The 60,948-nt window shown below is 36.7% G+C and overlaps 1 protein-coding gene across 3 annotated transcripts; it reads left to right on the top strand.

Annotated features, from left to right (window-relative positions):
* The first annotated feature begins 631 nt into the window (after positions 1–631).
* On the top strand, positions 632–52,756 carry HACE1 (HECT domain and ankyrin repeat containing E3 ubiquitin protein ligase 1). Of its 3 annotated transcripts, none has more exons than XM_005154657.3 (24): positions 632–792; positions 4,875–4,929; positions 6,120–6,209; positions 7,989–8,093; positions 9,392–9,467; positions 9,746–9,877; positions 11,057–11,139; positions 12,428–12,524; positions 13,988–14,089; positions 16,528–16,634; positions 20,619–20,769; positions 26,858–27,195; positions 29,724–29,792; positions 30,449–30,536; positions 32,251–32,362; positions 32,454–32,551; positions 32,756–32,843; positions 33,930–34,079; positions 38,622–38,818; positions 44,892–45,023; positions 45,745–45,843; positions 46,122–46,192; positions 51,267–51,380; positions 51,852–52,756. In XM_005154657.3, the coding sequence occupies exons 1-24, from the start codon at positions 717–719 to the stop codon at positions 51,952–51,954; spliced, it is 2,733 nt and encodes a 910-aa protein (XP_005154714.1). In that variant the 5' UTR covers positions 632–716; the 3' UTR covers positions 51,955–52,756. The 3 variants fall into 3 exon arrangements, with proteins under 3 accessions (XP_005154714.1, XP_005154713.1, XP_030909858.1); XM_005154656.2 differs by having other exon boundaries at positions 20,619–20,865; XM_031053998.1 differs by lacking the exons at positions 632–792; positions 4,875–4,929 and having other exon boundaries at positions 6,157–6,277; positions 20,619–20,865.
* The last annotated feature ends 8,192 nt before the right edge of the window (positions 52,757–60,948 follow it).

Here is a 60,948-nt window from a genome sequence, read left to right as displayed (position 1 = left end):
GGGATTTCAAATTCACGAACATGGTGATGCCTCATTTATATACCATTGCTTTTTCCATTATCTGCTAGAAGAAACGCGATAAACTCAACCTGGTTTAACTTTCTGATTGAAAAAAAAGTCTTCTATTCCATTGAGTATTTGCAGCTGATTTGAGAGCACCTTAGTCTATTCTCAGAGTGTAGCAATTTATCCTTATATTCAAGTACTTTATGTGCCTTGTTACAGTTTGGAGTGCCGACTGAAACAAAAAGACTTGACAATTTATGAAGATTCGTTTTTTGTTTCTTATGTCTGGTTCTATTTATGATTGCTATTATTAAGCGCTGCTTACCTTTCTATGTTTTTGGTTACAATTCCTATACCTTCCTTTTTCACTGCTTACTTTGAAAGGCCATTCACATTTTTCGTCCTCGCTGCGCGCCTCCTCTTTTCACTTTCAGCAACCCCTCAGGTTTAAAGCTCCCCGTTTAACCCATGAAAAGCCTTTTCCTCCTGTAACAAGCAAACGCTTAACTACCCATATTCCACAAGTTTCGGGGCTTCTTGTCCCGTAGCAAGTATACACTTTTAAGCCCCCGCAAACGCGCATGCGCGCAGCAGCTGAGCATGCGCAGACGATCGGGGCTGGCGGTGGCTTGAGCGGCCTCCGCGCCGCCACTGCCACCACTGCGATGGGCTGAGGGAGAGGTGGATGATTCGGGCTGGGTGCTCTGAGGATGGAGAGAGCCATGGAGCAGCTAAACCGGCTGACGAGGTCCTTGCGCCGCGCCCGCACCGTGGAGCTGCCGGACGGTAGGAGAGGGGCAGTGGGCGGTCTGTTCTCGCGGTCTGTCCCGGCACCGTTGCGGCCTCTCCGTCCCGGTCTGCCCCGGCACGGTGTGGTGTGGCAGGGGTGAGCTGAGTCGGGGACCGTTGCGTGTTCTCGGCCGGCGAGGCGGCCTGGGAGGATGTGAACTGGCTCCCTCCTTCACTCCCTCTGCCTCCGAGGGGCTTACTTTAGTTTATAACGGTGATAACAACAACAGTAGCGATTTCCGCATCTTTTTTTCCGCCGGTGTCTCGCCGCCGAAGGACGGAGGTCCCCGGCACACAGGGCGCGGCGTGCCCCTGCCCGCAGCTGCTGCCTCTGGGCCCGTGTGAGAGTGTGGTCCGGGGTGCTGTGCCGTCTTTTTGTTCGGCTTTGAATTCTTCCTTAGGTGTTTCGTCTGTATCATCGCTAGTGATGACAAATCCTTGGTGGTTTGTTTTTGTTAATAGCACTGAATTTTGTATTAAATAGTTTTGTAAGTCACTGGTGAAACGTTAATTTTTCTGCCTCTAAACTACTTCACATAGGTGCTAGCCATCCCATATCGGGATAGATGTGAAAATATAGCTTCAGACTCTTATAGCAAGTAGTTTAGTGTTTCAGCCAGATCCAGTTTTCTGGGAGGACTACCTCTAAAAGCTTTTGGATACACGAAAGTTTCTGTTCCTGAGCCATGTGCTGTCATTATACTTTCTTCAAGGTTTATTTTTACAGACTAGTCTTTGGCTGTCTGTCTGCCACCTTTCATCTCCGGAGGTGGAAGAAAGCAAGTAACATTCTGTTTTCTCTGTGTCTTCCCTGTTTGGACTTCCTGGCTGCTGCATATATTCTTCCCCCTGCGGTGAGCTGCTACACCCTTTCTTCATTGTCACCCACCAGCAGTTCCGGTATCTGCCAGTGCAGTTGCTCATAAATTTCACAAAACTGACAGACAAGTTTCAGATGGATTTTGCTGCTGCTTGCAAGCAAGCCATGGAATGACAGCAGTGAAAACTGATGTAATACTGTTAATGTGATCTCAGGCTTGGAGAAATAATGTAGTAGTACCAGTTTAACTAAGTGATGATGGTGGTATGAATAATGAGTAGCACAACTTATGCCAGTTGGAGCTGCTTTAAATTTATGTCAGTACTAGAATGGGCAAATTCATTCTGAATTTGAGTTCAGCTATTTTCGTCTTACCTCGGGCATCTTACATTTCAGAGGTAATCATGTCAATGCTAGTGCAAGCCCTGTGACTTCCAAACAAGTACCTCTCTGGCCCTGTGGCGCAGAAGGAATGTCAGTCCTATGTATTCCATAAGAATTACATGAAACAAGTCACAGCTGAACTAAAATAAGGAGATAAATGGGCTTTCAGGCATGAAGTCTCAAACTACATTCCAAGAAAACCCATTCAATGGCTATCTAACTTTGGTAAGATGTATAATGCTCCATCATAGCTCATACATGTCTTCTTTCTTGACCTTTGTGTTCCCTAGGTTTATTCAGGCCTGCCCAGAGTCTACTTGAGAAGCAGGTTTGGGTTGTAGTGTTTTGCTCCAAATATGTACTGACAGGATCAGCTTAGAAAATACCACCACCAGTCTAGTATGGCCAGTTTGATGGCTTCTTGTGTGCTGTGTCCGGCCTCTTGAATTACGATTTCTTCCACCTCTCCTCTGGTATATAAATAGCTTTAATTTGAAAGATACATAGTTTACCTCTCCATCCCTAAACTGAGAGTCATAGTACTCTCTTAAGAAATAGAGATGTATGTTTGAACTTCTTATGCTGAAGAAGGCACTAAATCCAGGTGTTTAATTTCCTATGCATGCGCTGTGGCCATTAAGATGCTATATGGATGGTGCTGACACTTCTCTAAGCTTGTGATCTCTGCCAAATTCAAACCAAAATCTCTTAGGAAATAAAGTAAGTGTTTCTGGATTCTGCTGTTAAGTGCTTGAAAAGCTAGGTCTTGTAGCCCAAAGCTTTTTTTTTTTTTTTTGTTGCCTGCCTCTTTAATAGGGCATGATTATGGAAATTCAAAGGATGTCTAAGATTTAGTTAGCCTTCTCAAATTCTGGTTTTTGTTTCAGTTGAGAGCTTTATCTTCCTGTCAAGAGATCTGTGGAACAGAGCCCAAACAAGGGTTTGTTGTTTTTTTTTTTTTTTTTTTTTTGTTTAGATACACTTGGAGCTAATCATGAATATGTTTTTAAAAGTGATCCAGTCATTTTCACAGTAGATATTTTATTTCCAGGACTCTCCCTCTTTGTGTGTGTATCCTCTGCCACTCAGCCTCCCCCCCCTTCTCAGACCACAGCAAAAATTCTAATGGTACATGCTAGGGCTGGATTTATCTAATGCTTACAGATCTCTGTCATAAGGAACAATCTACAGACAGTTCAAACTCTTGAACTTGGGGATGGTTAGAATGACTTTCTGCAACTTGGAAATGTGATTTGGTGTTTTGAGAGATTTGTATCTCTTCCATAATGTGTTTACTGTAAGCAATATTAAAACTATTACTTTTTTAATAAATAACATAATTATTATGTGATTTTGAGTATGACATCTCTTTTCAGTGTTCAAAGGTAATAATAGATTAAAATTGCTTCTTTCTTTTGTAAGATACGTATAGACTGCTTCACATAGTGGGTAGCAGCACTAATTTTGGATTACTGTTGAAGAGTAATAACAAATAGCGTAACTGCAGCACGAGAAGCTTTTCTCTGACTCCAGTTGATAAGGCTGAAGAATTAATTTGGTAAATGTCAGTTTGCCTATCTAGTGGAAGTACTGAATGTGTTAGAAGCATGTACATAAAAGATATGAGAAATTATACTTGTTTGGATCTGGTTTAATTCTTCCTGTTCTGATGGCTTTGTAACTTTTTGGATAATTTGGAACTTTTGATCAATTAAGATAATGAAGAAGAAGTTCAAAGTAAAAGTTTTACAAGAACAGTCCTATATTTCCATATACTTTCTGAGAACCCAGTTATATAGCTCCAGGATAGTCCCTCCTGTCGTAAACTGGCATCTACATGAAAGTCTGTGGAGATTGTGTTGCCAACAATGGGTAGTTTGCTTCAAGCTGGAAATCATAATAATCATACATTAATAATAATTAATGTACCTCAGTATTATTAATGATTATTCTAAATTAAAAGCTTCAAAGTTTTGTCAAATTCATAGAATCCTAGAATGGTTTGGGTTGGAAAGGACCTTAAAGATACAGTTCCAGCACCCTGCCACAGGCATGGACACCTTTCCACTAGACCAGGTTGCTTAAAGTCCTGTCCAGCCTGGCCTTGAACACTGCCGGGAATGGGGCAGCCACAGCTTCTCTGGGCAACCTGTGCCAGTGCCTCATCACTCTGGCAGGGAAGAATTTTTTCCTAATATATAATCTAAATCTGCTCTAAATTTGTCCTTTAAAAATAATGTTTTACTCCAGAAAGACAGTGTGCTGGTATGTGCAGCAGAAGTCCTGGCAGGGACTGTATAGCTGAATGTCTTTCTGTTCCCACTATTGACTTGCATCTTTGTGTTCTGGCCTTTTTTATATTGCTTTCAAATATGGAATATGAAACTGAGCAGAAATTAAATTGAAATTTATTGCATTCAGGTATTCATGTTTAGAGACAAAACCAAATGGTTATGGAACAACTTAGTTGAAAGAAATCATTTTTGCAAACTTGTCTGCATCCAGGACTATAGAAGACACCTTGGAAATTTCCTTCTTAAAATAAGCTACTTACTTTTTTTTGTTAATGCACATTTCATAAATATGTTAACAGAATTGTCAATTTAGAAAAATTGATGCTCTGTTGAAAATTCTGTAATTATTACTTTGTAAAAAAGAAAACCCCACCACATTGAAACTTCATGTATTAGTCCTGTTAATTATGTCTTCTAAGTATGGCGGCTTTTTCTCTATAATGAAACTTCAGTTAAGTATAACCTGTGCAAAAATAATAATCTGTTGAACAATGGAAACGTTAAAAGGTAACTAAGTGCTGCTAGATTATTTCACAGAAAAGATTTATTTGTTATAATTGAATAATTTAATTTCTTCACAGACAATGAAACTGCTGTCTATACACTAATGCCTATGGTTATGGCTGACCAGCACAGGTGAGAGCTTCCTTGCATTTCTTTTTCTTTTTCCCTTTTATTGTTTTGTTTGGGTTTTTTTTTTATTCCTTTTTAAAGTCTGAAAAACCAGCGTGTCTGCAAGAGTTGTCGCTGCTGGAGTGGTCTCAGGAGTTCTGCTGCTGAGATTTTTTGTAGCTGAAGTTAGACATTCCAGCATATTCTTACCTGAGAAAACTGTTTAGTTTTATGTCATAGGTTTGTTCTGTTGATGCACATAGAGTAATTTGTCCTAGGATAAGAACAAATACTTTTTTTTTTTTTTTGTGGAACGGGGGTGTAGCTCTGAGTGTGCATTTACAGATGACTTAGAAACTTCTAATCTCATTAGGCATCTTAGAAAGACATGGAATAAGAGTTGTGCAGTGAGATTGGTTCTTCTGAAATTCCTCAGATGACCAGCTGTTTTCCTGTACTCAGTGATCCTTAGAATAATTGGGAACTGGGGGTTGTATAATGCCAGCTGAGGGGTGCTACCTTCTGGTGAGTTTTGTAGGCAGGCAGGTCTTACTGAAACTGTAAAGTGTTTATCTGATCAGGATAAACATTTGTTCTGCTAAATAATATTTTGTTGCGATTCTGTGCAAGGGTTTTAAGATATGTGATCAGCTTGTTACTAGAGGTTTAAATCACCAGGTCACTTGCAGTTTTGCTTGTTTTGAAGTATTTTATCTAATATTTTATCTTTATTAATTACTTAAGGCTTGAAGGGTCCTATTTAAATTTATTACCCTGTTGGCATATCATGCGTCTTTCTACTTCATTATGATGATTTCATGTACCAGTCTTCCCTCTGAACTCTGCCTATGTTTGGGAAAGCTGCTGGGTATCTGGTTAGGGTAGAGATTAAGGAGGAAAATGGGAATTTATACTTTTTTCAAACCAAAGCTATTAATATGCTTGTTTTCCATGCTTGTAATGAAGTGATTTGGCCATCTGGTCTAATTCTTACTAGTTTACATTTAAAACAGTTGCCCAGTGTTACAGTTCATGTTTTATGTACAAGTAAGAAGTGAAAAAGTACTGTTAATATGTAAACACTTGCAAGCTGTTGGATGTTGTTAGTTGGAGGGAAAAGAAATAGTGATCAAGAAAGAGTGTACTTGTGTACAGTATATACTTTGCTTGGATAATGTGAGATACTTTATTTAAAATTATATTTTTGTTTAAAGGTCTGTCTCAGAGCTGCTGTCAAATTCAAAATTTGATGTGAATTATGCATTTGGACGTGTGAAGAGAAGTTTGCTTCATATTGCAGCAAAGTAAGACTTACTTGAGTCCAGTCCAGAAGTTAACAATGAAAGTAATACCACAAATCTAAGGCACCAATGTAAGCTGGGAAACTCTGTAGTATCAGTTAACAATTTGTTTTTACACTTCTTTTTGTATTTTGTTTTTTCTTTTAGCAATGTGCCTGCCTCATTGAGGGGATAGTTTTTACACATAATATCAAACAGCTTTCTAAATTCTAGTGAAAGAAGTCTGATGGATACATTTTTCCTTTCTGTGAAATCTCAGTTTGTGAAGAAATGTAGCCATTATGTCTATCCTGTATAGCTGGATTACTCTTGATTTTGTAGATTTAGAGAAATCTTGTCTGCAGCTGATGCTTGTTTTTGAAGTATTCAAAACAACTGAGAAGTACTTAGATGTTTGCTGAGAAGCAGCTGTTAGTGTACTTCATATGACATACATGAAGGGAGTATAACTCCTTTCTAACAAATTTTTATATCCTGTGTGAAAGGCTTAAGTGCAGATTTCAACTCCATGGCCTAGATTATTTATTATTTATGTATCTGTTCAGTGAGGATAAACCTTTATTGCCAAGAAACAGCCAGATTAACATTACCTTAATAGAAATGAACCATATAGTTTTTGAAATGGCCCTTCAGGAAACTAAACTTTAAACTAATGAGTGAATGTTCTATATATGTGTCCCATTTTGAATATCTTGAAAGCTCTTAAATTTAAACTGTGAAAAAATAGTAAAAGTAAAAGAAATAGTAGTAGCATTGCATGTAAATAGCAGGTACTTGGGCATAATGCAGGTAGGACTTCCAGCTTTCTAAGCCGACTGTTCTAGAAATATGTTTCCCATCTCAGAATTGTATGCTGCTTATGTAAAATTTACTTGAGAAAGTACTCAAAGAAAAAAAAAAGCAAACAAATTTTTAGCATACATCTTAGAATTGTCTTTGGAAGGCTGTTTTCATTGATCATAAACCCCAAGAAGTTGTGTTACACCTAATTTCTGGATTCTTTTTTACCTTGGCTAGTTGTTGGGTCACTAAGAGGTCACAGAAATGCTGTTTTTGCAACTTACTGTACAGTCAGTCTTTGATTTCTTTGGATTGTTGTGTAGCAGTTTCGTCATTGGGGAGTTTAGTAACAATGGATAAGATTGTCATGATAGATGCGAAAATACTGTATATTTATCCTCCAATTCAGCTCTTCCTCTTGAAGCATTCAGGAGCAAGATAAACATACAATGCAAAGTTTCTATGTTCTTGGTGATATTGATTATCCTATATTAAGAAAAGAAAGATGGAGTTACAGGTTCAAAACAAATAGCAAAGATGTTTGTATGAGTTTGAGGTTTTCCGATTCTTAAGGTTTAAATATAACTTCTGGACAGTGAAGTGTAACAAAAGGAATTATATTGGAATTGTTATTAAATGGAAAAGTCAGTCCTGTGAATAGATTAAAATCAGGGAAGTGAGAGGAACTGTAACCAAAACATTTTAAACAGCTTATATTTTAAACAACTGGCAGTTTTAAAGATTTGCTGTTGAATTTTAAAGTCAGTAAAATCACATAAAAGGCTAGCATCTGTTCAGTAGTGCACGTTATGATCACTCAGTTCTCACTGCATTTAAGTGTCTAGCTTCGTGTAGCTTGAATGATGAGGGTGTAAAACAGTTTTGTGTAAAAATTTTTCTGTTGAATGTAATCTGTGCGTAGTATTGCTGTTGTCTTCAATATAGATTTGGTTTGTAAATGTCCTTGTTACAGTTTTTTTCCCTTCCTTATTTTGTTATTAGCTGTGGATCAGTCGAATGCCTTGTTCTGTTATTGAAAAAAGGAGCAAATCCAAACTATCAGGACATTTCAGGATGCACACCTCTCCATTTAGCAGCAAGGAATGGGTAAGAAAGTTTTTAAAACTCTTGAAGGTTTTGTGTGTAGTGCACTTGAGCTGACATGTTCTGTAATATTTTTGCATAGTTGAAACAAAATACTTGGGTTTTCACCTCTGAAAATAGGATGGCGCACTTACAGGGAGCATGGATGTTACCTTGAATATTCAGAAAATATTTTTATTATGAATAGGAAGTTATGTCTGAGATGCCCATTTTAGTGCCAGTCATTTTAGTGTTTTCTGTTAAGTAGGAGCTTAATGTTTATTACAACAGTGATTGAACAAAGGATATATTCACCTTCCAGTTATCTAAGTAAGAAAAGATTTCAAAGGGGACTCTGGAGGATTTGGAAGATTCAGGGATTTCAGAGTTTTCTCAGGTAGTGTCTTCAAGCAAATTTTTACTACAAGCAAAGGAATACTAAGCTTGCATGCACAATATTAGAAGAGAGGGGGAAAAGAAACTCACCTAAAAATGGTGAGCAAGCACCTTTTTGAGATCTCTTAAGGTCTTACTTCTTGAATTGCAATATGTGGAAACACACACCTGATAATAGTAATTTTGTCTTTTTGTTTTTAGAGCAGGTACATGTTAACAGTAACTGAATTGTATCATGACTGGTACTTCAAATGAAGAGGTAGTGTTTAGTGACTTTTAGGCATGTGGGAGAAGGGAGACAAGCAGCCAAGTGGTACATGGTGAAATGTAGAAATACACACAGGAGACAGGTGGAAAGGAGGCATGAGAAAGTGTGAGAGGTAGCAAATAAAAAGGAAAAGTAAGAATAAACTCCTAAGGGTAAAGGACTTGGAGCATTGGAGAGCACTAAAAGACCAAATTAAGCATGGAGTAGGAAAGTACTCCTACTTTCACTAAGGCAGCTATTGTTCTTGCCAAAGATTTATATTGGTTACAGTGAGCATCTCATTATTTAATGATTTAGTGGTGTTCTGTAAATGTGTTCCCTAAAGTGTACAGATGATGATGAACTTCATGTATTTCTATTGGCTGAGCTCTAGCTTCTTAGTAGTTCATGCTGAGCTGAAGCTGTTAGAGTGGTGGTTAAGTATTTCTATGCTTTCCCCGAAAACATTTGGCTATGTTTTTAACCTTTTGCTGTCATATACTACACTTGTACTGCATGGGTGGTGCTACTCATTATCACTTTTTCACATGCTCAGCACCATACTTCTTATAAAGTAGAACTACCTGCTATAGTTTGTACAGTGATGGAGCTCTTAAGATACTTGGTCTTTGTAAATGATTTTTCCTGCATGTGTTTTAATGTATTCTTTTGTTTATAGCCAGAAGAAATGTATGAGCAAGCTGCTGGAATACAGCGCAGATGTCAACATTTGTAATAATGAAGGCTTGACTGCAGTAAGTGCTGCTCATTTTAATGGTGCTTTTAAAATGAATGAAGAATTTGAGGATTCTCATTTCTTAAGCTTCTGCCACTTTACATCTAAATATACAAAACTGCTGTATGGCTAGTGCCCTTAAGAATCAAAAGCTGTGATCAAAGTACCTCAGCATATGATAGTATTGTTCAAAGCTTCTCCTTTAAAACATCAACAGTAACACAGTGAGGTGTAAAATAATATTTATGAAATATTTCACTGCTAAAGAAAACATATGTGTAATCATTTTGTACTTAGATTCATTGGTTAGCTGTCAATGGACGAACAGAATTGCTTCATGATCTTGTTCAGCATGTCAGTAATGTAGATGTTGAAGATGCAATGGGACAGACAGCCCTTCATGTAGCTTGTCAAAATGGACACAAGACAGTAAGTTTTTTAATTTTATTAACACAATGGCTTTGTGAAGAATTGGTTAATGCTTCGATGTTGCTGTGTGCATTTTGTTTATAAACTTCAGGCTAGTCATGCACATTATAATGGTTGGAAGTGTGAACAACTGTATTGTCTGTCTTAGTATTGACTGCATACACTTGAATGGGAACAACTAATTTATTCTTGTGGAGATGATTGATCTCAGTGTTCATGGGAGCTTAAGTGACTTTGTATCATTCAACCATTCTGTAGTACTGTTATTGCTTTGTTGACAGCAAGTTTTGATGTAGTGCTGAACATTTAAAAATGTTCTTCCTTTTTAGAATGTATTTGATTTATAATTATACAAGCAATCATGTGCTTTTGAAATCTGAAATGATCCTAATTTATTGGGAATAAAAATGACTGCAGAGTTGGGTCATTTAAATATCTAATATTTGAAGTAAACAGGTTCACACGGACTCATCTTTTATTGATCTGTATTAATAATTTTTAGGCCTGGTCTTGCATTACTGCTGACTACTCTCACAGTGCAAGTTTGGATGCTTTACTTGAACTGCATTACAGCATGTAGAGTTACACAGATTGTCTCCAGGAGTATTTACAGTTCAAATAATAATAACAAAAATAAAGTAAATATTTCTGCTCAGATCCTTTCTGTTGTCATTGTCAAACCTCAACTTTGGAACACCAAATTCTGAGAAACTGTTAACTACAGACTTTCCTACTTTGTCTGACTAGAGTATAGCAAAATTTGTTTGAGAGTCTGCTCAATATTTTGGAATTTGCTTACTTATTTCATCTATTCTAGTGTGTGTTTAAATCTTCATCTTGTGATAAGGCTGTTTATAGTTGTCACTAATGTGAGCTTCACTTCTCTAAAAAATGTCAGGTTTTTTTTTTTATATATAAATAACTTGTAGTTCCAGGGGTCTTTAGGATTAGTGAATGATCAGTGAAAAGCATAGCTATAAAAAATGGGAAGTTCAAAAAAAGCTTCATGAGCTCTGACAGCCATGATTTTTCATATAGTATTTAGGAATTTTGGTTTTGAGATTCATTATGGAAAATTAAATCCTTCAGTGTAATTAGACATGCATGACAATAAATAGCTGCAAATCGATAGACTTTTCTGTTGCTTTTTTCTAATACTGGTATTTTTTTCTGTTCTAGACGGTGCAATGTTTGCTAGACAGCGGTGCAGATATAAACAGGCCGAATGTGTCGGGGGCAACTCCACTGTATTTTGCTTGCAGGTTATATATTCTTTACTTTTGAATATTGTGCTAAAAGTGAAATGGATCGCCTTTCCCCCCCTTCCTTTCTGTGATAAGAATGATTAGAAAGCGTAACGTTTAGGAGACATAAAAGCTGACTGGTACTTAATGTTGCCTCATGTTTGAATGTAGTTTGGTGTCTCATCTGAATACTTAATACTGCAGGCTTATATACCTGTTTCTAACAGACACGTTAAACACAGCTTTGTATCTTCTAGCACAAATCATAAATTAACTGCTAAACTTATTTTGGGAAAAAGAAGAGATATACCAACTTAGATTATACTGAGTACACTGATATACAACCTTTTGTGAAGCAAGTTTCACTCTTCTTTAATGTAGAGTATGGTATTACAGTGCACATGAAATGTGCATATATGATTTAAAGTTACAATACTGAATTCAAATAATATTGTGTTTATCAGTTCTGTGTTCTTCACAGTTTAGTTTTATGTCAAAACTAATAACATGATAAATTACCTTTTTTTTTTAATTGGAGCATTTTTGCTATTTGGTAGAACATCTACAGTTTTTTAACTCCTGTGCTTTGGTTACAGTTTAAATAGTTCACCTATGATTAAATGTTACCATAAAGAAAAGGAAAAATGGATTGACCTGGTGGCCCGCCAAGAGTTATGTTGTGGGAGCCTTGGTATCTGGAGCTAGTATATGCTGACTCTTGGCAGTTGAGAAGAAGGGACTTGGCAAATAAATAGCTGTTAGCTAATTAAATGCCTGGATATTTGATTTAGGGACTGGCACTGGAATCTGTTTTAAAAGAATTAAGCAACTTGCCTTGGTTTAAAGGCTTTTCATGAGAAGAGAATGTGTTGCAAGTACAGCAGTGATCTTTTACAAATCAGCAGTTGGAGCACTCTGCAGTGTGGAATGAACAAGATGCATAGCAGAGCTCAACATCTTGTCAGAAGTGCCAGCTGGTGGTGCTGCCACCTTGGAAGAAAAGTTGTAGGTCCCTCATGACAGGGAGAGCAGGAAGTGTTAGCAGTGGCTGGTGATGGCTGGAGAAAGGGTATTGATGCTCAAAGTCTGACTTTAAAGCCCCTAATATTGCACTGTGCTTCTCTAGTGGCCTTGAAAGGTAGAAAAATGTAAGTGGCATTATCTTACATCCTATGTTTTTGTTTAGTTTCATACCATAAATATGTTCTTTTCTGGCTTATATGGGTTTTGGTTTAGGTGCAATACTTGGATTATCACTTATAGTAGAGCATAAGTACTGTGTTAACTCTTGTCTTCTTTTGAACAGCCATGGTCAGAGAGACACTGCACAAATTCTTTTGATGAGAGGAGCCAAATATTTACCAGACAAAAATGGTGTTACTCCACTGGATCTCTGTGTACAGGTATTGAGTTAGCAGCACTGTTTCTGTGAACTTTTGTCACTAGTGTCACTCAGTTACCTTTTTTAAGGCCTATGAAAGATGGTTCTCCATTGGTGAAAGAGAAATGCAAAAATAACTTTTTGCAATTAAAGGGATCTTACAGGCAGGTTCCCAATTTGCAGCCTTTGCAAAAGTTTTTAACATCTTTAAAGACTTTGCAAGATATTAGCTTATGAGAAGTGAAGAGTTTGCAGAACTCCAGTTGACTAGAAAGTTTGGGAGTTCTTGGTTTTTATGATTAATGCTTCGAATGTGTGCTTCAGTCTGTGGCTTTACAGTCCCTAGGGCATGGCTTTATGCATAAAAATTCTGTCAACATTTTTAGGTGTGAGTAGTGACCCCTGGTGTTAGCTGTTTTGTAAAGATGATCTTCCTGTGTGGGCAAGCAAAATATTTCCTTTTACCTCTTCATTTTTTTTTTTTCCTCTCCTTTGCTTACCAGTTTGCTTTTCAGTGTAGATACATCTTTCTAGATGAATGACTGAAATTCTTGCTAACTTTGGTAGTATTACTTTGATTTTGAAAAACTGACTTCCATCAGTTCTTGTGGATTCTGAGTGGTTTTAATTTTAATACCTAATTTCTTGGCACCAGGAACAATTTAATGAACCTATTTAATGAATCTGTTATCACTGTAGCTAGATATAACCTGTCATGCAAAAAGAAGGACCCTCTATTTGCAGCATTTAATCCATTACAAGGTTGTCTTTTCAGTGTAGAATTTGTTGTGTTTTCAGGTGGTAGGTGCCCACTTAAAAACGCAGCTGTGCTAAGTAAGAGTTGATACAAATAAAACACAAATTCAAGTCCTGTTATTTCTAAAAGATATTCTTCCCAAAAGCTGATGAAGTTAAGTCTGAGCTGTTGATCTGAGGTACAAGTGGAATCATACTTGTGTATTGATTTTAAAGTTAAATAATCCTTTAATGAGTTTATTCTATTTCTTCCTTTAGCAAGTCAGACTCGTGCCTTATGGACCTTTAGGAAAATATTTGTTTTGAAGGGTTAAATTCTGGGTGTAATTAGGTAGATGTGTGTCATCCATCAGCAGTGAGAAGAGAAGCTAAATGTTGCACTGTTTTTAAGCGCTGGTAAATTGTTAGGTGAAGTATCATTCAAGTGTAACTTTGGGTTTCTATGTGGGAAAGCATTTAGAAAAAAAAAATCCAAACCCCAAAACCACCAGAAGGGGAGCAGATACATACGACCTGATATACTGAAAGAATTTGATTCTGCCTTCTCTCAAAAGTTTTGTTATATCTAATTTTGATACATTATTGAATTTCAGTTTATTTATATTAGGATTGGATTACTCAATTCAGTATTAAAAAAAAGGTAATTCTTAGTAAGTGTTAATGCCTATAATAATATAAGCCCCAATTCTGATGTTTCTTTTAATTAAAATGTTTTTTGTTGCTTTTTAGGGTGGTTATGGAGAGACTTGTGAAGTCTTAATACAGTACCATCCTCGACTTTTCCAGACAATAATTCAAATGACGCAGAATGAAGATCTAAGGGAAAACATGGTAACACAAGATTATGTATATATAGTTTTATATATCTGTGTGGTGGAGTTTGATGGCTTAATATTAGTGTCCTGGTTAGAATACACTACCAGAAACTGACCAGTAAGTGCCATCATAATTGATCATAATGTGGTTTTCTTTTCTTCCATGGAAAATATACAGTCTTTATATAGTATTAAACACAAGAATTTGGGGTTAAATGTAGAATCTATTTTAACTTAGTGTTCTAACTTTGTATATATGGCAAAATGATCTAGATAGTGTAAGAAATGAAAAAGATTTGTTGCAAGTAGCCTGTACCTTGTTTGTACTAAGGTGGTGGTAGACCATTCTATATATACAATTACTTTATGTAATAGGTCTGTTTTCTTTCATTTAGTGTGTTTCTGCAGACATCCATTCTAGGATATGTCTCAAGGCTTGAATCGTTTAGAATGAACTGAAACATTTGGAGTATGAGCACTCATCTATATGAAGTTGCTTTGTGCAGTAACAGTGTGAAAGATTGCAGCCACAATTTCATTTGGTTATTATTGCTGTAGATTAAACTGTTCTGTTCCTTTTTCAGTGGTTCTAGACCTTGTTTCTTTTATTATTGTGGGGTAGTGCAATCTAAAGCAAAGGCAAAGCAAGGAAAATATTTTTTTTTTGTTTCTTGATTTGCACAGGGGGTAAGAAGCATGGGATGCTTTTTTTCCCCCTTCCAAATCTAGATAGCTGTGGGGTTTTAATATATTGTTTGCTTGAAAATAATTGCAAACAATTTTACAGACTGTAAACTGAAAAAGAAAGTATAAATCTAGTAAGGTATTGGCTGCCACTTCACTGAACTTGGTTTGCTAGATTTAAGTTTTTTTTTTTTTTTTTTTTTAATCCCATTACTTCCACTGCAAACCTGAGCATTTACAAGTCCATATAGAAGCAGTCTTGAAATTTCGGAGACAGATCTGAGTTTTATAAAGTAAAATCTCAGAAGTAAGAATTCTCAAAGTGTATGTTAGAAGCACGCGGAATAGTGTAGGTGATTTCAAGTAAAAGGAAGTTAAAGAACTAAAGCCATGGAACAAAAAAGACTTTCTACAGGAAGGGAAATGGCAAAGCATATTATCATGTAAGTGAAGACAGTACATAAGAAAAATGAATGTCTGAGTAATGGAGGAGGTGTGTGCAAAAATACCTGAATAAGAGGGTATGCGTGCTATATTAGATAATATGTGGCACTGTTATGCTTCATTGCCAAAATGGAAACATTTTAAGTGTGCTTTTCTATGGCTGAGTCTGAGCTGTTCTGCCCGAAGTCTTGGGTAATGACCAGTTTATATTCTCTGAAAGTGACATGAAGAGATTGGTTGCATGTTGGAAGTCAGGACTCACATGAGCTTAAATGTTCATGACAATCTGGAAAATTACTGACAGACTGCAGGGAGAAAGATACTGCCTCAGTCATTTGTAGCTAGAGGTTTACTTGAACCCTGGGGAAAACTTTCATGCAGTCAAGGAAGTGAAGTATTAGAATAAATCAGGTAGTGAAGCTGCAGAGATTCCAGAGTAGAAGACATCTGAAAACCAGACAGGCAGATTGGGCAGACCAGTTTGAAGATACAAGTGCTTATGCCTTGAGGCAGAGTGTTGGCAGAAATGACCTTTATGAGATGCCTTTTCATATCACCTTACTACAGGAGAAGTTGAGAAGGATTACTGAACTTTCTGAAAGTGAGCGAGAAGGAAGTATATGAGGATACAATAAGAATGCATAAAGAGTGGTGCTGCTGAAGGTTTGGTTTATCTGCAGAAAAAGTCTATGCTGAAGATAAGTGTAGAACAAAGGGGATTTGAAGACAGGATGGTGTCTAGGCGATTGCACCATTTAGCCTTTGTGAGCCAAGTGATGGTATTAGCAAGAAAAGGGACAAATTTGAGAAGAGAGTCATCATAACAGTTACTGATTATCGGGGTATGATTTCTTATCTAAGGAAGGACATTCAGTAACTTGAGCCATAACGGTAGTGAGAACAGACTCTAGGATCCAAGGTTCATTTACATTGTCATAAAGTAACCAAGGAGTCAACTGGGGAGACAAATAAATGATGAATTATAAACCTAAAGTATATGCTCTTGACTTTAAGAAGTTGAAAGTGTAGCCTACTAATTTTTTTCAGATGAAAATAAGTTGTTCTTATAATTTATTAATATGTGGCCAAGCGTTCTGTTATAGTATGGTATATCTTGTCATATCATACCTTCATACTAGAAGGTATACTTCTTCAGTAATCTGTGTGAATTATAATGAAATGCTAACTGAGGTTAGATTAGATGTTGGACAATATAGATGTACCATAATATTGCTAGCTCTTAATGCTTAGGTGTTAATGTTTTAAATTAAATGTTGATCTGACACTCCATGATAATATGCATTTTCTTTTGTTTTAATGTATCAGTTGCGGCAAGTTCTGGAACACTTGTCTCAGCAGAGTGAAAGCCAGTATCTTAAAATCCTAACAAGTCTTGCTGAAGTTGCTACGACAAATGGTCACAAATTGCTTAGGTAAGTGTGAGAGGATCATAAGTAAGGTGATAAGCTACTTGACAGTTAATGCCACTTAGTAGTTTTAATAATCTGAACTGTCTCATGCCTGGCACATGCTGGAGTAGATGGAACTCAAATCTGATTCTTCATGACAGTGCCTGTTCAGATCATTGTCTTGAGGAAAGGAGGTTGGTGTCCATGTATGGGTGCTGGCCAAGAAGCCTGAGTTGGAGAGAAGCGCTTTTTTTTATTTAGTTTGGCTATATCAGCTCTGTGAAGGGAAGCTTCATGGCTACTAATATATATGAGACAAAAATTTATGTGCCACTGTGCTGTCTCAGCAATGCAAGAAGCAGTTACCTGGGAAAACACATAAAACAAGCAAGCATATTTTCCTAATATGCTTTCCTAATTTTTATGGCATCTGTTTGACGGAGTTATGTAATCTGTTATCCTGGGTTCAGCAGTAGCAGTCATTTTTTTCTCCTTCTTAGTAGCTGTTGCAGTGCTGTGTTTTTGACTTTCAGCCTGGGAACAGCGTTGATAACACCAATGTTTTTAGTTGCTGCTAAGTAATGTTTAGTCTGACCAAGGACTTTCTGAGTCTCATGGTCTGCCAGGGAGGAAGGGAAATCGGCAGGAAGCAGAGGCAGGACACCTGACCCAAGCTAGCCAAAGAGGTATTCCATACCACAGCACGTCATGCCCAGGATGTAAAATTAGGGACAGTTACCCAGAAGGGCTAGTTCACTGCTTGGTCAGGCTGGGTATCAGTCACCAGGTGGTGAGTGGTTGTATTCTCTTCCCTTGTTATTTCCTTTATGATTATTATTATTGGTGGTAGCAGTAATGGTTAGTGTTTTACCTTAGTTACTGGACTGTTTTTATCTCAACCTGTGGGAGTTAAATTCTTTCAGTTCTCCTCCCCATCCCTCTGGGAGTGGGGGGGTGAGAGAGAGACTGTGTGGTTCTGATTTAATGGCTGGGCTTAAACCATGACATGTTGGAACGCCAGTATACATTTTACTGTTTTCAAAACCTAGCAGAATCTGCTCTAACCTTTACTCTTTACTAAAAGCCAAGAAAATCTGCTGAAAGAGGTAAAGAGCCTGAAAGCATGAGTGGAATTTCCTTACTAGCATGTTCTAGATGGTGTTTTGGAAAAGAGATTTAAGAGTGTTCTGTAACCAGTGGGGTCTGTCGGCATAGGTTGTAGAAGAATAAGACTTTGAATGCTTCTTTTCAGTTGGGGCTGAAGCCCATCAGATAGATGGAGACTAGGTAATATATTCTTAGTTCTAGGCGCCTTTTTTTTTTCTTTTACATCAGTCATGTTAAAATTAAAATTTAAATTTAAAATAAAATAAAATTAAATTAAATTAAAAAAGCTTTAGCTGTTGGTGGGCTTTAATGTGTAATCAGTTTAACTTGTAATGCATTGCTTCTTGTCTCCAGACTTCCTTAGAGCCCATAGATCTCTCACAAATAAACTGTGATAAAATGTAAAACCATTCTGCAGAAAAGGGTTTGAAACTTGCTTTGTATGATGACATTATCAGAAATCGTGTTAGCTGGATTAGATCATATGAGGCAGTATTAGTTTCTATTTCATTATCTTCAGAGATAAACTGACTATGTGTTTTAATTTGATTTATTACTGTTATTACTCTTCTGTACTGAGCAGTGCTCCCTCAGTATGGCTGTAGAAACAGTATCTATGTGCCTGTACTGTCTGAATTTGAGCCATTCTGTACTCCTGTACTGTGGCATATGGGTTGTATCAGAGGCTGAGGACAAATTGGAAGCTTTGCACTGTGCTGATGAGCAGGCATTTCCAGAGATGCCTGTACTTAGGATGTCCTCTGGATTCTTATTGGCCCATTTCTCTTGGGTACTTTGTAATATGTCACAAGGGAAATAGAATTATTCTCTTTTTCTATTACGAAACATAGTTTCACAAAAACTGTTCTCTCGAGTTCTCTTCCCTGTCAGAGGCTTCAGTTTCTACTTCAACTAAGCATTTCTCAGCTGCCTTGTTATTAACATAATGAAGATAATGGTAGTACTTGGTGAATGTAGAGCCTCTAAGCTTGTGCCTCTTTCCTCTCTCTCCTCCTTCCAACGGGTAGTACATAAAATGCACTTTGTACATGAAAACCTCCAATAATGATACTCTTGCATGGCTGAACTTAGTATCATCACTGTTATTTTCCTGGGTTTTACCTCACAGCCTATTGTTGTTGGGTTTGTTTGTTGTTTAGTTCAAAAGTGTCTGAAGTTGTTCTTTGTAATACCTCTATTATCAGGTAGCCAGGAGTGCCACTGAGCTTCTGCTTGAGGAATTCTGCTTTGAGTACCAGCAAGGAGCCTGTCCAGTTGGCATTAGCTCCATCACGTATTTCCTCTTTCCAAGGAATAATTATAATGTGACATGGTTTGGTCTTGCTGGTGCCAGTTGGGCCTAGCTGAATGTTTACAAACATTCAGTAAAAGCTTCAGTAAACTATTAAAAATGCTTTAAGGTATTCTTATATAGTTGGGTCCTCTTCCTCCAGATTTAAACCTGAAACTTCTCCAGGAAAACACTGCTGTTGAGTGTTTCAATCAATGTTTGTTGTTTTTTTGTGTGTGTGTGGTTTTTTTTGTGGGTTTCTTTTTTGTGTTTTGGTTGTTTTTTTTCTTTTTTTTTTCTTTGCCTTACAATCTTTGCTTATATACAAGTGCTAATTTGTGGCTGTGACTAGAACTTCTGGCAGTGTAATTACAGCCTGCTAGTCAGGGGTTTTTCTGTACTTGGTTAGAAACATAACAATGCATCTTTGTGTTTCTTTCTTATCTCTCTTTACTGAAAACTTACCTTGTTAAAGTCTAGATTGTGACAAGAAAATTGTATATCAGTTTGGTAAAATTCTTAGTATGTGGCCTTATGAAATTAATACCTCTCTGGCAGTCATTCAGATGTAGTGCTGAAAACGGATAGGTCTTTTGCTTTTACCAGTGCCATAGGGAGAGTGATGTCATACTGTTACAACTAGCTGTTTCAGATTTGTGAATAACATCTTTATTTGCATCAGAGGTTTACAGCATCTCTTAAGATGTCAGTTTTCTGGTCTGTACTGATCTTACAGTTAGAAAACATGCTTCTAAGTTGCAAGTAGTTTAATGATAGAATTGAATATGTACTCACATAAAATGTGTAAATTAGTAGAGTTCAGAGGAAAAAGTTTAAATTTCTTGCATTTTTTATGTGTTCAAGACAAAATAATTCTTACTACTTGGGGTTTAAGGAAAGAAGACAAAGTTGAATTTGGTGGAGAATGTTCTGTCTGTGCATGAAGTCATGAGTATCTTGTATTCTACACTGTATTGGTATGCAGTTCAGTGTTAGCCAGTTCAGTTCAGATGACATAAAACTTTTCCTGTATTTGATAAATAAATAGCTTAGTGGTGCCATTGTGTAGCGTGTTTTAGATGATGTTTCTCTAGGTAGAAATAGCGGAATCATTATCATCCTGATTCCTTGTCTGATTGAGGTCTTTAATGAGCATTTAGAAGAATGGTGAAGATGGTCTGTGGCAGCATACCCGATTAGTCAGTATGCTACTGCATGCTTTCTTTTCTGAACCGAGAAACATTTTCATCTGGATATCCCAATTTGTTTCGCATGTTGAAATCCTTACTGTACTAAGTTGAATTTCTTACCGACAGTTCATAAGAAGTGTATATGTACGTAAACCAAAATAAGTGTTTTGCAAGATCTGGAGTTTGCTGTTCTTATTTCACTTCTAATTGTAATTTTGAGTATATGTTAGTACAATTATAGTGCTTATATTTGACTTTTGGGGCTGGTGCAGGAAATGAAAATTAAAATTCATTAGGGTTTAAAGCTTAGGAGTTTTTTTCAGTGTATGTGTCAGACCCTATTATTAGATTACTTACTCCTTAACATACTAAATTGTTTCGTCAAGGAAAAAAACTTAAATATTCCATTTTTTCCCCCAGCTTGTCAAGTAATTATGAAGCTCAAATGAAGAGTCTCTTAAGGATCGTGAGGATATTTTGCCATGTCTTTCGCATTGGCCCATCCTCTCCCAGTAATGGAAATGACATGGGCTACAATGGAAATAAAACTCCAAGAAGTCAGGTGTTCAAGGTCAGAAAAGTATATGATGTTGTTAGGAAGATAGACGTTAAAGAGATGAATTTCACAAAGCATGCATTCATTAATCAGACATCTCATGAACAGGAAGTAAGTTTGGTTGATGTCCCTATCCCTTCTTAAGTTAAGCCTACCTCTTCTATTTTTTTTATCCTTTCTGGATTCTTTTAACCACTGATGCATATCTCATCTTATGAATTTTTATTTCTTATTTAATATATTGTTTAGTAGATGTTGAAGGCTTAGTTACTCAGCTGATTTTTGTAAACTTTGTTTTTATTTCCGTTATGTTGTGTAAGAGTGTAGTAATCTCAGAATGGAATAATATTAATTTAATATATTGTATTCATGTAATTTCAAAGTGCTGTTTGGAGATTCTTTGGGAATTGTGATCACTCAGTTTTATCCAGCCTCACAAGATAAATGGAAATAATTGAACTCTTAATCTGTTCATTGTTTTCTCTGTGACCATGAAGCTTTTTTCCTAAGTTGTTCTTGAATATTATTATTATTGCATTCTTTAAAACATACTGTCTTAGTACTGCTCTTGTGAGGTTATTGATTTATAGCTGTTTTCAAACACCTGCTTTAGGTGCTTGACATTTAGAAGTTTAATTTCTGATTTTTTTTTTGTTCTTTTTGTTTTTTTGGATGTTTTTTAATACTTCTTGGTTGAGGATTCCCTCTATATAAAATCACAGTTTACCTTTTCTGTAAAGAAGTCCTGGTTTCCTGCATGCTACTCAACATACATTGGGTATACAACTGACATCTTATTCAGAGCTCCTAAATAATAACTGACGGGTAGTCTCTTACTTTCTCCTATCTTCCTCCTAACTCTTACATGGGACAGTTCATATTACTAAATTTAGAGACACCAGTGATTATGTGGAAATTTTCCGTAACCTTTGCATTTCTTTCAAAGTGTCATGAAGATGATGTTTTGACATTACTGTGTTTATTTGATATGCGTTCATCAGGTTAACTAAAGACTTTTAAGACAGCTATATCAATAAGGTTAAGAAGATACTCTTAGTTCCAGCTACATTTAGTTAAGTAGGTCAGTTTTTGTTAAAATTTCTTCTCTTGGAAAGAGGGAAAGCTTTAGTCTATTTAAAAAAAGAACAAGCATATTTTTTTTTCTGCTAGCAGAATAATTGTAATAATCAGTTGATTTATACAATAAATATAAAACTACTGCTCAAGTATGAAAAATACTGTATGCAAAATGTAATCCACTGTACAGCGTGCAATGTAATAATTGTCCTTTACAGTTGTTCAATAAAATATTTGGAGCTAGATTAGCACATTTAACCAGATTTTGGTTTTCAAAAAACAAACCCCTACCCAAATCACAAGACTAATTTTATGAAAGACAGCAATTTCTAATGTTTTTAATGAAAATTCATTTACATACAACAAGAAGCAGACATTAAATGTGTTTAATACAGGAACTGTCTGCAGTGAGATATTGTGTTACCTTTTTTTCTTCAGGTTTTAGGAGTAACTGACCTCATCTCATAAAGAGAAAATAAAAATTGCCTTTCAACTCCAGAGCATTTCAGAACTCACAATAAAACAAACAGAAAAATTCAGCTGCCAAAAGGAAATTGTATTTCCTTTGCATATTGCAGCTGCTTAAACCACCATTGTCGTGCTTAAACCACGACACAGCAGAATCACTTAACTGTGTGCTCAGACTACTTTGTATGCTGAAAGACATTTAGTGTGAAGTCTTGTGCAGTAGGCTTACATTACACAACTGGCACGCTTGCCCCAGAAAATATCTGAATTATGTAAACCAACACTTATGTTTTCTAATAAATGAGCAAGATACGTGCTACTCATGTTAGGTAACAAACCAAAAATTTCAGGATAATTTTAAAATTATTATTGCTATTACTTAATTTATTTATTTAAAAAGTATTAAAACTGAGGCAGCCCTTCGTTAGGGCCACTGTTGTCTCCATGGCATTTTAAGGTTGAGGTGAATTTCAAACTCAAAAATACAGAACTGCCGACAAGAACTTACTCTTTTTTGGCAGTGGGGCGCAGGTCTAGCAGCACTAAGTTGATCTTTAGTTGTAGATGAATTAGTGTATTCTTCCCTGAATTTATATTAGCTAGGTAGTGAGAGATTAGACATAATGCTGAGTCAACTGTGTGACTTCTCTCTTATTCTTACCTTCCCTTTACTTTCTCTTTTTTATCCTTTCCATGGAAACATGATTGTGGTGGTCCCGTTTGCCTTCTGGGAGAAGGGAAAATAGCCCACTGTATCTCTAGATAATTACAATGGTATGGAGGCTTCTTGAAGACCTGTCAATTGTATGTCTTCATTTGTAGCAGTACTTGCATGTGGGACATGCAGGTTAGAGATAAAGAACTCCTTTTCTGTTTGATGAAGGTTTGGTTGGGTTTATTTTGGGTTTTGGTGTGGGTTTTTTGCTTTTTTGTTTTGGTTTTGTTTAAATTTTCTTGAGTATAAGATGTGTAACTGTTTAGTACAGACTATTAACGAAACCACAAAAGTTGCTGCTGAAAAATAGGAGTTAAATCTGTATTAAAAAAGTCAGCATGGAACTTCAAGATTTTAAATTTGGGATCCAAATTGAAAATTTTAGAGGAAATTAGCTTTAAATTTGAATTTGCTACTGATCTTTAAATTCAGTTGTGGGGATAAATGTTGTAGATAATTTGAATTTTGATACAGGTTTTATGGGGAAAAGGTCTCTTAGACTGCTGGGTCATGTCCCTTGTAGGGATTTGAGTACTGTGCAGAGCACGAGAAAGTGATACAGGTCACCACCCACTTCTCTGAATGCTGTTCATTTAAGTGAGTGAAAACTTCTAGATATTTTCTTTCTTTACTATATGGTAAGCTAATCCGTTGTTCAGTACTCTATTCTTTCAGGAGTGGACTTAGAAACTTTTATCTGGGGAGGACTGAGGGCAGCAGTGGCAGGAGTTCTGTTTTGTGGTAGGTAGCCTTGTGGGATATGTGGACAAACATTATCAGGCCCTATTGCACAGTATAAGGGATTGTTTCCCTTCCTTCTGATCGCATTCGTGTTAGTTCCAAATAGATCTGTACCTGATAACTTTTAAGATCTACTTCATAACTGTTTTAAAATGCTGGTACAAAACCGTATTTTGTCCAGTGTAAGAAATGAAGAAAAACCTTTTTCAGACTTTTTTCTTTATGTGTGGTATGGCTTTCTGTATTGTACTGATTTAATGTATTTTGAAGGGTTGCCACTGTAGTCTAGCTTGAAAGGCATTAGAAATATGAATATATCTTGATCTGAGACTACTGAGGGATGCTACTGCTTGACAAAGAGAAAAAAAATCACAGGGCCATCTTCGTTTTATTGAAGTTCCCTGTTTGTAACACATTACAGGCCTGGTCAATTAAGGTCTGTCCAAACGTTCTGAAGTGGAAACACTTATGAGACACTCTTGTATTGGTCTTGCAAGAAGCAAAATTGTCATTGAATTTGAACATTCAGTCTTCAAACAAGCCGCTGCTAGCTTGGACCAAATTGTACCAGCGAGCAGGTTCATGAATAGTAATTTTGACCGACTTCACATTCATTACTTTTTCATGTGTTGCTCTTCCAGTTGCTGTGCAGTATGATCACATATTAGGGAAACTTGTTACAAAATCTCCCTGTCTAATTGAACAAAGTTGGGAAGCCTCTAATGTATTTCCCTCATTTCTGATACTGTTCTTTTCTGAAACAGAATTCAGTTCTCTGCTGTGACAGACTAACCTCAAGGATTGGTGATCTCCTGCTCCCTGGGTCTTAACAAACTATGTCACCTGGGAAAAGGTGTTGCTTCAGTGTTGTAGTTTGAATACGGGTTTGATTTCTAGTGTCCTGCTTTCCAGATGGGTAAAGAGGAAGGCATTGCATAATTAAATCCTTGCATCTGGGAGATGAGGTGTGCTGTTGTAGAAGCTTGGTACCCATACTTGGGTGCATAATTACAAAGAACTTTTCTGAAATACGAGATACGGAAACTGAAGGTTGAGTGGAGGTTTATGGTTAATATGTGATTCATGGTAGGAATTGACTGAAGAATGCTGACTTACAGTATTGAAAACATGTTGCTGAAGGTTCGATTGACAGTGTTCACATTATGCTTGAAAAAGTCTGATCATGGATGCTGACAAAAAATGTTGACCACCATGGATATGGAGGTGGTGGGCAGTAGTTATAGATAGCTTTATATCCTGATGTTAGACTAGGGGGAAAAAAAAAGGAAAGTAAAAAGTTAAAGTCACCACTAAGCTTTTGAGTGAGTTTGTGATCAGAATCTGTAAAAAAACTAGCTTTGGAAAAACAAGTTAGTTGCAAGAATTCTGGAAGGCGTTCTGAGTCTGTGCGAAATAAAGATAAGGCAGAAGATACCAGCAGAAAAATGGTGTCTGACAGGCTAAGCATTGAAAAGTTTGGGAGAAGTAAACTAGATTTTAGTGTTCTAGTAAACAACTACCTAGTTTCTCATGTGTTAAGAACACAGCTACGTTTTTGTACCATGTATTCAGCGAATCGTATTTTCCATTAGAATTTTTTTCTACATAATGTTTTTTGGTGAAGGTCTGATGGATAGGTCTTGGCAAACTTGAAAGAAGCTAACTTGACCCTGTGTGGCAGATGCTTATGTAGAAAATGATACCTACACTCAAGGTATTCAGGTCACCATCTAGAGAAATGTATGGTTACTAGGAGTATAAGGATTATGTGTCATATGGCATGTTGAGCAAAGTCTATCAGTCTTGGAGATCAGGTTGACTTTACCCAAAGTTCTTGTTGAGGAAAAAATGGAAGCATAATGGGAAGTTTTTTTAAATGGTAAATTTGAAAAGATTATTTTAATACACAGCTTTCACAAGAAGTCATTTTCAGTGTATTGAGAATGTGTCAGTAAGTACTGACAGTGCTCCAGATAATGTAGACTTCTGGTATAGTGTACTGTGAATCTTAACTTTTAAAGGTGACTTTAGAATATGAGAAGATAATTTTCAATATCTGCTAAGTTTTTGAATGTTTTAATTGGTGAAAAATGTTGATGCCACAGTAATACATAGAAAAAGGAGTGCATTTAGAAGTTTACTCTTACTCCTGAAATGCTGTGAAAGATTTGAGTCAGAATTGTTTCCCTGTAGGATATATATCCCTGTGATCACTATGCTATGCTTGTGAAACAAGCCTTAACACCATTAAGGTCTCCTTAAACACCATTAAGGAACAGCACAGTCAGCCCTTGTGTTGTTTTTTTTTTAAATGTGTGCTGCAGTTCTCAGCCTTATCTCTCCTCTGTGGTAGTTTTGTACTTCAGAGCAAATGTGTGCTGGTGGAATTGCACCAGATTTCAGTTGTATCAGTTTTAAGTTTGTGGTAGTGAACAAAGAATGACTTTGTTAAGATGAAATATATAGCTTTAAAAATTAATATGTAATCCTGCTGATACTTGTTTGTATTTTGTAAAGCCTAGATATTAGTGGCCCTTACTCGGGAGACATCTGAGATAGCACCAAAATGGGCTGTATGAGCTCATGCTACGCATAAAGCACATTTTACTTAGATATGCATGAATCTGAATCTCAGTGGTATTGTTTGGGGTTTGCTCCATTTACCTGGTAGAGGGAGGTTGCTTAACCAGAGCCTTAAAATGAACTGACATGCTCTTACTCTGAAAACTCAATATGTGTATTGCTGTTTTTCATCTTGGCAATAGCAGTCACATAGTGGTGTGCTGTGCAACCACCAGGAGGCCAAACTCTGAAATAGTTCTGTGTTTCACTCTTTTTAAATTATTTTATCTTTACTCAATTGCTGCTTGATATTTTCCTTCTATATGACATTTGTTCTTTGTGCTCTATGGATACAAGTATGGATTTTTTTAATTTTTTTTTTTTTAGTATTTGTCTCCTATCTGTAGCATGGCTTCTGAAGGATCATTTAAAGCTTTTAAATGTGTGTGATATTTATTTGCCTTAAGAGGATTATCACATCATTAATGTTATCTAATATCAACATGTTCCTTTTTTGTCTGTTTTGCATGTTTATTGCAGCCACTGGAACTGCTCTGGCATTCTCTAGATGAATGGCTTGTTCTTATAGCCACAGAGCTGATGAAAAACAAAAGGGACTCTGCCAACATTACTTCTATTTTACTGAAGCAAAAAGGACCAGATCACCAGGATGCTACTCCTGCACCTTCCTTTGCCAGTGCAGAAACTGAGGGCACAAAAGAGCTATCCAGTGATGCTGGCGAGTTGAAAACATATGATGTTGCTGGGAAACAGGAAGCTTGTGCTGATTGCCAGGATGTTATCTCCATGACAGCAAACAGGCTAAGCGCTGTCATTCAAGCCTTTTATATGTGCTGCTCCTGTCAGATGCCTCAGGGGTAAGGAGAAGATCCCGTTAGTTACTGAAATTGTTATATGCTTTCTTGGAAGAATTTTGGTGCTGACCAGGTAATATTAGTGACAGTCAAGGGTAATAACTATTGAATGCATTTTTTTTTACCTTCCCCGTCTTTAGTGGCACAAGACAGCACAGCAGAATTTCCATAGTGCTTCTGCCTCTGAACGTAGCTGAACGTAGTGGGGCAGATTTTGTATTGAATGTCTAATGGCTCTTTGTAATCCTGTGGGATACTTGCAAGTTAATGTAATTTTGGTTTCTTGAAACTTAGCTGTTCTTGCTTTTGGTTCATCATGTGAAATTATCCATTAATTTAATGTGACTATCTAACAAGAATAACTATAAGGTCAGAGAAAAATATGAGTTATCTTTGTGTATGAAAATGACAGCTGGGGCAAAAGTGTTTGGCTATGTTGCAGAAGCTTATAATAAGGAGAGTACAGTCTCAATGCTCAGTTGGCAGACAGTTTTGTGTGGAACAGGCTTGGGTGAATTTAATACTCTTAGTGCCTGGTTTAAAAAGGAAAAAAGTGCATCCACTATAATTGAGGTCTTTGTCTGAGATTATTGTGGGTTGTATGTATGAACTTGCAAGGAAAGGATCCTTTGACCCTGTTGCATGGAAGATTAGGCAAGTATGGTGGTTTTACAAGCTCCCTGAGGAATTTAGAAGCAAGGTTCTCACTACATGACAACTCTTGGTTATCTCCAGCCACTGTAAATGGTTTTCTTTCTCTGACATACTGAGTGGAATAAAAGTTTTGAAGTCAGCCAGCACTGTTTGGGGTACACTCCTCTGTGGACACTCTAGAAGACAATCTGGGGATCAGCATGTTCCACAAGTATCTCAGTATTTTCACTTTTAGGTTTTTTCCATCTTGAAAAAGGAACTGCTTTTCAGCAATTTCCCTTGAAATCTCTATCAAACTTTACTGAGAAAAAATGCCAGTATATTACTTACAGCAGCCAAATTAAAAATAGAAATGTTTATAGCAGTGATTAAGTACATTTTCCCCCAATTTATGTCTTTATGCCAAAATTCAGTTGAGGAGGTGACTTCCCCCTGCTCCCAGGTGATTTGCTGATGTGTCCTGCCGGATAGGTGTGCACCTATGCATACTTTGTGCTCCAGGTTAGGGAGAGCTCTGGGTACTACGTAAGTTTAACTAAGTATTAGGAGCCAGGAGAGTAAGAGTTTCAGTGACAACTGGGAGAACTCCCTTGGATACAGGGAAGTAAGGCAGAGCATACGTGAGTCCTGTGTTGGTTCAGGGCTTTTCAGAACTGTGTACAGAAGAACAAAGATCTGAGACTTACTCTGATTTACTGATGTGTTCATATTAATAGAAGTAAATGGCACAGTGGTGTAATTCAGTACTGCTGCCATCTTCAAATAATATTTGAAATTATAACAAATTACACTTTCAGGGAAAATAATTTAAAATGGCTTTAATTTTAGATTTGAGTGTCTGTTTAATGGAGGAGAGTAAACAGTGCACTCTTTTCCATTGTTCCTAATATTCATACAATAAAGATGGCATTTCATGTTGGTTAACATTTGAAATAGTGAAGTTATTTTCTTTTACTTGCCGTGATTGCTTTTCTTCTGCAAATGCTGATACTGAGTCTGGGCATTCTTTTGTTAATGTACTGAACTACGGTGTTGCGAATTTTCAGCATCAAAACTGATGAGTGTGTGCTAAGTTGATGTTTTGGTTTTTTTTCTTAATATATATATATATTTTTTTTTTGTTATCCTGGACTTTTTACAGTATTTTTTGCAACCTTTCAAGGCACTTGATGAGAGGCATTTATTCTTGCTTCCAAGTATTAGCTTTTGCTTAAGCTAAAGGATCCACATAAGAATTTCTCTGTTTCAAAAAATACAGGAGATAGTTGTAAATAAAAGGAGTAAAATTTGCACCTGTGTTAATCCTTACTTTGTTTTCCAGATAAAAATAGGAGGAAAAAATAAAGTTCCATATTAGTGTATGAGATGCTTGCTTGGCAAGTAATTTTGTTGTTTCATGAAGCCATTAAATACAACCTTGTCCCCCATTATCAAGTTTGCGTTTGTAAGGGTATTTCTTCCTGACTGTTTCCTCCCTTGCCACAATCTATACAGTGTGTGGTAGGAATTATATACAATGAGCAAAAATACAGAACAATGCATTTCATGTCTGTTGTGCATATAACATCATTCTTTCCATATAAATATTTCTGTTGTGCTGAAAGCTGGAAGGGTTTAATTGTATTTCTGTTAGTTTGGGCTTTTCTTGTTCGTGTATATGATAAGAGCTAGTGGTGAGGTTGCTTGACCTTCTTGATTGTCAGTTTTGTGTTTTGTCTGGGTATTATGAAATCTTAATGCTGCTGAGTATTTAGTTTTATGATTGGCTTGTTATTTAAATAGAAATGGATGTTGTTTAATATTGTATTAAAAGAATGCAACAGTTTATGTAATTAAAATTATTTTCAATATCATTAACTAAAACATTTTTTGCACAGGATGACGTCGCCTCGTTTTATAGAGTTTGTCTGTAAACATGATGATGTCCTTAAGTGTTTTGTTAACCGGTAAGCTTCGGGAAATATGGAATTTATAATTTCTTTGCTTTTTTTCTCCCCCAGATAATTCGAACTCGTATTTTTCTTCTTAATGAGTTGTCACAACAATAACCTCAAAATACATGTGCACCACATGCACTTCAGTGGTCCTGCCAAATTCAGGGAAATTTGATTCAGGGAAGTGATTCAGAGAGCTCAGTTAAATGAGCTGCTCTGCATTTGATTGTGAGATTTAGTGAACAAATTTTTTGTCACAGAGCAACAGACTAATTTCCTTAATGCATTCTTCCTTCTTTTTCGTTCCAAAAACGCCTTCTGTATTGAGGCAGGTGAAAGCTTTCATTCTTCCTCAAATGTGTTATACATTATAACTTATTAAAGGAGTCTAAACCATCTTTGCACACTTGGCTATTTCCAGAGCTTATCTGGACTGCCCACTTTATAATATTGCTTCTGTCTGGAGAGCTGTTTGTAATCCTCCATGCTAAAAGGATGAGGTAGTGCAAGTAATTTGGAGACATGAATTAAGAAAACATGAAAATGAAGAGTTTGTTGGAACTTTTCTCTGTGATTAATTTCATTTTCTCTTTATGTAGACTTTGTGTATTATGAAGTGTTATTATTAGATCTCTGACTAACAGATTTCTAACCTATTTTTATTTCAGAAATCCCAAAATAATTTTTGATCACTTCCATTTTCTTCTTGAGTGTCCTGAACTAATGTCCAGATTTATGCACATCATAAAAGCCCAGGTAAATGTCAGGAGATGCTTGGTTACAATGTCTATGAGTTTGTTTAATAATAATGATAACAATTTAAAAAAAATACATTTCTGGAGGACGGAAGAACTAAGTGTGGGCTCCAGTGCTTCTGAATCTGGGATGTTGAAAGATGAGATTAAACAGACATGGCAGCCAGATTTCTGTACTTCTAATTCTTTGAAATGCATGTTTAAATCTTACCTGAGATGACCAATGTTAAATAAGTCTTACAAGTCCAACTTTCAGTTAAAATTTACTTCCTATTATTTATTTGTGCACATCTAATAGATTCAGCTTTAACATGCTGTGATTTTTCCTTAGTTGACTTGATTTTGAGATAAACCAGAGGATAAATACACCGCTATTAGTTGATTTGGCCATAGTTAATTAGCGATAGCTCCTTCAGTGCGACATAATGTTGTCTTGTTACTCTTTGCTCTGTTTCCTACCATTTCCTTTTGTTTAGGTTTTGATCTTCTTTTTATTTGTAAAATCCTGAAGCTTTGCATAACCTAGACTTGCTTCTGAGTTTAACATGTGGCATGAATTCAAGACTATAGTATTACTCTAAGAGTAAGGCTAATGTAGTTAAGTGGAAAAGTTAGGAGTCAACACCACACCCACACCTCCCCATATGGAAGTCTGCTGCTTCACATAACACTTCAGTGTTAAGCATCTGCCATGTTTTCATCACTTAGCTTTATAAGATTATGATTGTCTGCTTGTGGCTGAGGGACAAGGCTGCATGTTTTCTCTATTATGAATGAAGATGGTCTTTGGCTAATAATGAGCTATTTAAAACTCTTATTTAGCACACACTGATTTAATTTTGCTTTGTTCTCTATTAGAAAGGTTCCTTACATTAAACTGTTTTGGTCAAAGACAGAATTTGCTGAAAATAAAGGTAAATTCCTCTGAACAGACACCTTCCACCCACCCCACAATAATTGTGAAGGGTCTGTTCCAAAAGATTTATTTCTTTAGTTGTGCCTCTATTTTTAGATGTACACTGGTGTTTTGGTAATTGTATTTTATTTTTGGAACATGGTCTAGGTGTATTGTTTAATTTTGGTTGAAATATGCAGTTTTGAGATTCATTGTCTCTGAATAATGAAGAGACCCTGAGAACTGTAAGATCAACTAAAAGTGTGTGCTGTGAATTGTGATAGATGAGAGAGGCCATACTTGGTTCATATCTTTCTTGGCAGAACTGCAAAATGTTTATCTAAATATTGAAAACAAACTAGGATCTTCTCAGCTAGGAATTGCTTTGGAATCTTTCTGGTCCCTTTGGGCTGTTTTTTATCGCCAGTGAACTTAACTGCAAGTACCCTTTGTTTATATCATTTGTGCAAATGTGCTCAGAAGTGCTTGATAGTAAGTAGTGCTACAGAAGCCAGTGACTGACTTATATAGATTCCTTTTACCCCTGCCCTGGAAGAAGTTTCATGCTATTTTCTCCTATGTGATGATAACTGATGGTCCAGCCTTTCTGCATATCAGACTTCAGCAAGCACACAAGGGTATGTTTAGTCCTTTCCTCTTCCCAAAATACTGTATAGCATATTGAGGTAGCACCAAGTGACTCTGCACATCTCAAGAATTAGTTGAGAAGTATGTATAACCATTTTCCAGTCATGCTTATGAGAGGGGAATTACTTGGTTGAATGCATCTATATAATGTGATATACCCCTTGTTTTGTAGCCATTCAAAGATCGCTGTGAGTGGTTCTATGAACATCTGCATGCTGGGCAGCCAGATTCAGACATGGTGCACAGGCCTGTCAATGAAAATGACATCCTTTTGGTTCACAGAGGTATTGTATTATAAATGGAATTAGTATAGCCTTGAAATACATTGAAATATGAATTAAGATTAAGAAAAAATAATTGGTGCTTTTTATTTAGATTCTATTTTTAGGAGTAGCTGTGAAGTTGTTTCTAAAGCAAATTGTGCAAAACTAAAGCAGGGGATTGCTGTGAGATTTCATGGAGAAGAAGGCATGGTGGGTAAAATTTCATGGTTTTCCTTTATGATATATATGAAAATATTAATTCTGTTTCACAAGTCTTGTGAAAAATCCTAATTTAAAATAAATTTTATGCTTTATTAAGAAATATCTGGTTGCCCTGTGTAACTCTTTGTGCAGTGATGGTTGTACTAATATGAATTTCTATGTACTAACATGTTTTATTCTTTTGACATGCAGGGACAGGGTGTTGTGCGTGAGTGGTTTGATATTTTATCCAGTGAAATAGTTAACCCAGATTATGCCTTATTTACCCAGTCAGCTGATGGTATGTCTTTGCCTTTTTATTTTTTTCCTAACTTTATGGTGTCATCTTTTATAATAGAAAAGTTACTTAATTGCTTTCAGAATGTAGGATTGTTACTTTTTATAAGCAACACTGGCAGAATTGTTTTCATATATACAGAGAAGTGATCTGTTCATTGTATATTTTTATAACTACAGATGAAATATTTTTCCTAATCTGAAGTTTCCTTGATTTTGTTCTCTCTTTTATAAGAGGAGAACAAGTTGTTGATTTTAATGAGTCCATGGTATTTCTGCCTGGTAGAAGAAGGATATAGCACTCTGAGGGCAGTATAGAAAGTCTTTTCTATAGGGAACTGTAGAGGTATTCCTTTATTTTCTTTTAGAAATCCATTAATTCACTCAGTTAATTTTTGTGGTAAAACCAGATGTTGATCTGAAAGGTCTACCATGTATTTGACTTTGTCTTTTTGGTGCTTCATATAAAGTCAATCTTTGTCCATAGGACATTTTACATCATCATCATCAGCAAGTGATAAATGTTTTGTGTTCTGCCTTACAAAGTCTTGGAAGTAGCAAGGAACTTGGTCAACAGAACAGGCATAGATCCTGAAAGCTTAAAAGAAAAGTTCAGGGATGTCTGAAGTGGTCTTTTCGAAGGACACCCTGACTGAACTTTTTTCTGGCTGCATCTGTCTGGAGCCAGATAAAAGGAAGTACATGCATTCTGATCCTTCCTTTGGGCATGTTTACAAGTTGATACCGTGAATTGTGGCCCTTTAAAGTAAGCAAGAAATACATATAGCAATATAGTAAAATGGAGGACCAAATTCAGCATGTCGTGATTACCCTTATATTAATTATTTCATAGTGGTGCCTTGGAAAGTGGCTATATATCGCTGTGGCACAGTATCAGTGTGATAATAGGATGCCATTACATTCTAGTACGTTTTTTTCCGACATCTTTTTGCATAAGTAAAAAATCGCAGATAATCTTCTAAAACCTCAAAATACAACACTTTCAGTGGTTTCAGATGCTTAGTGTATTTGATAATTTTGAACTTCACTTAAAAAGTAATGAAACATTCTATGATATTTTATTTTATAGGAACAACTTTCCAGCCCAACAGTAATTCTTCTGTAAATCCAGACCATTTGAACTACTTCCGTTTTGCAGGACAGATCCTGGGGCTAGCTCTCAATCACAGGCAGCTGGTGAACATCTACTTCACGAGGTCATTCTACAAGCATATTCTTGGTATGGCTTTATTAAAATCCTGTTTATTACTCATGTAAGCAGTGTATGTTTTAAAAGTGAAAAAGTCTTTGGAAATAAATGTCTTGCTAAACTTTTACATACATGAGTCACGACATAGTATGGCAGTAATTGCTATTGCAGTCTGAGCCTCTGTTAGCAACTGTTATAGTTGCAAAATGCAGAAATACATTAGCATGTAGGAAATTCTATACAATTAGAAACTTTTAATAGCTAATCTTACTGTTTAAATATGGATCTTAAATTAAAACCAAGGAAGGCATCATTAATCTGTCTGAAGCATAACAATATGATTTAGTTGTCTTTAATGTTGCTGATGAGGAATGCCTGAAAGGCAGACTAGTGTCAATCAATTGTGTTTGTGGTGTGTGCAGTTCTTGCATCACAGTTGTGAAAATTATCTGTCCTGCCATGTAACGTCATTCTTGACAAAGGAAACTTTATCATTTTCTAGCTAAGTTAGGACAGACTTTACAAAGTTGATAATATTTATGAACTCTGGCAAAAAATCTGTCAAGCATCTTTATTGTGCCTGCACTTCTTCAGTTGAGTAATGCTTTAAGGTGAATCCCTACACTTAATGTAGCATTCAGAAGGATTGATCAGAAGTCTTCATAAAAATATAAACTTTTCTTTTTAATAGAGAAGTACGACTGTTAGCTGGTAGTGTCTGTGGTATAGGTCTCTTCTCTCTTCTTCTCTGAGAACCTTTGTGTTCCTTGGTTGTTGAACATGATGCCCTCTATTCTGTGTTCTCATGAAAGACTTCTCCTCTTTATGAAGGTGTGATGGAAGGATAAGTTCCTTTTGCATTTCTGTTACTTCTCTAAGTACATAAATTCCTTTGTTGCTGCATGCAGAATTTCCTTTGTGTTTAAGCATTATTCTTTTAATATTCTTTAGGTTGATGTTGAAAGTTTTACTTTTCTTCAAGAGCCACTCCTTATTTTAAGACCTGTCAGTTTTCAAGGAATTTTTTGCCTCTCATTCTGTTTTTCTGTAATCATTCTGTCTACCTACAGTCTTCTGGTGATATTTGTTGAGACCAGGGCAGATCAACTTTTAACTTCAGATTTGCTGTTTGTCTTCCCTGAAAATGTTCAGGAAACACTGCTGCAGTTGTTGATGGTGCAGGCTCAGTCATCTTTGTCAAGATCTTCTTGGCAAAGGGTATTTTACTTCTCTCCCTCAGTAGTGCTTTCTGGTTTAGGAGGGTGACTGTACTGGGTAAGAGGCAATGGAGGACAGCCAGTCTGAAGCAGCACCATGTTGGCAGTGCTTCATCAGGCTTTCCTATTCATTGGTCTTCACATATGGAAGCAGTTCCAAAGCAGACATATTGTTGTGTGGCACAATTTGGCATAGACTTAAGGGTTGGCCTCTGTCATCAAGAGATGCCTCTGTGTGAGCAGAAGAATGATGCAGACTAGTCTTCATATGATGTATTCACAAATGAGAAAAATGTATTTTTCTGTTGTTCAGTGATACGTTGAGAGTAGTCAAGTGTTAATCTTGTCACCTCTTTTGGAAATGACTACTAATGAATTTGTGTTCTTTTATAATTGGACCCCTGATACTGGATTTGTTGATTTCTGAACTGACAGCCTTTTGTTTTCTCGTTTTTCTAGAGTAACTACTGCAAACAGCAGTGAGTAGTCTCTGTTAATGAGAGCTCACCACTCCCTCTTAGTAAGGTCTTATCATTCTGTTGAGCACTCATCCTTGAACTCTGTTGGTTTGTGCACGTTCGACTTCTTTCAGTTCAAAAGGTTAACAGGTTTTTGTCACTTCTTGTTATTGATCAGACACGGAGAACTGTAAAAATTGCACCTCCACTTTCCAAAATAGTTGCTTTTTCTGCCTCAGGTACAGTGGTTTATTTAAACCTTTCTGAGGCCTTTTCCCTCAGCTTTGTGCATCTCCTCTGTTCTTGTTTAAGGAACCCGAGTTGCACAGCAGCAGATGCTTCGAAGTGTTTTTGCTTTATTTTTATTTTGGGTTCAGCTCTGGGTTATGCTAGCTGTTGCTCATGCCAAATACAAGTTACAAGGTTGTAGACATAGAGATTCTTTTCAGCTACTTGTCAGGTCTTAAGTGATGGAATATGGAATCTTTCAAAGTCTGAGACTGTTTCCATTCCGTTTGGTTTCTCACCTTGCACTGAGATAATTTTCTGTAGCTTTTCCTGTTGATGGCATTGAATCCAACAGTTGTGTGGTAAGACCCCCTGTATCGGAGGGACAGTGTGAATCTCTTTCAGAGGAAGTCTTCTCTTTAGTCAACAGACATGAAGTGGAAGTGCCTTAATTAGAAGCCAAAACCTGTATGAACAAATGTGACTACCTTTTTGAGACTCAGGTGAATGCATCATGTTTTTTCACTGTGATGAGCTGAGATCTTTCTGCAACAGGATCTGGTAGGCAAGGGACAAGGACAGATCGCCAACCTAAGTGATGACCCAACTAATGGAGAACTAATGTGCTTTATAACACAGTAGATATGTAGTTTGCGTTATTTTTATGTGTGTGTGTGTGTCATGATCAAACATTATTCCATAGGCCTTGATGTTTATTAGGGCTGCACTTTATTACAGATGTAGAATTGAGGCAGAAATGCAGTCAGAAATTAATAAGGCCTCCTAGGTTTATTTTTCTCAAGGTTCTATTTGTCTGCTTTCTGCTTAAACAGGGGAAGAGAGTTTCACTAGTGCTGTTGTCCAGTTATTTTGTATTTTTTCTAAGGAGCCAATTAGTTTTCTGTTTGGAAGAGGAAACTTCTACCTCCAACCCACAAAGGCACATAGCAGATCCATTCATAACTGTGCTATCTGGTGTTAGATTAAAGGCCCATCTTTCATGGTGTAAAAATTATATTACTTGGCATAGTTTAGACAAAAATGAAAATTAATTTCTGGGTCAGTGTATTTTGAGCTGGAGGCCTTAAATCCTGGAATACTTGTTGAACTTGTCTCAGAGTTTACCTGTATCTTTTTGAAGTTGTGCTGCACAGAAATACCTGTTTATCACAAATCTGCTAAGATAGATTTCTCTTCCTCTTCAAACTACAGGTGCCCTAAGGGTACAGCAACAGAAAGATAAATATTATTTCAAGGGATTTAAATTCTGTCCTGGTAAATCTGACAGTTTCTTTATAATTGCCAGGCTTGAGTCTGTTGATAGGTAACATTTTCTGTCAAGGAGGTGTGTGAGCTTAGTACTTTGGTCTCACAACATGCTTATGTGTGTAGTCTCATAATGTTCTGGTTCAGTTTCTTCTCTAAAGTAGTCTCCAATTCCTGCTTTTCAGTCTCCTTTTCCCACATGTTTTGCTTATATGCCTCAGAGACATCATTATTTCCACATTTCATATTTGAAATGCACATGCTTACTAGTTGGGAAAACTTACAGTCCTCTAGAAACTACTAGACAGCTGTTAGATTTTTTTTTTTGAGTTACCAGTGAAAATTCATTAGTAAATTATCTGTAGCCTTGTAGCTTGTGTGCGCACCATTTCAGCACTAGTCAGCTCTTCCAGGGAAATACCGTTAACAGTTTTTGCACTTAGATGCTTGCATTGCCTGCTAACTTCTCAATTTTGTGTTACTCCCTGGGGTACTGCCTCTGTAGTCCATAGCATGGTAAGACTTCTAATGGGCACCCTGTGACATTTCATAATGCGCATAAGATGGTGAAGCAGAGTACTAGCTTTTTTTTTAAACCTACTGCCATGCTCACCCCCTGCCTCTTTTCTCAGGTATTTCTCTGTCTTGGTAGAATTAAAGTATTTGTCATGACAGTTAAAGTAATTGGGGTTTGCTTTTGTGCCCAGACTCAGGGTCACCTTGTTCTGGACACATTCACTCAAATTTGAGTGCCATGTCTGTGAAGGGGCTGCAAATGGGCAGGTTTTTATACTTGGATAGAAGTCAAACTTCTAGCAACTCTCAATGCTTCTAAATGTCTTGAAAGTTCAGGTTGAAAATGTAACATTCCTATATTTTTTTTCATCTGTATAGTAGGTCTCATAGCAAAAATGGTTGAAAGGAAGAAAACTGGAAATTATTTTCTAAGCACAGAAGGATTTTCTCCTGCTCCCCTCTTGTTCCCCCAGGTATTTTCTGGGGGAAAAGGTGTTATTCTATGGAGAAATATATCACATGGAAAACCTTGAGGTTTTGTTTTTTGGTTTTTTTTTTTTTTTTTTCGGAAACTCATTTAATGTTGTGCGTCCTGTATGGTTAGCTTTTATTGCATTCCATTAGTGAGCTTAAATTGTGCAAATTGTTGCTCAAGTGGTATGCCATGTGCTTCGCTGGAAAGAAAAACATACAGAGGAAATCTGATTATTTAATATTTCTAGAATGTAGTAAGTACAGCTCTGCTGTAGTTAGTAATGGTGAATCTCTTATTGCTATTACTGCATTATTCTGTTTTATCTCTAGAGGGCAGTCTTGTACCATATATTGTTAGAATCCTTTTTGCTTTATACTGCTTATTTGAGGGTTTTTTTCTTTTTTTTTTCTAGGTATACCTGTAAATTATCAGGATGTAGCATCTATTGATCCAGAGTATGCAAAGAACTTGCAGTGGATTTTAGATAATGATATCAGTGATCTGGGTTTAGAGCTGACCTTCTCTGTTGAGACTGATGTGTTTGGAGCAATGGAAGAAGTGCCATTAAAGCCAGGGGGTGCAAGTATACTTGTTACACAGGAAAATAAGGTGAGTATATGGGTCTCTTCAGAAGTTGAGAGTATAAGAAAGGCCATTGGACTGAATTTCTGAATAACGGGAAGCATAAATCATACATCTCTTTTGAAGGAAATACACGAGAGTGCCAACACTGTTCCCCCTTTTCCTAATTTAGCATGTTATACAAATAGTGCTGGTTAAAGTTTTTGAAAGTGATCAGGTTTGGGGAAAGACCTTTCTCACAGAAATTTTGGAAGGAAAATAGAATCAGCTTTAAATGAAGAGTTTATTTTAAAGCTTACAAATATTCCTAAATTTAAGTAATCGGTATATATATGAGGAAAGTAAAACAATAGGAACTGTTAAAATTGAAACTGTAGGTAGTGTTGCAAAGTATGCTGCCTTCTAGGACATTCTACGGCACTGGATTACTCTGCAGTAGCATAGAGGTAGTTAGCAGAGTAGAAGGCTACTGGAAGCTTTTTCAGCCATTTGCAAGTCACTTGGTGTGTATGGAAATAATCTGCCTTTTTAATTTACTGTAATAGTAACAGCTTGAAAAGTCCCTGAATTCTCTGCAGCATTAGTTCAAAAACAAATGTGGTAAAACACAGATGTTGGATATCATGTAGAAATTAAGGTAGATATCAGTCTAATTGAATTCTGAAGTTACTCATGATACAGTTTTTAGTAACTGCAGAAGTTTCATTGCTTGATCTGCAATTTTTTTGTATCATTTAGTCTTTTGATCCTCATGTCTGCTTTCCATTTGTGTTTAGGTAGCCTGACTCTTTTGTGTACACAGAATTCGTTCAGTTTTACTAGTCATGTAGCTAGCTGCCGTATTGGTAAATGGCCACTTGGTGTCAGCATGTGTCCTAACAAATGTTTGGTTTGTGTTTGAGCAGTTGACACTGCATTCTTTTATGGGTAATCCTTATTAAGGCAGAGCGTCATTTCAGAACCAGAAATATGTATTATTAGCCTGATTTTGCACTGCTTCCTGCAGTATATTCATTCATGAAAGAATATGGATGATAAATCTAATTGTGAAGGCAAGGATGTTGATTCTTGTTTATGGGCAGTCTCAGCTTCTCAGTATATAAAATAGGTGTACTTGTCATAAATTGTTGTTTCATAACAACTACTTAAAAGCTAATATAAGTTAGCATGAAATTAGAAGTTTGCCCACATAAGGATACTACCTGTTAGTAGCTTAAATTGCTCTGTTAACTTCTGACTGAAAAGGGTGGTTGAATCTGATGTATCTGATCTAGCTTTCCTCAGCTGTGGCATAAAAGTACGAGGCTTTGTATAGCTTTTATTTGAAAGGTGGTAAGAAACAGATTAATGTTGTGGCGGCTTTGAAACGTAATATTAATTGACTTTTTAATTTGAAGCTGCAAGATGTGAAATCAACAAATGTGTAAGATGGCACTGTCTCTTTCTTGTTCACTGGTTTTCTGACAGTGTTGAACCAAGATCTTGAAAATTGTAGATCCGTGTTTTTGTGGTGTTTGGGGACGTTTTCCTAATTTCTTGAATGCAAAATGGTTTTGCAGTATGTTTAGGCTTAACAGTTTTAACAGGTTAAGCAGGAGAGTGTCTACTTTACTTTATAAAACATCTTTCCTTTTCCCCTGCATGAGATATCTTTCTTTTTTTTTCTGCATTTACCTCAGGAATAAAAGATTGCTATTTAAAACTCATTGTCCTTGCTGTACCTCTGGGAGAACAAAATTCAGCTTCTGAAGGAATTTGCTGTGTATGCACACTTCAGATTACCTGTTTAAAGGACGGCACTTGTAAAAATGAATTTTCAAGTGAATCTTTATTCCTTTAAAAAAAAAGGCAAACCAACAAACCCAAACCCAAAACCCCCCCCCCCCCCCGGAACTTCTGCAAATAACCCATCTGCCTTTTACTGAAAAGCAAAATAAAAGAGAATAAATGCCCCATTGAGGAGCAGTAGTAATAGCTGTTTTTAAAAAGTTGTTTCGTTTGAATGAAGGAAGTTTCTTTTTTGTATTAACTGTAATAGGTGAATGTTTGTGCAGCTGGACAACACAAATGTCCTAGTGTTGCAATTTGGAGCATCCACATAGTGAAGTATCAGTTATAGTAGTGGCTCAACTGCCTTTTGTTGTGGTAATGGGGAGACTTCAAAGGGAAAAGTCAGGTGTTGTCCAATGTCCATGCTAGGCATTTCTCTTCTTTCTTTGCTGTACATATTTTTGTAGTTTTCTACTTTCGTTTTAAAAAAGGTAAAATTAGAGCTAGGCGAAGTTTGTCCATCTGCTATTCCAAAAACTGGTGCATATGTGCACAATGATGTGGCTTTCTCTGGCCTCCCAGGACTTGTCTATCTGAGCTGCCTGTGCTGTTTGGCAGTAAAAATTTTTATTTTTCTTTTCCAAACAGCTTTGAAATTGAGCTTCTTTCTGAATCTGAACATAATAATGAACATTGATCCCTGTTTCAGTTCAGGGAAATCAGGGAAGCATAATCTGTACTTGATCTGCCTCAAAGGAAAATACAGAACAACACTTCACCCAAGCTAAACTTTATCATCATGTTTGTGATGCCTGTCTATTGTGTGTTCAGTCAAATCTCCCCTCTTAAAAGAAGGCTGGATTGTACCTCTTATGCACTGTCTAGGAATGGATATATAGATCTGAAATTATGTAGGTGTTTGTTCTGTGATGTGTTCCTGAGGCTTCTGAGACGGAATAAAATCTAAGTGACCAGAGAAAAACTTGTGGGGTTTTTTGGTTTTGGTTTGCTTTGTTTTGTTGTTGTTTTTTTTTTTTAACTGAAAAATTAAATTGTATAGTAAATTCTAACTGTAAATTCTATACCATGGCAGCTATGGGCTGCAAGCATGCACCAGTGCTGATAGTCAGGATGTTCGGCTGTACCAGGCTGTTTAAAACATTTCTTCTTACACCTAAAGTACAGCGACTGTTTTCTCTCATAATGAAACATTTTCTGCATTACAAAAATACTTACTTTGAACTAAGTGTCATTTTTTCTAATAGATTTTTTTAAACGTAAGATTGTGAATTTTTCTGTCTACAGCCCTGTTTTCTGAATAGACTTATTTATGTAACAGCAACTTCAGAGGTGTAAAACAAGTATTTCAGAATGTTGAAGACCAGTGTTAAGACACTGGTTCGTCTCCAGTCCTGATAATGCTAAAAGCTTCTGATTTCTTCCTGGAAGCTCATAAGATGTGTTCACAGAGGCTGATTTTTGTCTAGTACAGTTAGTCTCCTTTGGCTGCCCCTTTAATTCTTTAGAGAAGGGGGAGTGCCTTCAGTTTCACTGGCAGTAGGGAACTGGCTGAATTGAAACTAGATTTTTGGGAACAGCTCTGCAGTTGAAGATCTGATTAGGTAATGTTCCTTTTCTTCAGAGCATTTCACAGATTGTTTTCTCACTTGAATAAGATGGTGGTAATGCTTTTAAAAGTATCTTCAATTGCAAAGCACATGACAACCCGTCTATACTGTGAATGTAATGATCTGTCTTTGAAAAATGTTGTTCTGTTTTGAAATGTTTCTTGCTTCACAAGGGGTAATGGGTTGAAACTTAAACAGCAGAGGTTTAGGTTGGATCTAAGGAAGAAATTCTTTACTGTTAGGGTGGTGAGGTACTGGAGTGGGTTGCCCAGGGAGGTAGTGAATGCTCCATCCCTGGCAGTGTTCAAGGTCAGGTTGGATGAAGCCTTGGGTGATAATGGTTTAGTGTGATGTGTCCCTGCCCATGGCAGGGGGTTGGAACTAGATGATCTTAAGGTTCTTTCCAATCCTAACTATTACATGATTCCATGATTCATTCTGTTACTCTGAAAGGGAGGAAAGAAAGAATGGTTGGTTGCTTTTGTGCAGGTGTACTTTAGTTTAATGGGTTTTAAAATTAAAAATCAAGGTGTTTTTTTTGTAAGATTATTGTCTTGAAGGAAAGGGATAGTTGAGATGGTTTAACTGGGAGATATATTTCATGATTTCATTATTTAAAAAATCATGATTCATTACTTTGAGTTACTTTGATACCTTAATTCAGGAATTAATTTTGTTCTCAAGTCAAAATCTCTTTTCTTGAGTAAAGAAATTTTGTTAGACTTTTATATTTGTCATGGGTTCAGCCGTGGCAGTCATTTTTCTCCTTCTTGTAGCTGGTGCAGTGCTGTGTTTTGACTTCTGGGCTGGGAATAGTTGCTTGATAGTGAGCATGTTTTGAGGGTGTTTTTGTTCAAGTGCCTTTTGTTCAAGGCACGTGTTCTGCTGGGGAGGAGGGGAGGCTGGGAGGAAGGAGAGACAGGACACCTGACCCAGGCTAGCCAGTCAGGTATTCCATACCATAGCACATCATGCCCAGGATGCATACTGGGAGAGAGAGCAGGAAGGGTGGAGCTCTGGAGGAAAATGGAGGACGGAGCACGAGGTGCTCGGCCGGGCAGGGTGGAGTGAGTTATGGGTCGGTGGCTGGTGGGGTGTTGTATTCTTTTCGCTTGTTATTGGCTGTATCATTATTATTGTGTTATGCCTTAGCTATTAAACCATTCTTGTCTGAACCCGTGGGGGCTACATTCCTTGGATTCTCCTTCCTAACTCTCCGGGAGTTGGGGGACTTAGTTTAAACCACGACAATATTATATATACTATTCGTTTTGTCAGGATAGATGAGACATGTTTATACAGCTTTATTATTGGCACTTTTTTTGTGTCTCATTCTAAAAACCTTCTTCTATTAACCATCTTCTAGGCTTTTGAGTTTTCAACAAAACCAGAGTTCTAGTGGATTCCTTTTCTAGCTGGCATCTTCTAAAGGGGATGGAGCTCCCACATCTCTAAAGCATGCAAACTATGATACTATAATTTCACACGTGTAAATGCCTTTCTGGCTTTTTGCCTTTTAAAAAACTGGAGAGATTTTTTAATACTTTTTTGAGAGCATTGATATTCTTATTAGGACAACAAAGTTTCAGGGATAAGTAATGTATTGTGTTAGACTTCAAGAGATGGGGGGAAAGCAAGAAAGCTTTTTGGCTCACAAATATTCCTGCAGTGTTGTGGTTTAAGCCCAGCCAGCAACCCGGAACCATGCAGCTGAGCGCTCACTCCCCCTTTCTCCCCCTGCTCCTGGAGGGATGGGGAGGAGAATCAAAAGAATGTAACTCCCACAGATTGAGATAAGAACAGTTTAATAACTAAGGTATAACACAAACCCACTACTGCTACCACCAATAATAATAACGATAAGGGAAATAACAAGGGAAGAGAATACCATCCACCGACCGATACCCAGCCTGACCCTGAGCAGTGATCTAGCCCTTCCAGGTAACTGCCCCCGGTTTATATACTGGACATGGTGTGCTGTGGTATGGAATACCTCTTTGGCTAGTTTGGGTCAGGTGTCCTGTCTCTGCTTCCTCCCTGGCAGACCATGAGACTCAGAAAGCCCTTTGTCAGAGTAAGTGTTACTGAGCAGCAACTGAAAACATAAGTGTTATCAGCGTTGTTCCCAGGCTAAAAGTCAGAAACAGCACTGCACCAGCTACTAAGAAGGAGAAAAATAACTGCTACTGTTGAACCCAGGACAAGCAGTTTACCCTTTTTCTGAGTTACTCCACCCTGATTAATAGAATAGTTTTCTTTGCAAACATTTCCTTATGTTCTTAGATGATCACAATGCTGGTTGTATTAGATGTAGACATGACAAACTAAGTGTTTTTCAGTTCCTTTATTTTACTCTAATTCACTTAGTCCAACTCCCTGTTGTGTGGGGATTTTTTTTGTGGGTGGTTTTATTTTATTTTATTTTTTCTTTAATTTTTTTTTTGTCCTGGTTTGTGTTAAGATTTAAGCACTCCTATTTGGGAAGGAAAGAAAGGGGAAGAGCAGAAAGAGGGAAGGCTCTGAAATCTTGGGGGTCTTCTGGATTATTTTGGGTTGCTTTTTGTACGTAAAAAGTGCATAGGGACCCAATATCTCAGAATAGATGAGATTTGTATATGTCGAGGACTGCGTTTGTGTGTGTTTGCATGAGCGTTAATCTGTTCTTGCTGTTGTATATCTTAATGGCTTTTACTACATTGCAGGCTGAGTATGTCCAGCTTGTCACGGAGCTTAGAATGACAAGAGCCATTCAGCCTCAGATAAATGCCTTTTTACAAGGCTTCCATATGTTCATTCCACCGTCTTTGATCCAGCTTTTTGATGAATATGAACTGGTAAGCAGAAATATCTATACTTTTTTAAAAACATTTTGTTCAGCATACTTCATTGGTAATGCAGTTAGGTAGAAATAGAGCTTGGTACCTAGAAAATAAACATTTTCTTTCACTTCCATTTTGCTTCCTGAACATCTTGTCAGTGAGGATCTCAATATGTGTATTCCTTCTTATCCTAATTACTTATAATGACCATCTTCTTGGAATGTGATAACTTCATGTGCCAGTGATAAATGCCTTAAATTATAGTTTCGTGATGGAATCAGGATGTTGTGACCTTTAAGCCTTTTAATATTTTCTTTGAGGAAGACAGAAGTCCTTTAAAAACAAGGAGATGTATCTATTGTTTTTACTTTTTCTGAGTCACAGAATCAAGTTCTGGGAAGTTTTTGTGGTGGTTTGATAGGTAATCAACACATCTCAAGTTTTGCCTCAAGTTGTACCAGAACTCAGCACTTTTATCTTTTAGGTTCTTGGCAATAATTTTTCACTTTTGATACTGTGTAGTTAAGTGAAACAGATGGTGTGAAGTTGCCTGAATTGAAGGATCTTTCTGTATTAAAGATCAGTCAAAAAATTAGGTTCCATAAGGTTGTAACTAAATGAAGAAAGCACTGTAATTTTTGTACAACTTAAAGCATTACTTCTTAAAATAGCATAAACACTTGAAATTAATGGTTAGTCAGGAAGACTAATGGCAGTCTGTGTGCTTCTTCTGAAGGAGCTTTTGCTGTCTGGTATGCCAGAAATCGATGTGAATGATTGGTTAAAAAATACAGAATACACCAGTGGCTATGAGAGAGGAGACCAAGTTATTCAGGTAAAATTATTTTCTTGAATAGTGTAGACTTTTGCATTTTAACCCGAAAAATGGTGCTGCTGCTGTTGTCATTTTCTGTATGTCTTTGTGGAAGCTTATTATGGCTGAAATTTGTGTGTTTTTTTTTTTTTTATATTCCTATGTTAAATGACTTTCATATGAAAGTTTCCACCATTTAAGTAACAAATGCATAATGGTAAAACAATGAATGGAATATTTATCTTTTCAAGTACTACAAGTATTGAATGGAAAATAAAAATAACTTATTTTTCATTTAGTGGTTCTGGGATGTTGTGGAAGAGCTTACTCAGGAAGAGAGAGTATTACTGTTACAGTTCGTTACTGGCAGGTGAGAAACTCTGAAGTAACAACAAATATATTGTCTGGATACACAGTAATAAGTCAAGAGACTTCAGATTACTATACAAGGTCATTTAACTAGAAACTGTTTTGCATACTTTGTGTTTTATATCTTGATCCAAGTAGACAAAGTGTGTGTTAAACTTTAGCTGCCTGTACTGCCAGGAAAATGATTGATAATGTATTTATTATACCTGACTAATTTGCAGGAGGCCTTTGTTGCTGTCCCAGGTAATTTTTAAGAAAGGAATGTGAATTTAACCTCACTTTATATTCTTCTCCCTGTTGCATATTTATGTGGCTCTTGGCTTCTCCAGTAATATATATAGGCTTTAATATATGAGGTAACTAGGGATCACTTCAGTCAGTGTAAACAGAACAAAGCTGAGTTGAATTCAACATTAGTGTAGTGTGTCAAAATCAAGTGAAGATGTAACTTCATGCTAGACTTTGTTTGCTTTATATAAGATTTCTGTCCTAAACTCTAATTGTTTTTCAGGGAAACCCACTTTTATTTCCTTTATGGTTTGGGGGCAGTAGGGGAAGGTCTTGAGCAATAAATGCCCCTGTGGGCTGGGTGAGTTGCTGAGTTTGTGTATACAGACATATTGCAAAGTGGATCCATTGATACATGTGGCACCTGAGCTGTGGCATCTACTGGAATCTTGTTCTAGTGGCAGTTAAGAGATTGCACAATCTTCTTAATTTGATATACCCTTCTATTCATATTCATAGGGTAGTTGACCTTTAGTTTGTACATTTTGTGGTAAAGCAGTGGTAAAATACAAATGAAGATCATCAAACTCCGTGTTTTATACCAAGGAATTTCACAGTCATGGATGTATCATCAAATGACATGGTCTTCAAATTCTATTAGTTTCACTTGATTTATTATGAGTTTCATTGATTTTAGGGATCACAGATAATTTAAGAAACTAGCTCTTTGTACATCAATCTTTTCTTTTTGTCATCTTCAGAAATGATTCCTGCAGTTGTAAGTGCACATCTGTTGCATACCAGTGTCTGGTCTTTCATTTTCAGTGGACTAGTCTATTTCTAAATCCAGATGGCCAATGAGGATTTTTAAGATGTAAGGTCATGTTTCAAATGCTTCTTAAAACATTCCAAATGATACTGAAGTGGCATTCACTATTTTTATGGCGTTTGGGATAATCTACTGATTCTAAGGCACACTTTCTGTCAAATAAACAATTACATTGTCTGATTAATATGTGCATGTGCATCATTCATTTTGGTTACAAATTGCATACTGACTTGTTCTTCCCCATTTCTTGTTAGTAGGAAAGACATTTTTGGTATGTTTTGTTAGAATTATGGTCTGCAATTTAAACAAAATTGTTTATTTATTTTGTTTGATATCAGCTAGGAACCCTGTGTGTTTTTTCTTCAGTAACTGAAATTACTAAGGGTGTGTTTTTCCATAACAATATTAACTTTTGAAAGTTACCTCTAGGAGTATGCAGCTGGCAGTTTTTCACATAAATCCAGAAACAGTCCTAGTTTCTGGGCATGGAAGATTTAGATGCTGAGTTATCTGAGAGCTAAGATGCCAGTTAGTCTAGTGAATGTGGTTTAAGCGCAGCTGGCAACTAAGTACCACGCAACTGCTCACTGTTTCATCACCAGATGAAACCGGGACACTGTATAGGCCAGTATCTTCAGTGAAAATTTACAATAAAATTATACCTGATTCCAAAATACGATCTTTTTCTGCTGTCACATTTCCTTAGTGAAGAATTTGTTTGTGTAGCAGTTGGCAGACTGCATTCAAAATTTTCTTTTTTCTTTTTTTTTTTTTTCAATTTCCTTTTAATCTCTTTCGCTTATTCACTTTTTTCTTTCTTTTTTTTTTGTGTGTATATGGAGTGGTATTAGTCTTTCTTTCCAATCAAAGCCTATGGCATTTATTTAGTGGGTTAAATAAAGCAATTCTATTTGTGATTGTCTTTAGTGTTTCTCTGACATCTATTTTGTAAACTTTGTCTTCTTCCCCCATTCTTATATCTTTTTTCTCTTCTGTGCAATGAAGCCTTGCTTTGATAGTTTCAGAGGGGATACCATTGCATTCATCATTAGTACCAGTTTTGAGACATCTTTTAACAATAAAGTAATTTCCATGAGCAATGTTTGAATAGCACATTCTCTGTGTTAAAAGGTCTTGGCACACTCAAGAAAAAGCCTAATATTCTTGTGCCTCATGTTAGGGATCTGAAAGTTTACTTATGCACCACCTAGTTTTTCTTTGCTGGCAGCTCTTGCAATGGTATTTCCAATTCCACATGCTTTTATGTTTTTCTCCACTCATGTTCTATTTTGTATTTTTAATAGTATTTGGTTAAATTATTTTTAATTATCAATTGGCAACTTTTAATCGGGATTTTAGTTACTAGTTGGAGGGAAGTGTTGACAGCGTATCATGATAAATTCTACTTTATTTGTATTCTGTAGGTGTCAGGATTGCTGTTCAACTTCTTAAGGGGCTGTGGTTACATTAAATAATAAGCTATATGCCCTTTTAAGGGAAATTCAATATATTTAATAAATGTGATAGAAGTATATGACTACTTTTAAAAGTAAAACATAACATAAGGAAACTGACTTTAAGTATCTCCTCTACACTGTTATAATTTATGTGAAATCTCTAAGTGGAAAAATAGGTAGAAAAGACAAGATTCGTATGTAAACTTAAACATCGTAAGTGTTGAAGTTTTCAAAGTTGTGAAATTGTATCCTTGGTCTCGCTGAAGGCTATTTACACACACAGTAGGAAAGGTAAGATTTTGGGATCTTATTTGCACATATTTGGAAGTCTGACTTTATTGGCAGTTTTTGCGTGTGAAGAAAAGTCATTCTTGGAGGCATAAATTGGTAACCAAGTGTTAGTTTTAAATGTTCAAAGCCCTGATCGTACTGTTTGATTCTGACCTGCTGTAGGAAATTTTCAAGTTAGGTCTGTGTTCTGTTGCTGATTTGAATGTGAAATTCCCTTGGTTCATTGGAGGAACAAGAAAAAGCCCACTGCAGGGGAGGCAGCACTGTATTAGAAATGCAAACCAAAACCATGGTATGAAAGAGTACTGCTGTAAAATTTTTACAGCTGTTCTGAACTGTGACTGTGAGCGCAATTCCATTTGTGTGTCAGAAATACTATGCTGCAGATAATCAGTGCTTCCCTCCATAGAGGTTGCCAGTGCTAGAACTATATGCCCGACATTGCTGCCATTAAGCTAGGTGATTCAGACTATTGTACTATGCTATAGCTAGCTCTTAAAGGTATGTTTAAAAGGATTACTGTGAGCTGTGTCCTAGCTCCTTAACATTTGGCAGTAGCAACCCCTACTCTTTTGCATTTTTGCCAAGTTTTACTATGAGTGGAAACATTACTTCATTCTTTTCCATTCTTGCTCCTGGTTTCTACAGTCACTTTGATTCTGTGAATACGGGAGCATTGTTTTTAGTCTAAGTACTCGTAATGCAAAATCCTACAGCTGTTACATTAATGGAAGTTTTATTTTGTTTTATTAGATTCCATTTTTTTGTTTGTTTTTTTTTGTCCTAGCTACGAAATCGCAGAAGAGTTGAGGTTAGAAGGGACCTTTGAAGGTTGACTAGTCCAACCCCATGTTTAGAGCAGGGTTAGCTAGAGCCAGATGCGCATGGTCTTGTCCAGACAGGTTTTGACAGACTCCTCAGCTGGTCTGGGCAACTTGTTCCAGTGTTTGGCCACCTCACAGTGAAAATTTTTTTTCTCATGTTTAAATTGAAATTTCTTGAATTTCAGCTTGTTGTTGCCTCCTGTCACTGGGTACCACTGGGTGCTCCATCTTTAGACTTGTGCTCCATCTTACTTATTCCTCCCTTCAGGTGTTCATATACATTGATCACATTCCCCTGAGCCTTCTCTTCTCCAGACTGAACAGTCCCAGTTTATTCTCCTCCTGTGTCAGGTGCTCCAATCCTTTACCATCTTTGTGGCCATTTGCTCAACTTGCTGTAATACATAGAATCATAGAACAGTTAGGGTTGGAAAGTCCCTGTCCCTTGTGTAGTGGGGAGCTTGTTGCTGGACTCCAGATGTTTCTCACAGAGTACAGGAAAAGGATCACTTCCCTCTAACTGCTGGTGACTTTCTGATGCAGCCCAAGAGCCTGCTGGCCTTTTATGCAAGGATGCACTGCTGCCTCACGTTCAACTTCTTTAGTCCTTATGCCTTTTACATTGTATTTTTTTTAGATTTTGGGGTGGTGTTTGTGTGTGTGTGTGATGGCTGTGCTAACAACATGTTACCATGTAATGCATGTCAGCTTAGGTTGATATAAAAATCTCTTCATTTTGTTATATTTGTCTTAGTTTAAAATTATAGTGAGGCACTCCAGGCCTATTGTCTACATCACCTTGAATAATCTTTGAATAATATATTGGTTAAAGGAAAAGAATTAAGTTATCTGAGCAACTGAGAATTCATTCCTGAAAATGCCAATGATTTTTGTTTGGTTGGTTGGTTTTCTGGGGTTCTTTTTTTTTAGTGTGCTCTGGTTTTGCTGTAGATTGTCACTGTGGGATAATGTGATTGATGTAATGGTTTTATTAGTTACTTGAAACAATTGGTCTGAGTAGTAAATGAAAAGACGTGTTGTGGATACTTTGGTCAGTTGTCCCATGGATAGCAATTGGAGAATAAACTTCTTTATCATGTAATATTTCTTAAACTGTAAATATAAACAATCATGGATCTTGGCCTAAACTGGGATAATGTTCTGTTGTAAAAACAGGTTGTAGAAATGAGTACTCCTGCAAATAGAATTCTCTTAAATGTAATTCAAACAATTTGATGCCTAATGTAAACAAATGCATTATTTAGTGTTGTAATTAAAAGCATTTAGACTGTGAGAATTCTGATACGGATAAGAAAGGGGAAACCTTGATAAAAGTATTAGTAACTGTCTATTTACTTGCAGGAAGAGATATTTGCAGTGCAAAGACTACAGTTTTTTTGGCTTGTAAAATTCTTGTAATGGTCTAATTTCTGTTAATTTTCTCAGTTCCAGGGTGCCTCATGGTGGTTTTGCCCATATAATGGGTGGCAGCGGTTTGCAAAATTTTACAATTGCTGCTGTGCCATATACTGCGAATCTTTTACCAACATCAAGCACCTGGTATGTTAATTAGTCATGTTGAAATATCTTAAAAATGGGTATATTTCATGCCAATCACAGTTAAAAATACCATTGTTTTGAATATTTTAATTAGAAACCCCTCCACAAATTTAGGTGGTTTGTGCAGTATTCACTATCCAAAGTGAAAGTGGTGGGTTTTAACCCAGATGATGGATGTTTTGTGTGCTCAGAGTTTACTACTTAATTTTGCGTAACTAAAGGCAGTGGGATTAATAAGGGAATATTGAAGTTAAATCATTGTATTAAAATTGACTAAAGTAAAAAAAATATTATTTCCTGCAATGTATTCAAATGCTCAGTGGTACTGTAATGCTCAGTGGTAGTATAATGCAGCACGGCTTTGTTTCCTTCTTTTAAATGTGACATCAGGGGTTTCAGTCAGAAATCTTTACTGTTGGGTTTCTTGCTGAACTGTGACATGACTTTTTTTTTTTTTTTTTTACTTTTCAGTATCAACATGCTCAAGCTACCTGAATACCCAAGTAAAGAAATCCTTAAGGACAGGCTTCTTGTTGCACTGCACTGTGGAAGCTATGGTTACACAATGGCATAAGGAAGTCTGGAAAACATTTGGCTACTGACATGCAATTTCAGGTGGCATGCATAATTTTGAAAACTGTTGATAGAAAAGCAACTTAGATGCTGCAGTGCGTTGCCAGGGCTGGGCCTCAGAATTCCTATAGGATCTTCAGCTTTTCCTCCACTATGCGTTGCCAAAAGTAACTTTGCTACCTTTACAAGAGACTGCTCAGCATGCTGTACTTTCATTTTAAAAAAATTACAGATGTGTATGGAAATCAGTTTACATGCTTTTCATTATTACTTCAGTCTGAATCAGAAAGTTTGTCAGAATCTCTTTCCACAGTTTGCTTCTGATTTTTCACCTATATGGTTAATGACATTTGTATTTCAGTTCCCTTGCACTCAGATGGCATACTGCTAATGGACACACTTGTACTTTATGCCTTGTTGCGTGTCAAAGTGCCGTTTATTTTTGCACAGAACACTATAGAAAGTTCAATTGGGATATTGTACAGTAAGACAGAGCTGATGTATTTTCCATTTCTTTGCATAGTAACAGAATTTTATAACTTTTTAGTATTTTAATGTATATAGTATGTAAAGACTAGACTTATCATTGGAAAAAATAACAGAAGTTAATATCTAATTTATATTAGAATTTACACTATATTCTACTAAATATTTAAAGTATTTGTGACTTTATAGTCATCCTTCAGTTTAGAATTTGTAAATATTATTTAAAATCTATATTCATTGTTTGAATGTCTTTACTCTTTCCTTTACATGATTGTATGTTCAAAAGGTATTATTAAATTTTAATATTTTAACCTAAATCTGAATGTGACAAGTTTGTGTCTTTGTGAATAGTTTATTCTTTTTTCCCATGGATTTTATTTCTCATACTGTAATTTAAATTGTTACTGAGGCAGCATTTGAGAAGGTATTGTAAAGGTGTATGGGTGGACATAAATGTATAAGGAAGGAATTTGAGCATATTGAGGTTAATTGACAAGACTATAATAATTAGAATCTCATGTCAGAATTTATATGAAATTAGAATATATTACTCTATGTAAAAATATACAGCAATGGCTCATTGTTTGTTTTTGATAAGTAGCTGCGCTTGTTGGGATAGATGGTGCATTTGTGTAACTGCTTTTTTAGGGACCCTAGGGTAGGTCAACCTTACTGTTTTGGTTCAGGCTGCAAGTTGGTTTTTGGTTGTGGGTGTTTTGTTTTTTTTTCTTTTTTTTTTTTTTTGATCTTTTGTTCAGTTATGTATACTTTCTAATTTCATCATCCTGCTTGTCATGCTTTTGCTTCAGACGATGCAAACTGGATTCTTTCCAGATGAAGCTGAACAGAAAAACATGATCTAAAAATGTACCAAATCCTAATGGATGAACATTAATTATGTCTGCAAGACCTAAGTGATCTGAAGAGTTAGTAAATGAGCTGAGGAATAGGAAACCCTCCAAACATGTAAATTTTAATGTTTGGGTCCTCAGCAGAAACTTTGCTATGATCCATTCATGTTTTCCTACACGAAGTGCTCATGCATTTGTAGCCTGAGTTCACCAGCTGATCTGCATGTGCTGCTTACTCAGTGCTGTTCTTTGAGATTTTACTGATTTTAATCTAAAGCATACATAATCTCTCTGGGAGTGTGAGAGAGAAATCTATGGACCATCTGATTCAGTGGTGCTACAATAATTTCCCTTTGGGCTAAACTTTAAACATAAACTTGCTAGCTGTTATTTCCTTTCTGGTTCTGTTTGTGCACATGTATGCATAAATGCTGGTTTAAATTCTGATGTGGTGTCTGTGACTGCAATTTAAGGAGAATACTGGGCTTAGGAGAAAGAGCAGACTCTTCCAGCAGGGTAATCCACTGAAAGCTAGTTAGACTGTTGCTTCAGTCAGTGGAGAGATGCTGTTCCTCTCTGACGTACTCTAGGAAGCTCATTTAGATAGGTTAGATGTTTCAGTGTCTGTAGGGTTTTAGTGTTAAATCCCAATTATCTTGGATCCTTCAGTTAGCAAAAGTACTTTGCTTTTCTGCACAGTTGGGCAGTGTTTGGCTCCCTGGCTACGTAGCATATTTCTATATGTTCCTTGGCAAGGTAGATTGATAGCAAGGCAGTGTTTTGAGCAATACAGGGTATTTGTTGGGAATTATCTATTTTATTTTATGTAAACTGGGGTTTTTGTCTTTATTTCAGGGTTTTACTATAAATATTATTGTTCATTAAATACTATGTAATTTGTGATCTTTTTAATTTTTCATTTCACATGTTCTGTTTTGTGGTAATACAGAGCAGTCTACAGGAAGCTAAAACCTTGCATACTGCCTTGTGCCCAAAATATTATTCAAAACATCAGCCTTACAGTCACACTGTAAGGCTGAATTGAAGGCAAAAAAAATCAGATTTTTATATTTTGCAGTTCTGTATTAAATTGTAGGTGACATAGGTATCAACAAGCTGAATTTGGTCTCAGTGTTCCTAAAATGCTGGTCAACTGGTTTTGAAATGTAACAAAACAGCCTTTTAATGTCAGCAGTTTCCTGTGACAGATCTTTCTGTGTCCTGGTTTCAGCTATAAAAGTGATTTTTCCTCCTTCATTACCTGGTGCAGTGCCGTGTTTTGGCTTTAAACTGAGAATATTGCTGATAACACACCCATGTTTTAGTTGTTGCTAAGTAGTGCTTACCCTGATGAAGGACTTTTCAATCTCTCATGCTCTGCCAGTGAGAGTGGCATGAGAAGCCAGGAGGTAGCAAAGACAGGACACCTGACCCAAACTAGCCAAAGGGGTATTCCATACCACAGCACGTCATGCCCAGTATATAAACTGGGGGGAGTCATCCAGAATGCCCAGATCACTGCTTGGGTCAGGCTGGGTATCGGTTGGTGGGTGGTGAACAGCTGTATTGTGCATCACTTGTCTTTATTGTTTTCTTCTCCATTTTTAGTTTTATATTTTCTTTGCTTGTTATTTCCCTTACCATTATTATTACTGGTTGTAGCAGTAGTGGTTTGTGTTATACCTTAATTACTGGACTGTTCTTATCTCAGTCTGGGGGGGTTTGCATTCTTTTGATTCTTCTCCCTATCACAGCCAGAGGGGGAGTGAGAAAACGACTACATGGTGCTGAGTTACTGGCTGGGTGTAAACCATGACACCACGTTACAGCCTCACAAATGATGAAGCAGGTTACTCCTTCCTCCCCTGTGCTGATGTTACTCATGTCCCATATGAAGGTATGTCATAGTATTTCCTGTAACATTTGTCCTAAATACCCACACAGTAGGTCACAGTGAAATTCTTTTAGAATACTTCTGTAATAAAACTCCAGTACGTAGGAAGTGGGAATACAGCTTTTGACACTGCACTCTTGGTATAACAGCAACTTTGTTACTGCTTGTTGTGAACAGTTGGGTTTTTTTTCCCTGCTGAAACACAAGACCATACTGTCTGCTGCTTCTGACCATGTGAAGTTAGTAGGATTTAATTACTGCATTGAATGACTGTTTTTAGGACACCTGTGCTTTATTAGCAACGGGGTATGAAAAGCCTGTTGAGGAACTGTAACTTAATATAGTTTATAGTTTAGAATGATTAATTGGTTTGTATTTGTTCTCTCCCACTGTGCCAGAACAAGGCAGGGTGAGTGTTTTATCTCTGAAAGAACAGATGTCTTGTCAGATCATAGATCATGAGCGCTCATTAACTTTTATTATCTTTATGAAATGTTAGATAGCAAACCCTAGTTTTTGATGCTTGAAAATGTGTTGTGCATCTAATGTTGCAAAGCCATTAAAACCATAAACTGTGAAATGTAGTTTAATGACTTCTACTGTATATTCCATAGTCAGTAAGATTCAAAGTGGAATGAGAAGAAGGCGGTTGGTCTGAATTTTCCAGAGACTTGGAAGCTTCCATGTGTACAGTAGAAAAACACTAGGACCGCCTCTGCTTTGGAAGCATGTGAACTTTTTATTCAGGAGTATAAACTGAAAATTAGTGTTTTAGTGTATTTGGACTACTCTTGAAGTCTGAGCTGATTCAGCTCTGCAGGTACAACTTAATGGTGTCTCAGAAAAGCTTTTCTTTTACTTTTCCAGGCCTGGGAAGGGGTGGAAGCTCCTTTCATGACATCCAGTTTGGGTGTATGGGGAGTCAATCAAAGAAGGGGCAGAAGATTAGTAAGAGCTTTTTAAAAACCTTTTGAATAAACAAATAAACACCCTTATTTTTCTCTCATGAAATGCAAACAAACAATATTCCGTAGGTGATACTCTGAGTCTCAGTGTGTAGGTGATTTTCCAGTAATGCTTGTATGGCATTGCACAGGAATTGGGTGTTGAAATTGAGCCAAGCGTTTCGTTCCTTTTGTACACGTAGTGGATTGATCTTTCTGAAGGAAAGTAATCTTGCAATTCTGCTCCCTGGACACAAGAGGTCCTTTGATGTTCAGGCAGTGGGAATTTTCTGCTGGCACTGGTCTGCTTCCATTCCTCCCAGTGCCCTCCGCCAGCCAGGTGTCTGTGGCTGAAAAGTAGAATCCAAAGTTCTCTCAGTGATCAAGACTTACATTTTATTTTATTTTTTTTTTACTTGACACTAAAGAACAGCCAATAAATGATCACTATGGGATGAACTGGTTTTGTAACAACACTGGTTTTGTTCTTTGTTACTCTTTGCTGCTCTTGGTAGTATTTAAATACGGTTGCCGCGTTCTGTATTCTTGGTTCAGTAGAGACCCTGGGTTTGGTTGCGCATGGTTGTTGTCTAGGGTAACCTTGGAATTCCTTGCAGTGTAACATTCATAATTGCTTGTCAGCAAATCTTGAAAAAAGGCAAATTACTCAATTTTCTCCTAGAATTAAAAAAAAACCCTCAGCATCATAATCAGAAGTCTCAGTATGAGCACTCAGTCACCATTTTAAATACCTTGTAAATAAGTCCTTATTATAAAATATTCTATTAAACACATGTTTCAGGCACTTACTAAAATACTACAAGATAGTGAAAAAGTACTAATCCCACTTTCTAATACCGTTTTTGTGTTGATAATATGAAAAGGTCTAGCGAATTTGCAAACAAAAATTTTTTTTGGGGACTTTTATGAAGAAGGCAGGCAGCTAATGAATTAAGGAATCCCTTATCTTAATAGCTTGTTCCTATTGTAACATCATCAGTCTCCAGAGCAGGCAATCTTTACCTCAAATGGTTTATAATCTGTAAAAATAAGGGTGTTCTGTGATTCTTTTTTCCCCTTCCCAAGTTCCCATTTTGTTTCTATATCTTAGCTTTTGGGAAATGGTTTTCACCTGGGAGAAAAAGAAGGAGGAAGTGCTTCCTGGGCTAGTGATAGGGGAAGCAGATGAGAAAAGTGAGATCAAGTACAGTAATGCTGGTAGTTTAAGGAAGGAGTCAGATGCCTGGTGTTTGCCTACTGCTGGCAGGCCAGAGTGCAAAGCAGGACCTTTTCAAGGTTTGTTTTCTCTCTTTTTCCCCATGTTACATACTACTCTTTTTATGTCTGTATAACAGAAGTTGTTGGTCCATGACAGGTGTCAACCTCAGGCTTCTTGATTAATAGCAGAGGTGTGAGAACAAGAGGACAGGATAGCTTCTAGAAAAAACCTGAGATGGTGTCAGTACATCATCCACAGGAACAGCTGCTCTTTGCCAGGGAACCCTTATACCGTTCAACCCCTATAAACTCTTCTCCTGCAAGATTATTTTCTAGGAGCTGCTGTTTCTACAGAAAGTCTTTCTGTAGTGGGTACTTTAGGAAGCCAAATAGCTGCAGTATTGGATTGAGCATAGTGCTTTATTGGCTGCTGTTCTGGTATCCTCTGTTCCAGGTAGTAAGTAATCAGTTCCCTTTGCAGAAATCGGAAAACAAAGATGGTACTATCTCTGGGAATTTTTCCTGCATGTTAGAAGTAATTCTTGAAGAAAAACAGCTGATTAATTAACAATGATAAACTGTGGTAAGAGGAAGTAGATGACCCTGTCTTAATTATTATAAGGTAGGCATAGTGATTTGTGTTTAGCACGTTTTATCTCTGCCACAAGCTTTTGGAATGTGATGCAGATGTTGGAGAGTGGAGAACGGGAAGCTGCTTCCCCATTCCTCGGGACAACTTTTCAGATTTTGAAGGCTAGGTTTTTTTTTTCTTTATAGTTTCTATGCTATATTATGTATAATATAAAACAAAATATTTAAATATGAACCAATATGTTAAATATATGCATTACATAAGCTTAAAGTACTTGTATTTATTTTTAAAATATATTACATACAAATACTATTAGTACTACTATCATAAAATGCTACATACTAGGGTGTTTTAGGCTGTGGAGATTTTGTTTTCCTCAATGCTGTTAACAGGATTATTTTTGTATAGATAAAATAGATTTTCAAGTTGAGTCTTACAGTTTGGGATTTTGCATATATATAAGGTTTTCCTTACCTTCATTTTGAAATAGTGGGTGGGTTTTCAACTGGACTGTTGAAATTATGGGCCAGTAGTTTGTAGGTGCAGCAGTTACTAAGAATTTTTTAGCATGTCTGTAGAAGACTATTTTTCCAAATAAGACATAAAACTGGCCAACTACTAAACTGATTCTAAGAACCAAAGCTGTAAATCTACTAGAGTAAACTTCCTTGGGGATTCTTGAGTTGTAAAGATAAGTGCTTTTCAAGTCAGAACATCTGTTTATACCGAGACTGACTATAGATAATTGTACAGCTGGTAGACTAGAAACTGTGGTGTATGTTTTATAGACACACTTGTCAATTCAACAAGTTTTTTTACTCCCTAAGGGTAGTAGCAGAGTTAATATACTGCTGCAGGACTTCTGTAGCTTAGAGGCAGTGGAATCAAAGCACATCAGTAATCTTATACCAGGTTTCCTTGCCTTCTCTTATACTTGGCTTCATTTGAAAATAGCTTTATAAAGTTAGGTAGGTTGAAATATTTCTAGTTGTGTGTATAAACCAGTATTTCTAGTTGCAGTCATAAAAATTTTTGAATAATTCAAACGAATAGAATAAATTCATAAAATTTGAACTAAAAGAGAATGAGTTTCCTGTGTACCTTTAGTATGGGTTTAAAAAATGGCATTATTACATGCTTTTCCATATATGGCATATAATTTAGTTGGAGCATGTTAGTTTTAAAATACTCAGTATGTTTAAATGTTAGGCTCAAAAAACCAGCGAGAGAGACTGCAATGGTCCATCGAAATATTTCTACTGAAATCAGTTTCTTCCATCCATTTTGTTCTCTTCATGTCATTGGCTACTGTGCATCAATAAATTTTCTTTTGCAACAGAACCCTTCCAATTTTTTACCCAGATATTTCTGGACCATTTTTTCTGAATGTAAAGAATAGGATAGGAATAGCAAATAATATCCTTAAATGTATATTAATTGCTTTTCCACGAGAAATTGTTGGGGTTTTTTGTTTTGTTGTTTTTTTTTTTAATGTTATCTTAATATGATTAGAAACTGGTTAATACCAAAAAATGTAGAAATTCAGCTGGAGTGCAAACACTGCTAAGGCATGGGTCTCTGAGCCTTCTGGTCACAGTTGTATATACTTGCTGCATTAAGTGCTTGTGACATTCTGTGCTGAGAGTTCAACTATTGAGTTTCATACAGTGCTGAGTGATTCATCGGGATTATTAGGATTCTCCTGGGATAGCTTCACCGTACTGATTGCCTCTGACAGATCGGTTTTCTTAGATTAAAAAGCAATTGTTGCTGTCTAGTCAAATTTATAACCTCTGATAAAAGGAAACTGAACCCTAGTACTGTCCAGTATATAAAACCACCTTGGTCTACAAATTACGTGAATACTTGAAGAGTAGTACTAGTTTATATGCACCTGGGCAAAGATTTCACAGGTATTTAATACATAGTTTGTCTATGCTAATAAGTTTATTCTGAATGATTTAGGTGAGTCTATAAGCATTATCTTAGATTAATTTTTCTAATAGCTATCTTTGTGGAAATAGTGATGCAGCTATTGATTGGTATTTGGATGCCTGTGGATGCTACGGCAGTATGGCTTTTAGATATATGTCACCTGGAAGATGGAATTGTACTATTGGGAATCTAAATTCCATAATAAATTAAGCGGGGTGAGGTGGCCCAGAGACAACTACCACTCTTTACCCCTGATTTGTGGCACATGTTAGTGATGCTTTTGGTGTAAGACATAAGCGAAAGAAAAGAGAAAATAAATGGTAGAAGCATGCTTATGAAATTGAAGAGTATCTTCAGAGGTGAGTAGTGTCCTGAATGTAAATGTGGAATAACAGGTGTGTTTTCAACGACAGATATGTCATTCATCTGCCAGGTGGGAGAGTGCCCAGGCCTCCTCAAGATGTGATCCATTTTTCATCCCCACCTTGTCTGAAGGCTGCTGTCTGCTGTGCCAGAGACTGGGAAGACTGGTTGGGTTTGGCAGGCCTAGTGGAGGGCTGGTGGAGATGATGAATTTTCTTTTTCACATTTGATGCTAGTTCAGAATGAGTCTTTTGCTGATTCATCATTTTGATACTTTTTTCACCTCCCTATGCCTTAAGGTAGATTTTCTTGTTAGTATTTGCTAAAGGAAGTCAAGCTTCTGCTGAAATGACACCACTTCAGATTGTATATGAGAAGGGGCTCCATTCTGTGCAGGCAAGATGCTCTCCATTAAGCACAATGGCATGCATAATTGCTAAAAGTTATCTCTAATGTAAGAAAACTCCAAATGTAAACTTTGTGGGCAGGACACATGTGGGTTAATCATCATATCTGTGCTTTTGGTCCTTAGTGCATTGGCATAATTTTGAAATGCATCTTATTTATGTTACGTGTTTGTCCTGGAAATAGTCTGTATGTGTACCTAAAAAAGTTCTGAATTTACCTTAGATACTGCCTTTCTTGCTAACAAACAGCTGTTCTGACTTGACTTGGATGTACTTCACACACAAAGTTTGTAAATCCAGTTGGA

The sequence above is a fragment of the Melopsittacus undulatus genome, chromosome 3 (assembly GCF_012275295.1).
Source record: "Melopsittacus undulatus isolate bMelUnd1 chromosome 3, bMelUnd1.mat.Z, whole genome shotgun sequence".
NCBI classification, from domain to species: domain Eukaryota; kingdom Metazoa; phylum Chordata; class Aves; order Psittaciformes; family Psittaculidae; genus Melopsittacus; species Melopsittacus undulatus.
The sequence above is the reverse complement of the archived record's forward strand: the minus strand, read 5'-3'. Positions and strand labels throughout refer to the sequence as shown.

Excerpts from the sequence above, each read along its gene's own strand:
- HACE1 (XM_005154656.2), top strand. The coding sequence starts at position 717 with ATGGAGAGAGCCATGGAGCAGCTAAACCGGCTGACGAGGTCCTTGCGC. Across the intron at positions 9,878-11,056 it reads GTCAAAATGGACACAAGACA|ACGGTGCAATGTTTGCTAGA; the intron begins GTAAGTTTTTTA and ends TTTCTGTTCTAG. Across the intron at positions 38,819-44,891 it reads TTGTTACACAGGAAAATAAG|GCTGAGTATGTCCAGCTTGT; the intron begins GTGAGTATATGG and ends ACTACATTGCAG.